This window comes from Quercus suber, unplaced genomic scaffold (genome assembly GCF_002906115.3).
Source record: "Quercus suber isolate HL8 unplaced genomic scaffold, Cork oak 2.0 scaffold_758, whole genome shotgun sequence".
Taxonomy (NCBI): Eukaryota; Viridiplantae; Streptophyta; class Magnoliopsida; order Fagales; family Fagaceae; genus Quercus; species Quercus suber.
In genome coordinates this window covers 108,599-180,687 of record NW_027070194.1, presented here as the reverse complement: position 1 = coordinate 180,687, position 72,089 = coordinate 108,599, and the positions used below count along the sequence as shown (strand labels likewise).

The window sequence follows — 72,089 nt, the reverse complement described above, 5'->3', positions numbered from 1 at the left end:
AACAAATCGCATAAACGCATGTGTGGAACAAAATACAGTAAAACAAAGGTTAAATTCTGTAAGATTCACAAACACAAAACAAAGACATATATAATGAACGAACTCATAAATATAAATCAATAGAGCAGTGAACAAGAAACAGAAATAAAAACATAAGTAAACTAACTCTCCCCCTAAGTTAGATACAACAAAAAGTTTTTATTTTCTTCCCTTTTAAAATAATTTCAACTCCCCCTAAACAGGACAAACATGATTCCCATAAATCAATAATTTCTCCCCCTTTTTGTCACGTATTGACAAAGACAACTCGTACAAAGAGTAAACAGTCAACATACGCAATAAAGGATAAGAGAAAATAGAGAATCAAGGGAACACAAAACAATTCAACTCTATAGAAAATAGAGACAGCTCCCCCTATGAACAACACAGGTAAAAAAAACTTTTCTCCCCCTATAAAAATAGGAAAAACAAAACAAGTTGTGGGAAAAACAGTTTGGGGAAAAAAAGGGGGAATCAGCAGCAGCAGCAGCATCACCAACAGGATCAGGTACATCCTCACCAGCAGGACCAAAGTGAAAAACACAAACCAATAGTTAAAAACTAAGGTGAGGATACACATGAAGAAAAATATTCTCTCTTTCAATAGAATGCAAACATGCACTATGTGACCCATAAACAGTTGCATGAGTAGAGAAAATATTTGCACATTGATTATCTATCATATCTCTTAAGAAAAATATTTTCTACAATTCATACATAAAAAATAGCATATACTAGAAAGTACGTAAGTCAAAAATTAATCAATCAATTTTTAGATCAAGTTGAGTACCCAATTTAGCAAAGTGTATGCATGCTATGTATGAAAACAATGAGAGATATGACTGCAAAACTGCAAAATGGATACAGAAATCAATGCAATGCATGTGAATCCTAAACACAAACCAAGGGAGACTGCAAGTTAGCACAAAAATCAATAGAATAAAATTCTATATGATGCATGAAACAATTACAATGCCATGATGCATGTACTAATGCAGTGAGCGATTAAGTTCAATTGAGATTAAATTGACAAAATTGGTTTGAGCATAGAGTTTCTAACAAAAACCCAAAAATTTGAAAATCACTTGTTGAATTTTTAAACAAATTGATGAATTGAGCATCACATAACATAACTCACAGAGTATAATGCTTAATTTCATCAATACAACAACCAATTTCATCAAATTCAACTCAATTTCACAAAAGCCCCAATTCGGATCAAGAACAAACCCTTTTTAAAAACCTGATTCGCGACTTTCGATTGATCGAAAAATACATTCGATCGATCGAATGAAACAGTCATTTTTAAACAAATTAAAGCACTTTTTCGATTGATCGAAAAACACACTGGATCGATCGAATTTGGCAGAGACTCACAAATTTTGAGAAAAATCACAGTTTTGAAAGACACAAACCTAATTTGAAAAACAACTCCTCAAAGCATTAACCAAATGAAAGCAAAATGCATGAGTATGAGATGGAATGCTTTTTTTTCAAAAACCCAAAATTTTGAACCCAATTTTCTCAAAACAAATTTCAATCATTCTCCCATTGAAATTTTCTTAAGCAAGCAAATATGTTCTGCACAAATCTCAAGATATTTTCAAAATTTTCAAACTTGAAACATATTTTGCATCAAAATCAAGGAACTTTTAATCTTTGATGGCCACAACAAAATCACACACAATATAATGTACCAAGTTTAACAAAGAGTAACTTGTGTAGTGTGTGCAACTAGCAAAAGCTTGAGATGCATGTGAGGTGATATGTGAATAGCAATCAATCACAAAGTCTACACAATTCATCACATAGAATTTAAAAGAGACTATCACCTAAAGAGTTACATCTATAACTCCCACATCTCCTAGAACAAAAGCTTGCAATCATGTAAGTTTCTTGATTTTTGCCTCTTATTTGTATGAGATGGCATTCAGCCTAATAGTACACACCGGTTTGAATTAAGTGAATTGGCATCTAAGCCTAATAGTACACACCAGTTTTAATTAATTTGAGGCTACACCTTATGTTCTTTTTGTGCATGTGCTACACTTTCTCGAGCACAGAATCTTATGATATGCACTAAGGTGTTCATGATTGGCTAGTGAACAGTGGTGAGATGGTTATTTATGCCTTTCTCAAAAGGATCAAGTCCGACAGTCAAATAACATGTGACTTCAAGATTAAGACAAAGTGATAAACACCATAAACATCTTTCCCACACAACATGCACTACAAAACTTCAACTAGTAAAGTGCAATAAATAAGCTTATCAAAGCTAAACAAGGTACATAAACATGTTATGTAAAGATAATATGGCCAATCCTTGATTATAAATCCAAGATATATAATACAAAACACAAAAATCTTTTTGGTTTTAACAAACTTTATAACCAAAACAAAAAAGCACATATTATGCTAAATGAACAATGCAAATGCAATGCATGACAGTGCAAAACTAAGCTATAAAGGGTACACAAACAAGAAATATCAATTTCTTAATTAACCCTTGAGTACATGTACAAACTAGTACATACTCATTCAAAATCAAAAATAGCTTAGCACAAACTATTCAAGTTTCTCCACAATGTCAGGCATGTTCTAAATCAAGAGAGATATAACAATTCATGTAATCCTCAAAAAGAAAAACTAGACACAAAATAAAATATTTTTTCTTTTTGAAATTTTCAATGTTTTTGGATTTTTTTTTTAAAATAATAAAAAAAAACAACCTAAAAAACAAACAACAAAAACAAAAAACAAAACATGTCCACAAATAATTGAAAGAATTAAATCAGGACAAGTTAGCAACACTCACCTTGGAGAATCTTTTCTCACCCATTAGCACGAGTTTGGCTTTGTAGGTGAAAATCCATGGAAGAGAGTGATTTGAGGATTATACCAATCTTCTGAGAGAGACTGAAATCCTGCAAATTCCTTTCACAAACCAACAAGCTCAAATTTTTCAAAAGCATATGAATAATTTATTTGAACCTATGGCAGGAGAAATATCATCACATATCCTAAATTGAAACATAGAATGCTTAAATTTTAATTTATGACAATTAGGACGAATGTGACCGGAGACACCACAAAAGTGACAAACAGGAACAAATTTAGGAACATCAGTATTCCTAATAGCAAATCTATTCTCAGATTTGGTTTTTGCCTCAACAAAGAACAATTTGGTCTAATATGACCAACAACACCACAAAGGTGACAAGTAGGCACAAAAACAGATTTATTATGCTCTCTAACAGTAGGATTAGACTTAGGTTTAGAAACTTCAGCGTCTACATCAGAACTTTTACCTTTGTCTAACCTAGCAAAATAAGCCTTCTCTTTATTATTCCTCTTAAAAGGAGGGATATAAACTTTCTCAGTTTTAGGCTTAAGAGAAACAGAAACACTTCTGTTATCATCAACAAGTTTGGTATTAGACAAATTTTCCAATTTAGCTTCAGCCTCAGCTAACTTTTGTTCCAAACTTTTCATCTTCTCATCTTGAGAGGAAATTTGATTTCTCAAAAATTCATTCTTTTTATTAGACTCATCTAATCTCACAATCAAATCCTCTTTTTCAAGATTGCCAATTTTAATCTTCCTTGAATTTCTTAGAAATTTTCAAAGATTTAGATAATTCCTTACGAAGAGTTTCAAAAGCATCAAAAAAATCAACAGAAACAATAGTGTCCTTTTTATTCAAAACATCACAGGCATCAATAAAATCAGCAGAAGCATGAGCAGAAATATGATCAGAAAGACACTTCAAATTATCCATGACAACAGGGGTCAAGGATCAGCTCAGATCAAAAGATCTACAACAGAAGAGCTACCCGCTCTGATACCACTTGGGAATTTAGACCCCTTAAACACACAGATTGCGTAGCCTAGATTAATTAGCCAAGTTGTTACTTAGTCAAATTAAGCAATTCTAGGTTAAAACAATCCAAACAATCATATCAAGAATATAAAGCAGCGGAAAATAAATAACACAAGATATGATCACCCAGGAAACCACCGGTAAAAACCTGGGGAGGATTTGACCCACCGATCCTCAAGGCTAACCTGAATTCACTATGAAAGAATTGAAGTTCGTACAAAAGGACTACAAGCTCCCGCTCGACTTCCTAATGCTACCCACCAGTAGAACTTCCTGACACGACCACGCGCAGGCTCCGAATCCACGGACTACTTCTTTCTTGAATTCTTCAATCAGCTAAAGCTCCCCGCTTGCTTTTCTTTTAATCTCCAATGGTAGCAACCTTGTTGATCATCAAGATGTTGAAATAATCTCTACCTTAAAAACCCTAAGTTTATGTGAAGGAAAGCTCCTCAAAGATCTCACAAGAGATTCACATAAACCGCAAATATGAGCAACAAAGACTTAGAGAGGTTTGGGTACAAAACCCTAAAAATAAAAGGAGGCACAAGAGGCACTCTAATCTCTCTCTCAGAAGTCCCAAAAACGTTCTAGGGTTTCCTTATATATAGAAGTGTTTTACTTGAACCCCAAGACGTTTAAATAGAGTTTGGGCTGAACTGGAACTCTGCAGAAAAATAAATCTGTACGTGGTTCGATCGATCGAGTCTAATTTTCGATCGATCGAGCCTTACAGATTTAGTCCAATAAATCTGCATCACTCGATTCCAGTTTTACAAATAAACATACTTTGAGCAAGCCTAAAAAGACTAAACAACCTGTTTTGATCATGGTTTGCCAACACTACACATTAGAGTTCTAAATACATAAAATCCTAAATCTTTAGAACCTAACAGCTTGGTATTATGATCCTTTCTTTTTTTGTTCTCAACGTACAAAAGGTTTTGACCGGTTTATATAATATATATATATATATATATAAAGAAAGTTATTAATCACACATTGATTTCAATAATTTTATGATCATTTAAAGATAGCAAACGTTTTTATTTTTTGGCTAAGGACAAGCAACATGTCTGGCTCTATATATATGGAAAGAAATAAAAGTTTCAAATATACACCTTTTTATTTTTGAATTAGAAAGCTGCAGACTTTTCAAAAAACAATTTTTTATTGTCCTAAACACTTACCATCTATTGCTTCTTGCTATTCACAAAAATATTCTATCTTTTACAAAATTTTATGGGAAAAGAAAGTATTATAGAGAGCTTATATCCTACGAGCAGTGTAGGCTCGCAATGATAATCAGCAAAGGTGGCTGGGCTGTTGTATCCTGAGGACAACGTGCAGAAACTATTTGTCTAACTACATTGGATATACTGTAGATACCACGATTTGTCTCAAGACAGTGACTTAGTCCACGCCTCATTTCCGCCACCTTTTTTTTGGTAAAATCAAATTGTGTAATTTCCAAGGAAAATTCAGGTATTATCTCTCCTTTATTTCCAACATTTATAGATTTCAAAAACACTTCTAATTCCTTTTTATCCTTTACAGCATCAACATGCTATCAGTGCAATCCATTTTTCTCCACAATGGTGACAATCTCGCTTCTTTTGACCGTCCCTTGTTCATTTTCGAGATAATTACAATTCTTAGACAAGATCAATGGAGATGGGCCATGCAACTCCTTAATAAATCATTAACTCAACCAATAGTGTTATGCTACAACATTAATTTATTTTGGACTTAAATTAGACTAATTAAAATTAAAAGTTCATAATCACATGTGGTCAGAACTTAATTCATGCAAGTGCAAATTAATCTTTAAAACTTGAATTCATGATATCTTTCAATCCAGTGATCCAATTGAGGCATGTGACCTGCCATTTTGATTATCGTGAGTTCATGATTTATTTTTATGGAATTCATTTGGAAATAAAACAATCAAATTTATAAATTTATCATTGAGATGTGAAATGACCATTATGTCCTTGGATGAGGTTAAATGTAAGTTGGAAAATGAGGTTAATACCTTCCCCATGAGTAATTGAGATTTCTAGTCCATATATTTGGTTCAAAACATTAGCCTATCTATTTAGTTTGGGAGCCTTTAGGAAAAACATTAGCTAACTTGGTACTAAAATAAATTAAATAAATGTGTGACCAATCACACCTTAAAAACTAGTGGTTGGTGATAACTCTTAAAAAATGAAAAAATAAAATGAAAAGATCACTCACACAGGTCACACACTTTACACATGTGTGCCAAAAAAACCTCCAAAAGTTTAGAGGGTCAAACATCAAAATCTGGGTGGTACGGTAGATAAGTAAAAAAAAGTTATGTCAATTGTGAACTCATGAAAATCAGGAAAAACTTGTTAACTCAACTATTGCAAAAATTGTTGTGTTTGTACTTTGTAGTGTTAATCAATATCATAGATGGTTAACTAGTTTCGTTTCTATAATTTGGGGGGGGGGGGGGGGGAAGAAAACCTTAATTATTACAAAAAAGAAATGAAGAGAAGATATTTGAGCATTAGTTCTCATAGATTTAGATCCTCTTTATTTCAAAATGAAATGGAGAAAATATCTTTCAATACTAAGATTTATTTAGCATAAATCTACAGCCTTGAGCATTCCACATCATATATAAACTATCTCTTAATCATAAACCTAACAGAACCTGTGAGCCAACTTTACGTTATAGAGAAAACAAAAAGACCAAAAAAGGTAAAGGAGGACAAGCAAGATCCTTACTAGGATCCCATTTGTTGCAACAACTTTTTTTGTGTGTGTGTGTGTCTATATATACACACATATATATATATATCTATATATATATGAATGAGTTCAAGTTACATTTGCTATAACATTAGACAATGTTACATCGGACAAAATGGGCTTTTGCCATTTTCGGACAAATTAAATAACTTTATACCTCATTTCCCAAAAAAATTAGGGAAATACCCCTCTTTTAAAACTCGAGTTGTGATAAATCGAGTTAGGCCCTATAGTGGCGTTTTTAAGGAATCTATAGTGGCGTTTTAAGGACCTATAGTAACATTTTTTAACTCGACCTCAATGAAATCGAGTTATAGGTAAAAAAAATTTCCGACTACTCGATTTCATTGAAGTCGAGTTAAAAAACATCATTATAGGTCCTTAAAACACCACTATAGGCTTCTTAAAACGCTACTATAGGGCTTCAGAAACTTTTTTTTTCTAACTCGATTTATCATAAATCGAGTTTTAAAAGAAGGGCATTTTTCTAATTAGTTTGAGAAAGGGGGTATAAAACTATATAATTTGCCCAAAAAAGGCCAAAGCCCATTTTGTCCTGTTACATCTCTTAATATTGTATATAGGAGGCAAATTGTGTCAAATGTATTGTTGAATTACATTATCTTTGTATATTTTTTATTCTTGCAAAATTTCAAAACAATCAAAGGTAAATAATTCTCTCATTAATCAAATGTTTAAATTTCAAGTTATTATACTTTAAAATTATGTATCAAAGATAAGTTTATAGATTAAATAGTAAATAAATTCAAATTGAAATGATATTTGGCATGCGTGTTATGAATTTAAAACATGGAATCCAACGGTGAGTTTTTCAATTTATTAATCAAATAAAAAGTTATTAAGTAAGTTATTAATCAAATAAAAAGTTACACCAAATATATATATATATATATATATTCAAAGTTGAAAGTTGAATGAAACAATAGAAGAAAGTAGGTAGGCAGTGGCCTTGGCAAAGAAAGCTTGAAATTAACATATCAATGATTTTCTCGAAAGACCAAAGAGGCAAAGGTTGTTTCTAAAGAACAAAAAAAGAAGGCAACGGGGAGTCACGTGTTGGCGGAGGGGAATTTGCCATTACTGGACTCGGTTTTTTTTTTTTTTTTTTAAGTTAAAACTAAATAGGAAAAAGCAAAAATAAAAAATATTTTTCCCCTTAAAAAAGAAAAAGAAAAAGAATAGACTAGAATAATGTAATGCCCAACAATTTTCAATTTATTATTTAAAATCATTTATTTTATTAGTTAGTAAATATGTGTACTATATATGTACGGTACGCATACGTTTGTAACATTCAGGGTCTATTTGAATATCGCTTATTATTGAAAACTGAAAATATTGTATCAAAATAATTTTTAAATGTGGGAATAATGCTGTGAGATCTAAATTTATATTGAAATTTGTGTTTGGATGACTTTTGTGGGTCCATGAATAGTGCCATAAGACCCACATTTTTTCAGCTAAACGCACAAACACAGACATGGTGTCAATCTCAGTGCAATCCGACCACTCACTCAGTGTATATTTGAATAGTGTTGAAAAGCACTCACTCAGTGTATATTTGGATAGTTGTTTTTCAATGGGTCTTGTGTACTGTTCACGAGATCCACAAGTACATTTTTCAACAAAAACAACTTCAAAACTGAGTCATATGGTACTATTCACACATTTAAAAATTATTTTGTTACAATGTTTTCAATTTTTAACTTTCAATAATAAGTGGTATTCAAACACACCATCAATTAAACTTCCATCTAATGTTTGTGTTCTGTTGGTACGGAGGTAAACGCGCATTTCCTAAACTAAAAGTACAATGGCCGTTTGTCCCGGAAGTTGTAAAAATCGATTGTTAAATAGGTAGCTTCAAAAATCATAGCTGATTAAAAGATGGAGTGATGAAGTAGGATAAAACATTAAATGAAACCTACTGACGTGATGGTGTCAAAGATTGGAACGGAAGATATAAATAAGTATTAAAAAACTATCAAAGAAACCTATTCCATCAAATCACTTTCTCAAAAAATAAAATAAAGGGTAAGAATTTGCAGGAATTCTTGCATAAATTATTGTATTTATTTTGTTTTAAAGAAAATCAACGGTAGAAATTAGATCTAAAGTGGAATCCACAAAAATAATTTGTCACATTGCACAAATCTTGAAGCATTTAATTAAAGAGAAGTTTTTTGACAGGTTTATATTTAACAGCTTGATACATAATCATTATGCCAGATGTTTGTTTGTTTAGACCCCTTAAATCAGATCGTTTAATTATTCAGATCTAGGTTAAATACAAATAAATCATACCATGGAAAACAATGGAAATGTAAATAATATCACAATATGATTATCCATAAAAACCAATGAAACTAACCGTTTCAAGGTAAAAATTTGAAGAGAATTTAACCTAGGTATCCTTAAGGTAAATCAAATCTATTATAAGAGAATTGAAATTTTTACAAAAGATTTAACCCTAAATCTAATGCTACCTCATGTAGTAACTTACTGACACGATCACGTGTAAGCTCCGAATTCACAGACTTCTTCTCTTTTTAGATTTACACCAACACAAGCCGCCTTGCTTGTGACTTTGAGACTCCAATTAAAGGTTTCAGATCACCTTCACTTGTTGATCTTTGTAGTAGCAACTTCTACAACACCGGATTTTGAGTTTTTTCAAGGAATATTGCTGGTAGAAGACTTTAGAGAGCTTTGGGTACAAAAACCGTAGATCTACTATTGGAGGCACAAGATGCGCTCTTTTCTCTCTAAAAACCCCATCTAGAGTTAGCTTATAATGTCCTTTAAATACTAGAAAAAACATATCGTGATTTGGGGTTCAAACGGATAAATTATGGGTTTGTTACGTTTGCTGATTTTTGCCGATCTGCAACTTCCGATCAATCGAAAAATTCTCCTGATCGATTGAACCAGTTTGATTTTGACTTTTTGAACCTGCAGCTTATATGTTCTTTGAATTTTGACTTGAAGCATTTTAAGCATTGTCAAATATGACTTCATAGATTCTAAGATCTATATTTAGACAAATTTATATTCACGATTTGTCAATTGTTCTAAACTTTTAGAACCTAACACAGAAATTGTTGCAACCTTCTTTGTAGCAATTCCTTGCCCTAAAATAAAATCACTTTCTCATAAATAAATAAAAATCAGTTAAATCAACTGAATGGTTTTAGACCCCTTAAAACACAACCAGATTGGTTAGCCTAGATTAATTAGCCAAGTTGTTACTTAGTCAAATTATGCAATTCTAGGTTAAAGCAATCAAATAATCATATCAAAATAATAAAGCAGCGGAATAATAAAAGACACAATGATATGATCACCCAGGAAACCACACGGTAAAAACTTGGGGAGGATTTGACCCACCAATCCTCAAGGCAAACCTGAATCCACTATGAAAGAATCGAAGTTCATACAAAAGGACTACAAGCTCCCCGCTCGACTTCCTAATGCTACCCACTAGTAGAACTTACTGACACGACCACGTGCAAGCTCCGAATCCACAGACTCCTTCTTTCTTGAATTCTTCAATCAGGTACAAGCACCCACGCTTGATATTCTTTAAGCTTCAATGGTAGCAACCAAGTTGATCATCAAGATGTTGATACTGTCTCTAACTTGAAAACTCTAAGCTTTGTGTAAGGAAAGATCCTCTAGATCTCACAAGAGATTTATACAAAACAGCAATGTATGAGCAATAATACAACTGGAGCCACTCTCAAAACGTGGCTAGGGTTTTGCCTTATATACCTAGGGCAAAAACATAAAACCCTAAACGTTTAATGAGTTAGGGCTGAGTTGGAAATTCTGCAGAAAACGCAATCTGGTCGACTTTCGATCGATCGAATCTATTCTTCAATCGATTGAGTCAGACCGAAATGCCCCAATGCATCTACAGTCTCTCGATTCCAACTTTACAATAATTAAACAATTTTGAGCACACTATAACAAGACTAAACATATCATTTTGATCATGGTTTGCCAATATTACAAATTAGAGTTCTAAATACATAAATTCCTAAACCTTTAGAACCTAACAAACTCCCCCTTTGGCGATCTGTGACAAAACCCTAATTAAAAGCTCAAAGTTTTATAAGTAAAAAGCCCTTTACAAAGATAATGCTCATAAACTCAAATTCAACCCTAACTACTATCCATCGGTTGCAAGTGCAGACAGCAGCTTAGTTGAATCAACCTGTATATTCCTAAAATACTCAACAAATGCATAAACGCATGTGTGACAGAAAACAGTAAAACAACAGGTATAACATTCTTGTAAGATTCATACAACACAAAATAAAGACATATATGAATGAACAACTCATAAATATAAATCAATAAGCAGTGAATCACAAAGCAACAAGAATCAATGAATATAACTTGTATATCAATCAATGTTACTCCCCCTAACATGAATATCCCCAAAAATGATATACAAAGTGAAGCACCTAGATACAAACAAAAATTCCACAAACTTCTCACAAACAAAAAGTAACAAAAAAAATCTCCCCTTAACTACAAAAACTCCTCTACAAGTCAAAACTCCACTCTCCCTTTTTGTGACGGAGTGTTAAAGGGCAATCACAAGTCGCCATCAAAAGGAGGTGGTGAGGGTGAATAAAGACGCGCAAAGTCGGCTCGGAGAGCACGAATCTCATTTAGTAAGTCCACCAAAATCTGACCATGAGCCGCCTGAACGGTCATCACAGTCTCCAGAGTACGACGAACATCAAAGTCGGCCGAAGAAGGTGGAGGAACATCAGCAGCAGTAGCATCATCACCAACTGGATCAGGAACATCCTCACCAGCAAGACCTGTAGAAGAAGGAGGAGGAGGTGCGCTACAAGACAGCTCAGACCTAGGGTGTTTAGAACCAACTCGAAGATGAGCGGCCCTCTGTCTAAGAAAAGACGCACCTATGGGAGCTATCATATAAACGGGCTCAGAGGAAGGGAAGCCACTAAGATCAAGATAAAGCAAAATCCTATGAATGAAAATAGGATGTACAAGAGCATGAGTAGTAGATGAACTCCTATAAACATCGTTCAAAGAACGAAGAAAGAGATGAGGAAAACTAATAGGAGCATCAGTAACCAGGGCGTACAAAAACACACACCTCTCAAGAGGAATGGTGTGAACATGAGAAATGGGCCAGATAGAATGACAAGCTATCCTAAAGAACAGATAGTTCAACCCGGAGAGCTCAGCAGAAGTGATCCTAGGATCAGAACCCCACTGGACAGTAGTCCCAATGATGTAAGACAAAACGTCGCTCAACTCGGGAGACTCGTCATACGGATAGACAGGATTCCGGACCAATGGTACCCCTAGAGCATCAGCCACTACCTGAGGAGTAATGGTGTACTCTACGCCTCGTATCCAACTCTTTACTAAAGTGTTGGAATCATAGATGCGGATAGAGATGTTCGAAAAGAACTCTTGAATCAAGGCAGAAGGTGGAGGAGGATCAGAAATATCCACCAAGGGTAACCAGCCCTGACAAAGTTTACCCTAATGACAGGATCAAGTTCATCTAACAGAACAAAACGCTTAGCCCAAATCTTTCTCCTAAGGTTTAGCTTCTCAAAAATCTCTTGGTTTTTCTCACTCGGAAACTTCTCACCGTCAAAGGAAGGAAGGGATGGAGAAGAGGAGGGAATAGTCCTACGGGCTCTAGTCTTCCTGGGCATGATGCTAAGGAAAGGACAGAGACACAAAGAGAAAACCAAAAGAACACAAGAAAACAAAACCAATGGCAGACTGCAAGTTAGCACAAAAAACAATAGAATAAAAATCTATATGATGCATGAACAAATACAATGCCATGATGCATGTACTAATGCAGTAAGCAATTAAGTTCAATTGAGATTAAATTGACAAAATTGGCGTGAGCAGGGAATTTCTTATCAAAAGCCCCAAAAATTGAAAACCACTTGTTGAAATTTTTTAAACAAATTGATGAATTGAGCATTACAAAACACAGCACATAGATTATAATGCTTAATTACATCAAACAACAAGCCAATTTCATCAAATTCTATCCAATTTAACAAAAGCCCCAAATCGGATCAAGAACAAACCCTAGATTTTTCAATTTTTCACAAAACTTAAAATTGATCAAATTAACAAGCAAGGATCATGTTTATGATGTGTCCCCACAAAAACCCAATGATCAATTGCACAAAACAGGGCTTGAATCAACAGAAAATCCCAAAAATGCTAAGTCCAAAAATCTCCCTCAAATGCATGGATTTATGCATGAAATCATGAAAATAAATTCAAAAAGAAGGGTAAAAGAGTCTTATCGACTTGAGGAAAGAGATTCCTTGCAAAAAATCCGGAGGAAAACGACAAAAAATTGGAATAGTTGAGCTTGCCAAGTCGGAGAGAGAGAAAAGACTTTTGAAAACTTTTGAAAAAGTATTTGAAAAAGTCAAGAACAGTGTTTTTTAAAAACCTGATTCGCGACTTTCGATTGATTGAAAACTAGATTTGATCGATCGAATGAGACAGTTATTTTTCAACAAAATAAAGCACTTTTTCGATTGATCGAAAATCAGACTAGATCGATCGAAATGGGCAGAGGCTCACAAAATTTTTGAGAAAAATCACAGATTTAAAAAGCACAAACCATATTTTGAAAATAACTCCTCAAAGCATTAAATTACAAAAAAATGCATGAGTATGAGATGGAATGCTTTTTCAAACATCCAAATTTTAATCCCAGTTTCTTCAAAGATAATTTCAGTCATTCTTCCTTTCAAATTCACAAGCAAAAAAAAAAAAAATGTTTTGCATAATTCTCAAAGTATCTTCAAACTTGGTTGGTCAGACCAAAAACACACACAATAACATGTACAAAGTCTAGCAAAGAGTAACTTGTGTAGTGTGTAGAACTAGCATAAACGTGAGATACATGTGAGGTGATATGTGAGGAGCAATCAATCACAAGGTCTACAAAATCCATCACATAGAATTTAAAAGAGACTATCACCTAAAGAGTTATATCCTATAACTCCCACATCTCCTGGAACAAAAGCTTGTAATCATGTAAGTTTCTTGTATTTTTGCCTCATTTTTTTTTTTTTTTTGTGAGATGGCATCAAGCCTAATAGTACACACCAATTTTATTTATGTGAGATGGCATCAAGCCTAATAGTACACACCAATTTTATCATTAAGCAATTAAGCCGAGGCGACACCTTATGTTCTTTTTGTACATGTGCTACACTTTCTCGAGCATAGAATCTTATGATATGCACTAAGGTGTTCATGATTGGCTAGTGAACAGTAGTGAGATGGTCATTTATGCCTTTCTCAAAAGGTTCAAGTCCGACAGTCAAATAACATGTGACTTCAAGATCAAGACAAAGTGATAAACACCATAAACATCTTTCCCACACAACATGCACTACAAAGTTTCAACTAGTCAAGTGCAATAAATAAGCTCATCAAAACTAAACAAGGTACAAAAGACATGATATGTGTAAATAAATTGACCAACCTTGTTTTCAAAAACCAAGAAAACAATGTCAAACACATATTTGCTTTCTCCTTTTCTCTTTTTTTTTTAAGAGAAAACAACATAAATCCTAGAATGAAATGCATGAATGTAATGCAATGCAAATCCTAGAAACAAAACAAAAGAAACACAAAAAACCAAAGAACAATGGTCACAGAGGAATGAGCAATGAAGCACAAGGACCAAGAAAGCCAAAAGAGACTAAGGACACTGAAGCACACCAATCACTTGACGAAGTGTCTCAAACTTACTTCCATCAAGCGGTTTGGTAAAGATGTCAGCATTTTGACGATCAGTAGGGATATACTCAAGAACACAAATTTTCTTTTCAACCAAATCCCTAATGAAGTGATATCTAATTCAATGTGTTTGGTCTTAGAATGCTGAACAGGATTCTTAGATATATCTATAGCACTGGAATTATCACAATAGACAACCATGGTGTCTTGAGGAATCCCATAATCACTCAACAACTTTTTCATCCAAAGGAGCTGAGAGCAACACTCCCAGCAGCAATATATTCTGCTTCAGCAGTGGATAAAGAAACAGAATTTTGCTTCTTACTCATCCAAGCCACAAGATTGGCTCCAACATAAAAACACCCCCAGTGGTGCTTTTTCTGTCATCAGCATTCCCAGCCCAATCAGAATCAGAAAACCCAGCAAGAGACAAATTAGACTCCTTACTATAAAAAAGTCCATAATCACAGGTTCCACTCACATATTTTATAATTCTCTTAACAGCATTTAAATGAGAAACCTTAGGTTGGACTGAAATCTAGAGCAACACCAACACTAAAAGATATATCAGGCCTACTAGCAGTCGAAATATAACAGACATCCAATCATGCTTCTATACAAAGTAATATCAACAGACTCACCTGATGGATCAATTGTTAATTTTGCATTAGCAGCCATTGGTGTTCTAGCATGAGCAGCCTTGTCTAAGCCAAATCTCTTGACTAAATTTCTTGCATATTTAGCTTGATTGATGTAGATTCCTGACTCTGTTTGCTTCACCTGTAATCCCAAAAAATAAGTCAATTCACCAACCATGCTCATTTCAAACATTGCCTTCATTTCATCTGCAAAAGAATGAGCAAGAGAATCATTAGTAGCACCAAAAACAATGTCATCAACATAAATTTGAGCTACAACAAAACCAGTCTTATCCTTTCTTATGAAGAGAGTTGTATCTGCAGATCCCCTTTTGAATCCATGCTCAGTGAGATATGCAGTCAATCTGTCATACCAAGCCCTAGGAGCTTGCTTCAAACCATAGAGAGCTCTCTTCAATTTGTAGACATCATCAGGTCTATGAGGATCAACAAAGCTTTAAGTTGCTCAACATAGACTTCTTCTTGTAGCATTCTATTCAAGAAAGCACTTTGACATCCATTTGATATAGCTTGAAGTTTAGATAACTTGCTATGGCTAACAATATCTGGATGGACTCTAACCTAGCCACTGGTGCAAAGGTCTCATCAAAATCAATTCCTTCCACTTGTGTGTACCCTTGTGCAACAAGTCTTGATTTATTTTGATCACAGTGCCATGTTCATCTGACTTGTTCTTAAAGATCCATTTAGTTCCAATCACATTTACACTTTCCGGCCTAGGAACTAATTCCCACACATCATTCCGAACGAATTGATGTAGTTCTTCATGCATGGAATTTACCCAATCAGCATCTTGAAGTGCTTCATCTACCTTCTTCGGTTCAAATTGGGACAGATAACATGAGTGAGTGATCACATTCAAGGCTTTTGATCTCAATCTCATGTTATCATTCAGACTACCCAATATATTTGTGGAAGGATGATTCAATCTCACTCTAGAGGATGGACGTTTGACAAGAGATGTTGTGATCCCTTTCTGTTCAGATGGAGGACTGAGCTCACTTTGTATCTGTCGAGTGTCACGAACCGGAGTGGATGGTTCTGAACTTGATGGTACTGAGACTGTATCATTCAACACCAACAGCTCTTCCTCACTAGTTTCCCAACATACTCAGTAGGAAGAGAATCATTAACTTCTAGGAACTTATCTTGAGCAGAGCAGTGCTTTCTGAAGATGCTTCTGAACACACTTCATCATTTATCACAACATTTGAAGATTCCATGACTGTTTTGGTTCTCAGATTGTACACTCTATAAGCTCTACTGGTGGAAGAGTATCCTAGAAAGTATCCTTTGTCACTCTTTGCATCAAATTTTTCTAGGTTCTCTCTATCACGTAGAATGTAACAGTCACTGCCAAATATCCTGAAATATTTGACAACAGGTTTCTTCCCTCTCCAGAGTTCATAGGGAGTTTTCTTGGAGTCAGGTCTAAAATACACCCGGTTGAGTGTATGACAAGCAGTGTTGACAGCTTCTCCCCAAAGGATTTTGGCAAATTTTTGTTGTGTAGCATGACTCGTGCATCTCCTATACAACCCGGTTTTTCCTTTCCACAATCCCATTCTGTTGAGGTGTCTTGGGTGATGAGAACTCTTGGTGAGTGCCTTGATCATTGTAGAAAGTAGCCAGCTTGGTATTCTCAAATTCTCTTCCATGATCACTTCTGATTCTGGCTATCACAGTATCTTTCTCAACCTGCAATTCTTTGCATAGATGTATCATCTTCTCAGGAGCCTTAGCTTTATCCTTCAAAAGCATAACCCAAGTATATCTAGTAAATTCATCCACAACAACTAGAATATACTTCTTTCCACCCAAACTTTGAACTCTGGCAGGACCCATGAGATCAATGTGTAATAACTCTAAAGGTCTTGAAGTTTGAACACTAGTCACAGACGGATGCTTGGATTTTACTTGTTTACCTATCTGACATGGTCCACAAATGCACTTATCAATCTTCTCAAATTTAGGTAAACCGATAACTGCCTCACACTTGGAAATCTTCTCTAATTGCTTATGACTGGCATGCCCCAACCGTTGATGCCACAAATCAACTTGATCAATCTTTGCACTAAAGCACTTGTTGTTTACACTTGGTGTTATGCCATAACAGTTGTCAGCTGTCCTTACACCAACACACATACAGTCACCTCCTCCATCAAGTATCTCACATTCATACTTGGTGAAAAGAACATTCAGTCCATTGTTGCAAATCTGACTTATGCTGAGTAAATTGGCCTTCAATCCATTAACATACCAAACATCTTCAAACACTGGCAATCCTGGAATGTCCACAGTACCAATGCCTCTAATCACAGATTTACTTCCATCTCCAAAAGTGACTGTCCCAATCTTTCCTTCGAAGAGTGTTTTGAATAAACCTTTATTTCCGTCATGTGCCTGGAACAACCACTATCCAAATACCAAAGACAAGAATCACGTGCCTTTAAGGCAATTAAAGCAGTATAACATACATAATTCTTATCACATGTGATTATGCCAAGATACTTAAGGAAAGATTTAACAAAAACAACAAAAGGCAAAGACAGCAAGTAGACAAGTTGACAATTAAGCACAAAGATTTTCCAAGAATCCATGATAACAAGGGTCAAGGATCAGCCCAGAGATCAAAAATCTCAAACAAAAGAGCTACCAGCTCTGATACCACTTGAACGGTTTTAGACCCTTTAAAACACAACTAGATTAGTTAGCCTAGATTAATTAGCCAAGTTGTTACTTAGTCAAATTATGCAATTCTAGGTTAAAGCAATCAAATAATCATATCAAAATAATAAAGCAGCGGAATAATAAAAGACACAATGATTTGATCACCCAGGAAACCACACGGTAAAAACCTGGGGAGGATTTGACCCACCAATCCTCAAGGCAAACTTGAATCCACTATGAAAGAATCGAAGTTCATACAAAAGGACTACAAGCTCCCCACTTGACTTCCTAATGCTATCCACCAGTAGAACTTACTGACACGACCACGTGCAAGCTCCGAATCCACAGACTCCTTCTTTCTTGAATTCTTCAATCAGCTACAAGCACCTACGCTTGATATTCTTTAAGCTTCAATGGTAGCAACCAAGTTGATCATCAAGATGTTGATACTATCTCTAACTTGAAAACCTTAAGCTTTGTGTAAGGAAAGATCCTCTAGATCTCACAAGAGATTTACACAAAACAGCAATGTATGAGCAACAATACAACTGGAGCCACTCTCAAAACGTGGCTAGGGTTTTGCCTTATATACCTAGGGCAAAAACATAAAACCCTAAACGTTTAATGAGTTAGGGTTGAGTTGGAAATTCTGCAGAAAATGCAATCTGGTCGACTTTTGATCGATCGAATCTATTCTTCGATCGATCGAGCCAGACCGAAATGCCCCAATGCATCTACAGTCTCTCGATTCCAACTTTACAATAATTAAACAACTTTGAGCACACTATAACAAGACTAAATATATCGTTTTGATCATGGTTTGCCAATATTACAAATTAGAGTTCTAAATACATAAATTCCTAAACCTTTAGAACCTAACATCAACATAATGATTCCTATTTAATATATTTATTTTATTATATCTTGATTATAAAACTTAAATTGGACCATTTAAAAAAAAATTAACAACATTTTTACAAATTGTTGTTGTGACTAATTCTTAATGATTTTCATTTATTCCCACCACACATTACGTTTTTACTTACCAACAATCATTCACTATAGCAGTAGTTTGTAAAAATGTTGTGAAATAGTTTGTAACTCTCGTATTCTCCTTTCTAAAATAATAAAAAAATTTATTGAACTTTTTCCTAGACTAAAATATATATATATTAAAATGTATCAACCAATTGAGCAATAAGACTGTTTCTAAAAAAAAAAAAAAAAAAAACAAAATTGAGCAATAAGGCTTTTGGAAATACTTAACAAGAGTTAGAAGGTCAAGATGCAAAGATTATTGTATTTATATAAAAATATATATGGTAAATCTTTCCGTGTTTTTGTTACGAATTTTTCAAAAATAAACATATAATACTTGTACTATACACATAACGGTTTTCACAGTCCTAGAATTTTTATGCCAAATTTTTGAAATGTAATTTTTTGAAAATTGCCGAATTATAGCCATCCGTATATTTATAGTATTATAACCGTATTTTACTATCTATTTTCTAAATTTTGTAGAGTTTAATTTTTATGAGTCTTAAAATTATAAGTAATAGAAATAAATAAATAGAAATGGGGCTTTTTTTTTTAATATAATTTTAACCTATGATGTCCACTTCCATGATTTTTGCCATTTTATCATTAGACAAAGACAGCAATTAGTTTTTGGTGTAAGTAGGGATTGTACCCCAAATCTCTTATTCAAGCTTCAAAGACTGTACCAGTTGAGCTAATTGGAACTCATTGGGCTTTTTTATTTAATTTATTTTTTTACCTAAAACATTGTCCTATTTATTTCTTCCAATTGTTTCAACATTATCATTTTTTGGTAAATGAATCATTTTCCAAAAAAATATTTTTTAGAAAATTATTGCATTTTTTATGTCTCTGTTTGTTTCAATGTTAATGTTTTCTAAAAAATTGGTCATTTTTCAGAGAAATATTTTTTGGAAAACTATTTCATTTTCCAGTATTTGGTAACAACCTTGAAAATGGGCTTGAGAATGTTTCTATTGTTTGGTATGTACAAACTTTTAACATTTCTTGTATAATTTAAAGCATGTATAATATAAAATTTATGTAAACCCAACTAATGTAATCAACATAAATAAATAAATAAAAGTATGAATTTGGTTTTCAAACTATATTCACAATAAATATGGATGGTAACATAAAATTAATATATATATATATATATGACCTAAATAGTTCTCACACTTATAAGCTTCATAAGCTCGTAATTCAAAATAATTATTCTTCTCATTATTCAAAATAACCATAAGCTCCATTTCAAATAGTTCAAAATGGCATATAGGCTAAATAGTTTAACTTACAAAATAATCTGGTACAAATAATTTGATAAATACCCAAATGCCAAATTGTTCAAATAGAAATGCCCAAATTCTAACAAAAAAGCACCCACATAATCAAAATTGTCTTAAATAGTTGTGAAAGAAGTTTTGCAGCCATTGTTTACCGAGCTTGTCATTTTTTAACGTGAATGACCTTGCTTGAGCTATTTGTTCAAAGCTTTCAGTTGTCACTCCTGTTAAACAACCAAGTCCAATTTCATTTGGGCTTAAAATATCAATAAAATTTTATAATTCTTGTGGGAACAATGCATCCATTCCCCTAGCATCCAAGATGACAGGAACACCCGTACTTCTTGTAGCCTTAATACAGGGTGTGATATCAGATAATGCAAAAAGGTTTTATTGGTAAAATAGGCCACGGGGTCGGGGGAAGGGAACCTAATGATAAAATTGATAAACAACACACAAATGGGCAACGAAAAACTGCAAGTGAATTGAAGTCCTTAAAACCACAATAAAATTCAATTGAAATGTCTTAGATTCAACCGTTGATTACTAGTTCTTGGTTGAAACTGGCTTAAACTACTACAACACTGTTAATTGTATAAACCTGAGCTTACTGTGAGAGAGAGTAGGTGCCAAAAATATATCTGTATCCCGTGGCTATTGAGGCTAAAGAAAAAGATAATATTTATAAGAGATGTGATGCATGAGAGAGAGATTGTCTTCCAAAAACAAAATTTGGAAAATATCCTATAGAAAATAAACCTTATTTTTGTTAGGGTTTTCTGTTGACTAAAGATAGTTTTCTGTTAATTAATTTTTTTTTTTTTGTGCTACCAAACACTGTAAAATGTGGAAAACTATCTATATAGAACGGTTTCTAACAAAACAAACAGAGCAACTAACAACCTAAACATGAATGAAACAATTATCTTTTAACTTCCTTTTTTTAACGTAGTGTAAGATAGAGGTGTTTTCCACTAACAATTTTTGGAAAACAACTCTATTTCAAGCCAAGTTAAATAAAAGAAGTCAAGATATATCTTTCCTTTGACTAATTATTTTATTATACTACCTTTGCTTCTCTATTTTGTTACACACACACACACACACACACACACACACACACACACACACACACACACACACACAAAAGAAGGTGCAAATAAACTTTTGGTCCTTATATTTTGGGCCAATTCTCATTTTGGCCATTAAATTGATTTTGCGCTTACATCAATCCTTGAAAATTGAAAATTATTTCCGTTTTGATCCCTGCCGTCAACCTATTAACAAAAAAGTTCTATGTGAGAAACGGAATGTACTGTTTGCATAGTAAATACTGATGTAGCTAATAAAATAATATTAAAAAATTTATTTAGCATTTAAAAATTTCCACATCAACATATAAATTAATAAAAACAAATAAAAACTAAATTTTTAAATTTCTTGATTTTAATTTAAATTGGAAAAATTAATTAAAAAAAAAAACAAAAAAGCTTTATTAGTTTAAAAAATTGAGGAAAAAATTTATAACAATTTTCTCAAATTTTCTTAGTCAACCAGCATAAGATCACAAAAATTAAAATTTCGATTTTTTAGAAAAAAAAAAAAAAAAACCTAATACTCTACTAAATAAAAAACCTTTCACAAAAATTAAAATTTCGATTTTTTAGAAAAAAAAAAAAAAAAAACCTAATACTCTACTAAATAAAAAACCTATTATAAAAAAATAATAATAAAAACAAAAATCCAAACCCACAAACCTAACCCAGATATCTCTCTTTGCCCATTGAATTCTCTCACTCCATTTCTCTCTTTGATCCACTCCAAACCCTCTACTCCAAACCGAGACACCCATGGCAAAAGACACCAAGCTCCAAACCTAGACACCCATGGCCAAATAAAACAAAACTCTCTCTTCAATCTACCCAGAAACCCACCTTGTTCTTCTTGTTCAAGTCCATGACTTCCTTGGGGACTCTCTTCATGTCGTCGTGTACGTCGTAGCGCTCGAAGTAGATTAGCATGTGCATCGCCTCCATCGCATGGGATTAGCATCACTGCATCAAAGCTTCATCATCGGGTTGGGGCATGAAGGTCATGGTTGGGGTTTAGGGTTACAAAATTGAAGGACTTGATGGGTTTTTCATTTTGTGTGTGTGTGTGTGTGTGTGTGTGTGTGTTTGTTTGTTGTTTCTTGTTGCTGTGTTTGGTTGCTAAGAGAGTGGGGAAAAGAACCATTCAAATCACTCTCTCTCTAACCTGGGTTTGTTTTTCCTTGTGGGTGTTGGTTCGTTTGAAATTTCTGGGTTTGATGATTTTTTCATGTTGGAGGTTTTGGTGGAGGATAGAGATTTTGTATAAATTTTTGCATGTTTATTTGCTAATAAAATATAAGAAAAGAAAAGAAAATCTTAGATTATTTTAATTTTTTGGGCAACCCAAAGAACATGAAGGACATGTTACTCCTTGTTCTTCCAAAAATAATGAAAAGAAAATAATTCAACGTTTGTTTTTTTTTAATATTATTAAATTATTTATTTTAATTAGATTAATGTTTATTTTTATTTTTTGACTTAGCTTTTTTAATTATTTTAAATGCTGGCATTGCATTCAAAAAATGCTAAATAAAAGTTTTTATTATTATTTCATTAGTTATGTCAACATTTACTGTGCAAAGAGTACATTCCATTTGCCATGTAGGACTTTTTTGTTAGTCGGTTGATGGCAGGGACCAAAATAGAAATGATATTCGATTTTTAGTAATTCAGGTAAGTGTGAAATCAATTTAGGAGCCAAAATGAGAATTGACACAAAATGTAGAGACCAAAAGGCTATTTTCACACCCAAAAAAAAAAAAAAAAAAAAAAGATCTTTCACCTAAAGTTTTCCACCGATACTTGTCTTCTCGTATTGGGTGCCGCTACCTAGATTTCTTCAGTATAAAGTTTTCCACCGATACTTACCTTCTTCTCGTATTGATTGCCTAGATTTCTTCAGCTCCGATTGTTTTCTTCCAAGTTTTCAAATGTTTTGCACAAACATCTTGTTCCCTTGGCTGTAAGTCAACAGAAGCGTTAATACGAAAGTTTTTTTTTTTGAGAGAGTCTCGCCCTCACATATCTTGAAAGTTAGACACGTTTTAATTTTAGCCAACCTGAACCATATCTTTTGTTTGGCTGCGGGTAAAGTTTGGGGAATGGCAATATTGTTACCCATACTGTTAGGCCATCATTTTTTATGAATCAATTGATAAATAAATAAATAAATGAAATAAAAAAAATTGGAACCTGGAGCTTCCAGGTCACAATACTGAGTTTTAATAATAATTATTATTATCCTTCTCAAAAAAAAAATTATAATAATAGTAATAATAATAATAGCAAATAAGAACAAGATACAAATAATAATAAATAAGAGAATATATTAATTTATTAGACAAAAAAAATAAATAAATTTTTTATATAAGAAAAAATATGAACTATAATTAAATAACTCACAGGGTAGATGCGTGAAGACGAATGAGAGATACAGAACTGATCTCTTTAAAGCAAATTTCACCCCTCACACTACTTCGTCAGTGGTGCTTTGAGATTCATAGATATCTGCCTCCCAAGATATAAAGATAAACAACATACAGAAGAAGTACTCCAATCTTTGTGTCTACCAAGTTTAATTGTGTTTCTTTCTCTTTGAAAAAAAAAATTATGGAAAAAATTATTTTTATGAATGAGAGACAATGAGTGTTTAGTCTTTTGAGAACAATCGCACTATTAAGGAAATAGTTGATGTACTGAGAGTTATTGACTAAAAAATAAAATAATAAAATATTATTATTTGGACAAGAGGGCCTAGCCCACACATGCCTAAGCTCAATCTCTAATGTCCATCTTATGAGCATATATATAAACTCATATATTATATATTTCCTTTCCTATGTAGAACTTAAGGATTTTCAATACTATAAAATCATGGCCAACTGGACACATTAGAAGTTGTGAGCACCAAATCCAGCTTGAAAGATGGTGTTGGGCTCTGAGCTTCGCTTGGTTTGACCTCCCCTGTCCTTCGTTCACGACCATCCCCAAATTTTCCCTTAATCCCCCCTTGTGTTTCCCAGTGTTTCCCCCTTGTGTGCCTCCTTCTCTAGAAATTTTTTCCAACCCCCTACTCTTTGTCCTCCTTTCCTTTTTATAGCCTCTCGCTAGTAGGGTCCTTATCATTGCCTTCCCCACTTCACACTTATTCCCACGTCCCTTAGAATCCCAAGAGATCCTCACGACTTTAGAGGATTCCTTTGGAACTTGTTCCAAATGCCAATGGGCACTCAGCAGTGAACTTCCCCGCAGGCACAACTTGTCCTCGATTACCGACCCTGCTAGGTGAGTGTCCTGCGCCTGCTTTCCTCTTCACCCATCAATGTCTAGGCTACTTACCTGGAACTCCCTCAATGTGGTGTCCATTTACTTGTCATCCCGACCTTAGGGTTGGCCTTGCAGTTATAAGGCCCGGGGTTAACTCCCTCCATGCACATCACGACAAGTTGCCTCGATGGGCCCCAGGCCCTGTTTTGGGCTCCGATTAAGTGGGTTTGTTTGGACCTTCTAGACCCAATCTTCCACAATAGCCACCCCCCTCCCCCAATCCTATTATGGCTTCGTGATATTAAGGCCAGGGACATTCAGCTCGGCACTCGGTGGAGTCTTCGAATGAAATGGCGATTATGCCTCGGGAAGATAAGACGTCACACCATAATTACTTTAGACATGATGGCTTCCATCCCTCACATGCATGGCATTTATTTTGCTTATTCAATGGCCCTAATTAATCAACACTTCGATTACCGAGGCACACATGCGCTGAGGCAGCGGTACACGTCATTCGTCTGCTTTTCAGTTTTCATTAAATGACCTCTCCCCCTATATATACTGCCATTCCCTTTCTCACACTTATCTTTACATCTTTTCAAATTCGTAACTCCCTTTGCTTTCCTTTCCTGAGCCCTTAAAACTCTCATTCGCTATCCCTCTCACCAAAAAATTACTCTGTAAGTATTCCTTCCCTCATCTTTCTCATTTTCAATCTTCCATAGTTATATTAGTAGACAAATATGGGTTTCTCTCATCTTTTAAAATCAAATGCTAATGTAGAGTTGTTTAGGACCAAGTTCAACATTCCTCGTGATGTGAATATCTCGTACTATCACGAGGGTGATATAAAGGGTCAAAGGCTTCCTCACGTTGTATTTTTTCCTTTAATGTCCATATTAGAGGGCAGGGTTAGATTTCCTATAGATCCCCTCTTACTTGACCTTAGGTTTTTATGGTCTTTGCCTTGACTAGTGTCTGCCCAACTTTTACCGAGTAGTGAGTTATGTCTGGCGTCTAAACCGACTCTTTGACCTTAATTTAACCCACCATTACACTAACTTCATTTACGCCATTTGGGGATGTCTAAAACATGGTTATTACTTTCAAACCCGAAACACCATGGTTAGGTTGATCTCATGCCTGCTTGCTCACTCCTAAGTGTAGAAGATCATAGCAATATAATTCTCGGAGTACTAAGGTCGAACCACGAGGAGCGGGGTAGATTCAAAGACAATGTAATTTAAAAAAAAAAAAAAAAAACTATTGGTGAAGATGAAGAATAATTTTTTCCTGGTAATTTTAAACAAGAATAACAGTGATAACTGATTTAAATCAATAATATAAATACTAGGGCATCGGGGTGTTTCCCTATATCGGTATGAAATTATTTGTGATCTAAGAAATTATATATTTCATAATTGATTGTTCTTATACAATTAAAAACTTATGATTCGGTTGAACTGAGACAATCAAGAATACATGATAACCTCGATTAATAATACGGTTAGAAAAGTTTTTAGAAAAACTCGTTCACTTTTAAAATCTGATTTCTATTTGAAACTATTAGAAATTCATCTAAATAATAAGGAAAATATGATTGAACTTATTGAAAGCATGGAAGAACTAATACATCAAAAGAAACCTAATTGAACAATCAAATATGTTGTTGATAAAAATCCTAGAAAGAATCACATTGAATATTCATACCATATAGAAGAAACATAACCCCTGGCCCTAGCAAAGAGTTTAGGCTCCCATTAGGGAAAGAAAAATACAAGTTTTTCTCTGCCAAAATTCATTCTCACTGCGTCCCTCCTAAAACCCTAATGTCTAAGTGTCCAAAGAAAATAAACTTATACTATTTTAATTTCCATCCAGGTTTACAGCATTAACGTGTGAGTTAATTTCGGCCTTAAAAATTGAGAATTTCGAAAAACTCAAAATTGAAAAGTTGTAGATATTTAAGTCATAGTTCCAACCCATCTAGCCTTGTATCAATTGGATTTTTGAGAATAGAGATATGCCCAAAATACTGATCAGTACTCAAATCAGATTTTCTCTTTTCAGATTCTGCCTCTTTGATTTCTTTCCTTATTTGAAGCTTCCAATCATGGTAGATGATCCAACCACTCCAACTACACCTCCTTAGACATTTAATCATAGTCCTTTAGCTCCACTTTAATTCTAGTTTGGCCTCCATTCTTTCACAAATTCTTGTAAACTCATCTTTCTCACATGATTTCCTGAAAGTAGAAAATTACTCACAATGAATAGCATCTTATTCAGGAAATTATGTAAAGATAAATAATAGGGACTAATGCAAATCATGGCTTAATTATACAAACTAAGCATAGTAATAAGGAGATAACGTCCATATAAATATATAATAAGTATACATTTTAAAGCGTTATCACACCCCCAACTTAAATCTTGCTAGTCCCTAGCAATCCACAAAGCACCCATGTCTACTAAAAGTGAAAAATTAAAACTAAAATACAAGCCACTTTCATTGGCTACACGACTGGACTTCCCATGTGCAGCAAGTCTTTGAACCCCTAGGTAACCCTAGTGGATGAGTTTACTCTTGTGAGGGTTTGGAGTGACTCTACCCACAAAAGTCAAAAGTTTCTTGAAAATTCTTGTAACAAATGTTAGTCTGCTTTATCATTATATCATACAAATGAACTTTCAATTTTTGAGTTGAGATACTATTCATCATATTAAAGAGTTTTCACTAGCTTCACTTTTGGAGTGTGTGTGTGCATAGCCCATCCAATCAAACCGGCTTTTCCAAACATGCATAGACCAAGAATAATCTAGATTAGAGCCTTTACTCCAAAACCTCTCTTAAGTCATCATCACTCTGAAAGAACACACATAGAAGTAATGGTTTCTCTCTTTAAATCACATGTGAACAAAAAGGAAAGAAGAAGTTTTAAGAATATCACATGTGTATTCAAAAATAGCCGCTAAAACAATGGAAAAATATCTCTTGGAAAGGATGTTGAATTCTTGGAAACATGAGGTTAATACCATTTTCATCCCTAGTTTTTATCTCAAACACATACCAGCCATGCACCTTTAGGATCAAGTAGGAATTTAAGCTTAGTGGTAGTATAATCTTATGGCTAGGTAAAGGCAAATTGCTCTCTTTGAAATATGAAGTATATGAATCAAATGCAGAAAATTCAAGCCAAACCCAACTCATAGCAGTAACAACCAACTTGAATCAAAACAACCTTTACTCAACCATATAACTCTTCTGAAATACATGAAATATGTGTAAGACACCAATGATTTATTGATTGATTATGTATGTCTCATCTTTCTTTTTCTTTTTCTCTCTTTCTTTTTTTGTTGTTGTTGTTGTTGAAGGAAAGAGAGACAATGGTGGTATCTAAACACATCAATTGCTTAAAACTTGAACCCCCATGAGAATACCCATAAATAAAAATGTTTTGTGGTATTTTAGAAGTATTTCTCATGACTGAAATGATGGTGACAATGGTTAATGTAAAAGTAGGCTGAATATTTGTTTTGACAAAAAATTAGTGGTCTTAGGCTCTCATCTCCTAAAATTTCACATAAACCAGTATTCCTAAGGACAAAAATAAGTAGGATCATGGTATATCTCCCCATAATGTTTCCAGTAGTCAGCCAAAAAATATAGAGATCTTTTACAAAAACTGAAGCATATGAGAGAAATTTAAGAGTTCAAACAAAGATATACTCTCACAAAAAAAGAAGAAGTAAGGCTCAAGAACTCTCCATATGGGTTGAGTTTTAGCTTATATCTAGCTTGTTCATGATCCATGCATATCCAACATCCAACTGTCCACTAACCTGGTTATTGTGCTCAAAAGTTTCCAATTGTGCTCTTCATGAAAGAGTCTTAATATAACAAATGGTATAACCAATTCAGCATTATTCATTCCATCACATGATATAAAAATAAAGCTTATAACTCTTCTGCATTCATATTCAGGGTTTTTTATTTATTTATTTATTTTTAATAGAAAAGAAAGAAAGAAAAATCATGCAAGGTGCAATAAAAAGTTTAAACCTCTCCCCTGAACTAAAATATTGCATTGACCTCAATGTATCAAAGCCAAAATAAATTCAAGTATAAAGGGAAGAAGTTACCTTAAGCATTTAATTTAATTTTTTTTTTTTTGAAATTTCTTTCACACCTACAAATGTTAGCTCACAAAAGAAAAATAATAACAAAACAAAAAACAAAAAAACAAAAACATAAACAAAAACAAAAACAAAAGGCAAAAAGAAAAGAAAACAGAAAGAAAAGAAAATTAAAACAAATATAGTACGACTTTATAATGCTCTTTTGTAGTTCACGTAGCATCCTAATAGGTAGGATCTCCAATGACATAGTCTCCTCCTCAGGTATAACTCCCCCTAAGAATTAACCTTTGTCCATTTATTTTCAAAATCCTACCATCTCTAGGGTCCTCAACTACTACAACTTCATGGTTAAACACTTCCCTTACAATGAAAGGGCCATCCCACCTATGTTTTAACTTACCTGGGCCTAAATATGCATATTTAAGACCACCGGGCAGCGGCTTAAGCTTCATTTGTGGTGCCTCTTCACTTGAATGCACGAGTTTTTTTTCATTTTCTAGTAGCTCCTTAAAGCAAGGTTTCCAGCTTTTATTAATTGCCATCATCTGTTGTTCTTCCAAAACCTATAAGGAATCCAACAAAGAAAAATTTCTAGATACATGAATATCACATTCTAAATCATAAGAACCAACAGAATTATTAAGAAGAGTTTCAAGAGGATTAGAAAAACAATTCTTATTAAACTCTTCTTGAACCACCGCCTCAATGAGGTTCACATAAGAATAGTCATCATCCTCATGTGGTTGTTTAGCCACATGAAATATGTTTAGCTCCGAAGTCATGGAACCAAAAGTGAGTTGCATCCTTCCATTTCTGCAATTAATTAAAGCATTAGCTGCGGCAAGGAAAGGTCTACCCAAAATAATAGGGGTATGAACACTAGGATGTAAACCAAGTTGGTAATCTAGAACAATAAAATCAATTGGATAATAAAATTATTCAATTTTCACCAACACATCCTCAACAATACTTCTCAGCTCCCTCACAGAATGGTTAGCCAACTGTAAAGTTATTGAAGTAGGTTTTAACTTAGCAAGTCCAAGTTTTTGATATACACTGAAAGAGATCAAATTAACACTTGCCCCAAGATCTAGCAATGCATGCTCCATGATGTAATTGCCAATAGTACAAGAGATCGTAGGAAAACTTGGATCCTTATACTTTGGTGGGGTCTTATGTTGAATAACTGCACTTACTTATTCTGTTAGGAATGCGGTCTTCTTCACATGATGCTTTCTCTTGATGGTGCATAAGTCCTTAATTACCTTGGCATATGCAGACACTTGCTTGATAACATGCAATAATGGAAAATTTATCTTGACTTGATGCAAATGCTCTAATATCTTAGATGTGGTGTCCAATTTTCTAGGTAATTTTAAGGCTTGTGGAAATGATGGAGGGATTGGGCATTGTTCAATGTCATCAAGTCCAAGTGACTTAGTTTCATCCTTCCCTTCTTCAATTGGGGTCTCCTTAGATTTCTTAGTTATTTATCAATCTCTTTACCACTTCTCAAAATGGTCACAGCTTTTACTTCCTCATGTTTATCCTTGGAGCCAATTTTTAAATTTTGATTGATGGGATTAGGTTGAGTTTGGGAAGGAAGCTTCAGTCTCTCTATCCCACTCAATGAATTTGTAAGCCTAGTTATGTGACTCTTGGTCTCTCTTACCTCTTCATCTAGCCTAGTGAGCATGGATTCAAACTTTTGATTTTGCTCACTTTGCCTTTGAATGAAAGTACTAAGTGCATCCTCCAAGGAAGTTCTAGATGATGATGATGCATGTGGTGAATTAAAATTCCTTGGAGCAGGAGGATTCAACACATTGTCACTCTTATAACTCAAATACGGATGGTTTCGCATATTTGGGTTGTAATTGTTAGAATATGAAGAATTATTTGGCCAATATGAATTAAATGCATGTACTTGCTCTTCTAACACATTTAAGAATGATGAAAGTGATGCACAATCATTCGTAGCGTTGTTTATCTCATGACAGATTTTACACACCTCCATTGGGTCCTCTCTAAAGGTAGCACTAACACTCTTCCTTTCATTTTGAGTGCATCAATTTCTTTAGTTAACATGCTGATTTTTGCACTCATGTTATTATCTTCCCTCAACTTGAAAACACTTCCACTAGAAGTGATAGTATTAATTCTAGTCCTATTAGTGGAGTCCATAGGGCTAGGTCCAGTCCATGTGTTAGAGTTTTCAGCTATCTCATCAAGATAATCCATTGCATATTCGGGTTCTTTTTGTAAAAGGTCCCCTCTGCATGAGAGTTGAACAAACTATCAGTCCCTAGGTGTAAGTCCTTCATAAAAATAGCTAACTAACCTCCAATCTTCATACCCATGAGTTGGGCAGAAATTGAAAAGATCTTTACCTTTCCCAAGCTTGGTATAGGGTCTCATTTTCTCCTTGGACAAAACTAGCTATCCTTCTTTTTGGGGAGGAAAACGTTTCTTAAAAAACTCTTTGGCCATCTCCCCCCAACTTCCTTTAGACCTAGGTTTCAAGGTGTAAAGCCAACTTCTTGCCTTATCCTTAAGAGAAAAAGGAAAGAAACGTAACTTAGCAGTCTCAATAACATTTTGTGCATAGAAACTACTAATTACCTCTTCGAAAGCTCTAACATGGACATAAGGATTTTCATTTTCTTGTCCCCTAAAGTCAGGAAGTATTGCTAATAGACCTTGTTTCAATTCTACATGTGGTGCATTAGGCGGAAAATTGATGCATGAAGGAACAAAATTTTGTGTGGGATGCAACAATTCATACATAGTTCTTCTATTCTCCTCATGATTATTACGTGTTTCCTCACCCATGATTGACGAAGAAGGTGAAGGCAAAGGTGTTTCAAAACGATTACCAAAGTAAGTTTCAAAATTTTCTAATCTGCCTCTCTTGTTTCTAACCCAAATGCTCATGCAACAATGAATGCCAATCAAATAAAATAAATTAAAAACAAACAAAAAAATAAAAATAAAATAAGGGGGGAAAATGGAACGAAGTTACCAATAGAAGAATTTCCACCAGTTGTGCTTTACTCCCAAAAATTGTCTCTGAACACACAGTAGCTCCCCAGCAACGGCGCCAAAATTGCTTTCTCACTCCCAAATGCAGGAGATCATAGCAATATAATTCTTGAAGTACCAAGGTCGAACCACAAGGAACAAGGTAGATTCAAAGACAACGTAATTTAAAAAAAAAAAAAAAACTATTGGTGAAGATGAAGAATAATTTTTGCCTGGTAATTTTAAATAAGAATAACAGTGATAACTGATTTAAATCAATAATGTAAATACTAGGGCATCGGGGTGTTTCCCTATATCGATATGAAATTCTTTGTGATCTAAGAAATTATATATTTCATAATTGATTGTTCTTATACAATTAAAAACTTATGATTCGGTTGAACTGAGACAATTCAAGAACACATGATAACCTCGATTAATAATGAGGTTAGAAAAGTTTTCAGAAAAACCCGTTCAATTTTAAAATCTGATTTCTATTTGAAACAATTAGAAATTCATCTAAACAATAAAAGAAACATGATTGAACTTATTGAAAGCATGGAAGAACCAATACATCGAAAGAAATCTAATTGAACAATCAAATATGTTGTTGATAAAATCCTAGAAAGAATCACATTGAATATTCATACTGTATAGAAGAAACATAACCCCTGGCCCTAGCAAAGAGTTTAGGCTGCCATTAGAGAAAGAAAAATACAAGGTTTTCTCTGCCAAAATTCGTTCTCACTGCCTCCCTCCTTAAACCCTAATGTCTAAGTGTCCAAATAAAATAAAACTTATACCATTTTAATTTCCATCCAGGTTTACAGCATTAACTTGTGAGTTAATTTCGGCCTTCAAAAATTGAGAATTTCGAAAGAATCAAAACTGAAAAGTTGTAGATATTTAAGTCATGGTTCAAACCCATTTAGCCTTGTATCAATTGGATTTTTGAGGACAGATATATGCCCAAAATACTGATCAGTGATCAAATCAGATTTTTCCTTTTCAGATTCTGCCTCTTTGATTTCTTTCCTTATTTGAAGCTTCCAATCATGGTAGATGATCCAAGCACTCCAACTGCACCTCCTTAGACATTTAAGCATGGTCCTTTAACTCTACTTTAATTCTAGTTTGGCCTCCATTCTTTCACAAATTCTTGTAAACTCATCTTTCTCACATGATTTCCTGAAAATAGAAAATTATACACAATGAATAGCATCTTATTCAAGAAATTAAGTAAAGATAAATAATAGAGACTAATGCCAATCATGGCTTAATTATACAAATTAAGCATAGTAATATGGAGATAACGCCCATATAAATATATAACAAGTATACATTTTAAGGCGTTATCAATGCCTTCTCAATTCTAATAGGAACTCCGAGGGGGAGTTTGTTAGGGTGAGCAGGAATTGGCTCAATGGAGAGTTGACATGCTTGACCTTTCCTTGCCAGATAGGTCAATATTTTTATGACGCGTAGATTTGCTCATAGCCCCTATTGTCATAGTTGTCTTTAGGTTTTTATTTTATTTTATTTATTTATTTTTTAAATATTTTTTTAACCGACCTCTCTCCATTCTTTGTCTGCAAACTCTAAAAGGTTCCAACCCGACCTCAATGTTGTACTCATTGTAGAGCTGAACTTTGTCCTCCAATCCGAGATATTCGTCCACTACGGTGGACAACTTAGGGCCTTTCATCTAATCCTCGAGTGCACCCTCACTTACACAAGTTATGAAGGCTTAATGGGGGCTCTCACGGTCAGGAGCTCGCTCCTATCATACTTAGACATATGTTTACCAGGGTTCCTGTCGCCCCGTCTTATGAACAGGGAGGCCAGACATCAAAGGCCCAGGGCTTTCCGAGCAGTATCACTCGAATTGGTTTGGGATGGTTCAAGGGACACTGTGTTTTAAAGTCAGGTCGTGCATATTCCTATAGACAACCTAGTGGTAGACGAACCCACTCCACAGAATCCTCTTGACACGATGGTTCAATGCTGCAACATGGCCTTTAATTGTTGGTTCCCTACAGCCCAACCAGTCAATGGACAAGTGGTACCCCTGGCCGCCTTTTAAAGAGCCACTCCTGCCGCCACACTGCAACAACAACAAAAAAGGAAGAGAAAAATAGGGGCTGAGAGCTGTCATACCGAATCTAGTACCCCTTCCACTAACCAAACCACATTGACTGTGATCAGAACACTGACCACACACAGAGAGAAGGCACCCCAAAAGGTAAGCCCTAACTGGCAGCCAATCGTGATTAGCTCTCACATGGCCTCAACCTCATTTGCTACTGGGTAGGAGTGCACCTTCTAGTTAGGAGATAAGGTCCTCCCGACTTATTCATCTATTCGTACGTGGTGGAATGACCTTGGTGGAGAGGTTTCTGACAACCTCGGGAAGGCTTTACTGCTTCCCAATGACATGGACCACTACGTTGGTTGTCGGAACAATGATCTCATCTTCAAGCTGAAGTGGCACACTATAGCTATGAGTGCCTTTACTTTCTAAGTTTCCGTTTTGCATTTAATTTCTTCTTTACTTAGTTGTGTTTCAATTTTTCTAAGTGTTAGCTTTTGGTTTGTACTAATTCTCATAATTTTTGTTGTCTCAGGTTTCTTAACTGACCCACACGGTGAAGGGTCGGTACAAGGGGATGGTAGAGGAAGCTGATAAGGAGAAGTCTCTAAAGCAAGTGGCAGAGGCCAATTTGAATAAGAAGACCTTGGAGCTGAGCTTGGTGCAGCGCTAGGTGACTACAGCTGAAAATGCCTGGGAAGTTGCCAAGAAGACTATCGAGCAGCTGCAGAGAGGTTGGATGAGATCGAGGTCAAGCTAGTTGACGCATCCAGCATCATGTTGGCTAGGGAAAAAGAGCTTCGCTGATCTTAAAGAATCATCAAACAATTGTGAGCAAGTCTACTACAATATGGGCTTCAAAGATGCTGAAAACTTAGTCGGGCCTATCATCTTCTAGTCCTGAAAGTACAGGTTTATGGAGGGCTGGATGGCCATAGTGATGGAAATAAAGATGAGTGCAGCGGAAAATAAGTTTTAAACGGATCTACTTCATTCTATATTGATAACACGTACAAAGTAAATTTCAGAATTAGAGAAACAAGAGATCGTACCTTGAAGCGGTGAATTTCAAAACAAAGATTGAAGCACTTGGGACTACTTTTAATCTTCACTCCAATTCCACTAATGCCCAAGATGTGTGGTCTCTCGATTGGTAACAAAGGGATGACTTGTGAGTGACAAAAACTCACATGCACACCATTTTCATGATGTTTTTCTCACCTCTATATTTCTGTACGTTTTTCCCTTTGTATCTAACCAATTTATCTAATTGGGCCGGCTTTTTGGGCCTTACCAATTGGGCTTAAGTGTGTGGCTTGGAGTGGGACCAAAAGGGACCAATAAGGCACTAGCTCCAATGGGCCTTGGGCTTTTCTGTCAACTCTTGACAAGTCCAAAGTTACCATTAACTATTTTTAATACCACTATATAAAAATAGTTGCACTCTAGGTCTTATCTATAAATTATATCCCAAGACTTTATTATACATGCAACCCCTTCATAAAATATTCGTAGTAATACAAAGTCATTAATGTAGACTGCCACTTTGTAAATTACTACATCTTAATCCTTGAGTACCCGGTTTAATCCTTTAATGTTATTCATTATATATTTATGAAATCCAATTCCATAAATATATACTTTAGTCTTACTAAAGTGGTTAGGCCTAACTCTTTGAATAACAAACCCATTAAACTTATCTCAAGGGAATATTTTATATCTCCGTTAAGAGACTATGAATTCCATCTTGAGAATACATGTTCCATCAACACTAAATGTGGCTGCCCAACATACTGAGGTTTTGACCATAACTGTAGATCTCACTCCTGATATATCAAAGCAACCTACACCTCATGATCAGGTTCATTATTCTCTCAGGATTAAGAGTTCATGCAAATACAAGTCATGAGATTTATTATTCATTTGACAGTCTTTAGGAGAATAATAAATCTCACAACGGTCTAGTTCAATATGTCTTAACTCTTAAAACATATTAACACATCAACTAGAAGTCTCCACTTCCATGATCAAGACAAATCATCGTAGTTGATATGTTATAGTCTTCGCAGATGAAATGCCCAATTTCATCACCGACTACGAACTATAATTCTGAGTTTACAAAGAACTTGTGATTTATATCTTCTGTGACTCTTCACATAAATCACATACTATGCATCTCATGGACTATATGATAATGTCTGAATATTCATGTTACCATTATTTCAGATAATAATAAAACAAATTTATTAAACATAATATTAAGTCATACATAATGTCAAACACAATGTCACACTTAATATTATACATAGCATCTTACAATAGGATTTAAGGGCACCAATCCTAACACATAGTGAATGCCCTTGACTTGCTGGAGAACTCCCCCTTCAGGGATGCCAACCAAGTTCCCTTGCCAAAAGTCAAGTAGATGAAAGGGATGCAACCCGAGTATGAGGGAGTTATCTGAGCAGATTAATGCCTATATCGTGGTGTTGGATGAAGAGAACTTGGGCAACATTATCCCAACTGAGGCCTAGAGCATTCAACCAACAAACCCAAGCCTCACTAGCTCGAGCATCGCCACTACCCCTAAAACCTCAACTGCTGACCCCTAGGACCCGTCCAATTAGCTTACTTCTTACCCCCTCCCCCCCCCTTTTTTTTTTTGCTCGGTGTTTTGTACATTATGCTTCTAACCAAATTTGGTGCCCTTCTTGTAATACACTAGAATATTTCTTGACTGTTTTGGATGTTAATGCTTTTATGTCATTTCTTTCTTTTGCAAAACTTGCCATATCCTCCTTGCTATGATTGAATTTTCATTGTCAAGCAATTATTTAATCAACACTATCTCTTCTCTTCTGTATTTATGACTTAATAACCCGAAATGAGATAATGCTTCCATGCTTGAAAAATAAAGCCAAGACCATGTTTTTATCTTTAGAGTAAAGTGACTATGGTTTCCACATAGTTAGTGACTGGGGTCAAGCCAAGGCCATGTTTTTGTCCATAGAGAAAAATCATTAAGGTTTCCACATGGTCAGAGACTGGAGTTAAGCCGAGGCCATGTTTCTGTCCTTAGACAAAAATCATTGAAGTTTCCACATGGTCGGTGACCAGGGTCAAGTCGAGGCCATGTTTCTGTCCTTAAGGAAAAATCATTAAGGTTTCCAAATGGTTGGTGACCAGGTTAGGTTGAGACCATGTTTTTGTCCTTAGAGAAAAATTAATTAAGTATGACAAGCATTCTGTATAACGACGTTGATTCTGAATTGTTCATTCTGCATTTATTTACAAAATAAAAGTACATCTTACAACCCTTTTTTTTCCTACCATTTACTTAAGGGTAATACTTCTTGAGATTACACATGTTCCATGGTCATGGGAGGGGTCATTCTTCCATATCTTCCAGGTAATAAGCCCCCATTCTAACTATGGCTATCACCTGGTAAGGTCCCTCCCTGCTCGAAGCAAGCTTTCCCGCATTCCAATCTTTCATGTTCTTCACGGCCTTATGTAGGACTAAGTCCCTCGGTACGAACTCCTTGCACTTCACTCCTCTATTGTACCCCTTAGCTAGTTTCTGTTGGTAATCTGCCAGCCGAATGGTTATTGTGTCCCGCCTTTCTTCCAATGTGTCCAGCATACTGACCAACCGGGCATCATTACCTTCTTGATCATAGTTGTCAACCCTCATGCTCAACAAATTCACCTCAATTGGTCCCCCACATACCCCCTCATGTAGCTCAGCCAACAGTTCGATAACTTTGTTTAGATGGAGGCAGCACAGGTAGGGACCCCTGAACAAGCGCCGATACAACTTACCATCTTGAGACAGCCAAAACCGAGAGGAGGCCCTTTTAATCTTCTCAGACTCTTTAGGGTCATTAGGCAAAGACCCATAAAAAAAAAAAAAGGAAGTGTAGAGATCTAACCAACTTGAGTTCATTTCAGCCACCGACGCAACTATTACAGTCTACTCTATACTCGACCATTGCAGCAACTCCACGGAGATCATTAGGGGTATGTTCTCATCTGACGATGAGGCTAAGGTTGCCAATGAATCAGCATGGTTGTTCTGACTCCTCAGTATCTTGGCCATACTCACTTTCTGGAAAGTTTGCTGTAAGGCTCTAAATGATTTCAAGTATTGCTACATGCGGGTATTCCTTGCTTCGAAGCTACCCTCCACCTGGCTCACCACCAAATTTGAATCTAAGAACATCTCCACCTCTTTTTCCCCCAATTGTCAGGCTGCTTTGGGACCATAGAGAAGGGCCTCATACTTGTCCTCATTATTGGAGGCACGGAAACCCAGTCTCAACGACCTTTCTAGTCGTACCCCTTCGAGTGATATCATTACTATTCCAATCCCTGATCCCCTTGTGTTCGAGGCTCCATCCACATATACATGCCACTTTCTGGCCATGAGTTGGCATACACCAATTGGGGCCTTTGGCTCGGGTGTGAACTCAGCAATGAAATTTACAAGCACTTGCCCTTTTATAGCACTCCTTGGTTTGTACCGTATGTCAAACATCTAGAGCCTAGTTACCCACTGGGCTATCTACCCGGTAAAGTCCGACCTCCTCAACAAAGAATGGAGTGAGTGTTCAGTAAGCCTCCATACCGTATAGGCCTGTAAGTAATGCGGCAGTTTCCTCATGGCATGTACAAGAGCTAGCACTGCTTTCTCTAGTAACAAATATCTAGTCTCGGGATGCACTAGTGTTTTACTAAGGTAGTACACTGGCTTTTGCACTCCATCCTTTTGTCTCAACAACACCGAACTTATGGTGTGATCGAAAACTGCGAGGTACATGTATAGATCCTCATTGGGTTCAGGCCAAGACAAGATAGATGGGCTGATCAAATACACCTTCAACTCTTTGAACGCCAAGTTACACTCCTTGGTCCATTAAAAACCCTTCCACTTCTTTAAAAGTTGAAAGAAAGTCTTACATTTATTTGCTGACCTTGAAACAAACCTGTTAAGGGCAGCAACCATCCCTATGAGCCTTTGCACTTCCTTCGGGTGAGTAGAGGGTTTAAGGAGTTGTATGGCCTTAATCTGATTGGGGTTAACCTTTGTTCCTCGGGTAGTTATCATGTAACCCAGGAATTTGCCTAACCCTATGCCAAAAGCACATTTTTCCACATTAAGCCACAGTTGATGTTGACTCAAGATCCCGAACACTTCTACCAAGTTAGGGACATGTTCTATCTTTTTCTTGCCCTTGACGACCATATCGTCAATGTAAATCTCCACTGTCTCACAAATCCGATCATGAAACATCCTGGTTATCATTCACTGGTATGTTGCCCTATTGTTCTTTTATCCAAATGGCATCACCGTATAATGATAATTTGCCTTAGGGGATATGAAGGCGGTCTTCTCCTGATCCTCGGGCGCCAAGGCAATCTGATGGTAGCCTTGGAACGCATCAAGAAAACTCATCCTCTCATGCCCGACCGTAGCATCCACTAGCTGATCTATCTTCGATACAGGGAAAGGATCCTTTAGGCACACTCGGTTAAGATCAGTGAAATCAACAAAAACCCTCCACTTCCCGTTCTTCTTTCTTACCACTACTGTGTTAGATAACCACTCGGGAAAAAACACTTCTTTGATAGCCCCCACTTACTTCAATTTCCATACTCCCTCTTTCAATACTTCCGCATGGGGTTTCACTGATCTTCTAGGTTTTTGTTTCTTTGGAATGACAGAAGGATTAATGTTCAACCGATGTACAATAAATGCCGAATCCACCCCACGTATTTCATACGGGCTCCAAGTGAAAATGTCTAAATTACACACCAATGCCAACAAGACCTCCACTTGATCCTCCAACTGCATATTTTTACCTATTTGAAAGAACCTATTGTCATACAATAGAATTCATACCCGAACAAACTCCTTTGCACCTTACGCCCTCGACTGGCCCTCAGCGTCCTGTAATTGCTATAAGTGCTTGGCTTCCTTTTACTTTATCTCGTGGTGTATGGCATCTACTAAGCATTGCCTCATTGCCTTCTAGTTGTCGCATACCACCGCCACCCCATTTTCAAACTGGAACTTGATCTTTTAGTGCAATGTGGAAGGTACCGCTCCCATAACATGAATCCACAGTCGCCCTAAGATTGCGGTGTATGGTAAAAAAGCATTAACCACTATGAAATTCACTTAAACTTCCTTTCCTTCGGTCATTACGAGAGTTTTATCTATCCCTCAAGTATCACTATCATCCCGTCAAACTCGACCAAAGGGGTATCGTATTTGTTCAAATCCTCGGGCTTCAAACCCAACCCTTTATAGAGGTTGAGATACATGATCTTCACCCCACTACCCTGATCTACCAACACCCTCTTAACTAAAAATCCCCCAATCCTCGACGTCACCACCAAAGCATCGTCATGAGGCTAAGACGTTCCCTCCTAGTCCTCATCACTGAACATGATCAGGGCCGAGGTCTTTTTGAGCCTATTCTCCAGATGATTTATGTCCCCCATCTCTAGTGGAATCACGACGAACATGCCTTTTCGATGACTCCTACTGACTCCCATAGAAATTGCATGAACGACTTCAATAATCCTAAGGGGTGGTGGGAGCACGTTGTTAGCGCCCTTCTTGACTAGCCAAGAATTCTTTCAACTGCCTCACTTTCACAAGCTGATCTAAATGGTCCTTTAGCACTCAACATTGCTAGGTGGTATGGACTTTCTCTTTATGATAAATACAAAATAAACTCTAGTTCCATCTAGTTTAGTCCCTTCCCATTTTCCCCGGCCACCGAAAATAAGGCTCATTCTTAATGCATTCTTGGATTTTATAAACCAGTTCCTTGAACGTAGCGTTAACTCCCTCGACACATTGCTTTGAACCTTCCACAAGTGCCCTTGGCTTTCTCCTAGTCCTCTGCTGAAACCTTTTGGGGCGATATTTTTTACGATACTACGATGAGGCCGGGGCTTTACCTTTGCCATGCAATCGATCATCTTCTAGTCTCTTATACTCCTTAATCCTTCTCATTAGCTAGTTCATGTGTTTGGGAGGCCGCATGGTTAGAGAATCTCTTAATGCTGACTCTTCGAGGAGGCCTATTCAGAAGGTGTTGGCTACCATTTGCTCATTCCCCCTCCTATCTCATTATAAAGATCCCAATGTCTATTCGTATAAGATCAAAGGGTCTCACAACTTCTCAAATTCATAGGTAACAAAGAACTGATCGGTTGAGGAACTTTGCTACATGTAATGAATCGGGCTTCGAGCGCTTGTAGTAACTCCCCAAAATTTCGGATAGACCCCTTCCTCAAATCGTTAAACCACCTTATTGCTGTCGATTCGAGCCTAGAGGGGAACAACTTACACATTAATCTATCATTATGAGAATAAAGCAACATCATTTGTATATAATGACTCATGTGCTCCATTGGGTTGGTTTTTCCATCGTAGATGGTGAATGGAGATTGCGCAGATTGTCTCAACATTTTTGTATGCTCGATCTCATCAGTGAATGGTGATCGGGTTGTTCTCCTCAATGCCTGACTCATTACATCCAGAGTGGAATTACAATGTCCGTGTCTTTTGCGGTGGAGGTATTCGATAATGCCCTTCAGTTTCATGTGATCAGTCTCTCGACTGACGCGAGCCACCGCCTCAAGATGACTCATCGGCCACGCAATTGATATCATCAGATGAGTCCTTCCAGTCTCTTCTGCGGTTCTAACCTTTTAACTCAATCTCCAGATCGTTGACCTGCTTTCACAAATTTTCCAACTCCCTTAGCCGATCACTGCGATGAGGCTGCTTGGGGTTATATGATACTGTTCGTTGCCTATGGGAAAATCCCTCATCAGAATCGAGTCTGGTCTCATGTTCATCTTGCATTTGCTGCTTTCTCCTACGTTCCCTTTCCTGCCTTCTACCACCCCTCAAAGAGGCCCTTGACTGATTTCCTCCCATGGAACCCTCGTCGACCTGTGGTCCTTCCATGGTTGGATAGCAACAAACTTGCTCAAAAACTTAAGTGAAGTAGGATTCTCACAGATAGCGCCAATTGTGAGCACAAAATCTAGTTTGAAAGATGGTGTTTGGGCCCCCAATTAATTTATAAATGGGCTACAATGCAATCCTACTAGTTGGGCTTTGAGCTTCACCTGGTTTGACCTCCCTTGTCCTTCGTTCACGACCCTCCCCAAATTTTCCCTTAATCCCCCCTTGTGTTTCCCAGTGTTTCCCCCCCTGTGCCTCATTCTCTAGAAATTTTTTCCACCCCCTACTCTTTGTCATCCTTTCCCTTTTATAGCCTCTCGCTAGTGGGGTCCTCATCATTGCCTTCCCCACTTCACACTTATTACCACATCCCTTAGAATCCCAAGGGATCCTCATGACTTTAGAGGATTCTCTTGGAACTTGTTCAAGATGCCAATGAGCACTCGACAGTGAACATCCTCACGAGCACAGCCTGCCTTCGGTTACCGACCCTGTTAAGTGAGTGTCTTGATCCTGCTTTCCTCTTCATGATGTCTAGGCTGATCACCTAGAACTCCCTTGGTGTGGTGTCCATTTATTTTTCATCCCGGCCTTAGGGTTGGCCTAACGATTATAAGGTCTGGGGTCAACTCCCTCCACATGCATCACGACAAGTTGCCCTGATGGCCCTAGGCCCTATTTTGGGCTTCGATTAAGTGGGTTTGTTTGGGCCTTCTGGGCCCAATCCCCCACAGTAGTCAATACTCATTCACTCCTTAATATTTTTCTAACAATAATTACATAACATTCATATACATAGGTATGTATAATTTAGGTGACAAGTTGGTTGGGTGTTACTATGAATTTTTGTTTTATGAATTTTTGGAATTTTAAGGTTAATAGTAATTTTTTTTTTTTAAATAAAAAATAAAAGTAGAAAGGTGTGTGTGGTTTGGATTGAGCAGGTATAGGGAAATATTTTTTCCCAACTCGCCATTGATAGGTTGGGAAAACACCACCAACCCACCAATCTATGAATCTAGAACGTCGGTTAAAAATCTTAACTATTTCAACTCGGTGGGATGAATAGGTTGGGAGGGTTGACAAGCTCAATTAACTAAATGAAATTATTTCAATTAAATTGAATAATTTTTGGTCCCTAAAATAAGAAAAAAAATTTTGTTTTTTTAATTAAAAATAATTACAAATACTACATTATTTTTTATTAGAATAGATGAAAATTTTATCAAACTTGAAAAACGTCTTAAGATATAAAATTAGACGTATACATAGTGATGTAAGACAGAATCTACAAATTAATTTTTGTAATTATTTAATTACAAGGTAATTTTTATGTTAAAAAAATGTTATTTTAGGTTTAGGGTTATTATTTCCTTATTTTTAGATGCTTTTAATGTTATTTAGGTCAAATTTGGTTCCTATTATGGTTAGGTATTAATTAAGGGTTATTTTAAAATATATTTTCTTGTTTGTCAAGTTTTACGGAACCCTTAAATAGACTCCTAAGTCTGTAAATGTTTTTTAAAAGGAATTTTCAATTAATAAAATTTAGACTTTTGTCTTTTTGTTTTCTAGTAGATTCTAGACCCTTTCTCCTTGTGGATTCAAGGAACCCTCATGGATTCGAGGTTATTTTTGAAGCAAACATGTTTTGTTTTTTATTTTCTAGAAGTAGACGTGTTTTGCTTTTTGGTGCTTTCACATTCTGCATCAGTTGGTATTAGAGCCTTGACTTATTCTCGTCTGGTGGTTCATGTATGAGACAACAACAATTCTGGTGATTGAAAACTTAGCATGTATTACGTGACGTACAACAAGCACTCACAAATATCTTTGCAAAGATGTTGTCGTTGGAGCATGGAAACAATAGGGATAATTGTCGTAGAGACATAACTCATGGGTAACCTATTGGTAAGAAAATTTCATATAGACCTTATAGAAGAATTGCAAGTTTTAATGGTTATTTTTATAAAGAAGATTTTCTTGATTGGTTTCTTGATCTAGATGATTTATTTGACTTTGAGAATTTTTTTTATAAGAGAAAAGTTGGACTTGCTTTGTATAAACTTTGTGAGTATACCTTACGTTGGCGGGAATAAGTACAATCTGATAGAAGTTGACAAGGTAAAGACAAAATTTGTTCATGGCCAAGGATGAAAAAGATACTTGCTATCAAATTTTATCCTTTGGATTATGAAGAAATCTTGTCATATACAATACAAGATTTTTATTGGCCAAGAAGTTCACACTTGAATTATTTTAAAGAGTCATATATTCCATCATTAAGAGAAGAATTACATGTTGAAGAAAATACTTTTCTTGAAGAATATATAGAAGTCAAAGAAGAAAATATAGAGATTTTTGAGGAGATTAATGAAGGCCTTGTTATAGAAGAGAAACCTGAAATCAAGATTGTGGAAGAGATTAAAAAAGACCCTATTATAGAGAAAGATCTTGAAATCAAGATGGCAGAAACAATTGAAGAAGAAATTGAAGAGGAAATTATTAAGGAGTTTAACAAAATCGAATCAAATGATTATCAATATCAAGATCCTTTTATTTTGGTGGTAAGCGATACATCAAAATTTATTGATTTTATTGGGGTTGATAGATTTGATTCAATTGTTAGTTCTTATTTGGTAAATCCCTACAATTACATGAAGAACAAGGAAAATGAAATTCAAATTGATATATTTATTCCATTGATGAGTTGCAAGTATGGAAAGAAAATCAAAGGGCTCAAGCATTTGGAGTATTTGTTTATTTGGAGCGGAAGATTTTAAATTTCAAAGATGGACTCGAGGACGAGTTTTTTTTCTAATGGAGGGATCTAATGTAGGACAGAATCTACAATCTAATTTTCGGACTTATTTAATTACAAGGTATTTTTATGTAAAAAAAAAAAAAAAAAATATGGAATTAAGTAACCTTGTTTGGATGTTTTAAAATAAAGGAATGGAAAGGAATGAAAATGAATGGAATGTAAGTAATCTTGTTTGGGAGCAACATGGAGGGAATGGAATGGAATCATTTTATGACAATATTACTATTAAACCCCTGTTTTAAAATAAAGGGTTGAATATATAGGGGTATTTTGGGAGTTTTAGTAAAAAAATCATTAAATCTAATTCCATTCCCTCCTATTCCTCCCAATTTCGGGGGAAATGAAAATTTGAGGTTTTAAGGGAATAGAAAGGAATGAGTGTTCCCTCCTACCCATTTCATTCCCTTCCACTTAAACTCCCAAACAAGGGAATGGACTTTCCATTCCCTCCATTAAAACTCCCAAACAAGAGAAGGGAAGAATATTTTAAAATTATTCTTTTTATTCCATTCCATTCCCTCCTCCCAAGCAGAGTCTTAGGGTTTAGGGTTATTATTTCCTTGTTTTTAGATGCTTTTAATGTTATTTAGGTTAAGTTTGGTTCTTGTTATGGTTTGGTATTAATTAGAAGTTATTTTAGAATATATTTTCTTGATTGACAAGTTTTATGGAGCCCTTAAACAGGCCTCTCAGTCTGTAAACGTTTTTTAAAAGTAATTATTTAATCAATAAAAACTTTTGTCTTTTTATTTTCTGATGGATTCCAGACCTTTTCTTCTTGTGGATTCAAGGAACTCTCATGGATTCAAGGTTATTTTTAGAAGCAAACGTGTTTTGTTTCTTGTTTTCTAGAAGTAGACGTGTTCTGCTTCTTGACGCTTCCACGTCCTGCATCACATAGAATAAGAATAATAACAAAATCTTAGAGAGAGCAACTAGAGTTTATTAAGAAAGAGAATTGTGAAAATGAAAAGATAAAAAAAATAAATAGAAAGTGCAAGAGATGAGAGAAATAAAGTAGGTGAATATGTGAGGAAGTGTAAATATATATATAGATATATATAGATATATATATATATATTATATTTATTTATTTATATTTAGGTGGACGGATCTGGTTGTGGAGGGCTAGAAATATCTCAACTCGTTATTCAAACCAGCCTCCTAGATTATTAATATATATACAATGTAATAAGTGTTTTATTTATACTTTTAAATATAGAAAACATCTATTGTAAACACCCAATATGAGATTCAATACATTAGTGACGAGACACTCTTGGACCATGGGGGGCAGTGGACCCCTAATTTTTTTTTTTTAATTATTAGTATATATGTAGATATTAATTTAACAATTTTGTTCTATAAAATTACACTTTTCCCCCTTAACAATATCATTAATTCTTTTGAGAGTAGGCTATAATAACAAACTTTTCTACAATATTTTTACAAACTATTGAGATAGCAAATTCTTATTAGTTTGCATCTAGAACTGCCACTTACATCACTTTTTTGCATAACAATAACCATTAACTACATCAGCAATTTATAAAAACATTTGTAACTCTAACATTTTCATCATTTTTAATATTAAAAATTTATTTATAGATATAAAATTTAAAACATAATATACAAGCCCAGAAAATTAGCCCAACAATAAAAATTACCAATTGCAACAAAAAAAAAAAAAAAAAATCCAATTATAAAATTTAAAACATAATATACAAGCCCAGAAAATTAGCCCAACAATAAAAATTACCAATTGCAACAAAAAAAAAAAAAAAAAATCCAATCAACCAATATTACTCAAAACAACAACTCGGCCCTTAAAAAAAAATTTTAAACCAACTAATTTTGTTCTTACCCAGCAGTACACATCAAAAACACTTAAAAAAAAAAAAAAAAAAATCCTCGTGGGTAAACAACAGATTCAAAGGCTAGAACCACGAAACGTAGTTTGTAACAAAGCTGCCCCTTCTAATTCCAATTCTTAGCTCCATCTCTGCAATACATGCTTACATAATACAAATTTATCCAATCTATTCCATGTAAACCGAACAATACTAAACAAGAGAATTTAATAATTTATGATGAAAAAAAGAAAGAACAAAACATACATAACTATATATGTACTAAGCTATCATGTATTCGACTTTCACAGGCTTTGGTGATTTTTTGATTTGATCAACTTTTCATCTGTTTTTAACCTCGTCATTTATTTCCTTTTCTTTTTTCAATATCATCGTGTTTAAGAAACAACACAACAATTATTTCCAAATTATCATATTTTGAAAAGCTATGTAGCTGCCACTGGCCTTAACAACTTGGAAGTTGGAAGTTAAATAAAACAATTTGCAGACTAATATGGATAAACCAAATGTTAACTAAAAATAATTTTAACATGAATTTAGATTAAAGTGGTTTCATTACTGAACCAACGGCTCGTCAAATCATGTAGTACATTCAAACTGTGACACAGTCATATATCTAAATGTTACCACGTGACACAAATAAAATTAAAAAGTGATTCAAATGTTATTATTATAAAATAAAGTTCGGTTGTTTTTTCTTCTACCTAGATTTCCAAATTGGTGACTTTATTTTTGCATCTTATTTCTACACCTACCCTTCAAACCTTGTAGAGTTTCAAGTAACTGATTTTATCATATATCTAAATGTTACCACGTGACAAAAACAAAATTAAAAAGTGATTCAGATGTTATTATTATAAAATAAAATTCGGTTGTTTTTTCTTCTACCTAGATTTCCAAATTTGGTGACTTTATTTTTGCATCTTATTTCTAAACCTACCCTTCAAACCTTGGAGAGTTTCAAGTAACTGATTTTATAACTTAAAATATAAGTGAATTGTATTTTGAATGATGTTCAGTCAAGAAAAATAAATGAAGGAGATAGCTAAAAGTCAGAAGAGTCACAACAGCACATTCAAATCATGGAGACTATTAGCCAAGCGAAGCTTATTATAAAGTTGAGAGAGCGAATAAATAAAAATTCACATCAACCATGGATCTTTCTTCCTCTCTTTTGTCACTGAAATTACCATTTATCAAACTGTTGCTCTCACTGTTAATAGTCACCATTAGAGGCGTGGCTGGAAGTTGCTACACATCTATCTATAGCTTCGGAGACTCATATGTCGATAGCGGAAATATGCAGTATCTGGATGCAGACGTTTTCGGCTGTTATGTGCCTCCCTTTGGCGAGAGCTACTTCCACCTCCCAACAGGCCGTTGCTCTAATGGTCGTCTAATAGTAGACCTCACTGGTACGCATCCATGCATGCATGCTTGCACTACTCTTCAAGCTTCATATATTCAACTCCCAACAATGTTAAGCTTCTTCTTTTCATCTCTCTATTGTCTTTTGTTAATTTGTGGGTTTTCTTTGTTTTCTCTTCTATTGCGCGCAGCTGAGTTATTTGGACTGCCATTGCCACAACCATATCTTAAGACTTGGAATGAAAGTGTTGCAAATGTTCAAGAGGGTATAAATTTTGCAGTTTCGGGAGCAACAGTATTGGATGCATCTTTTTTCGAGGAAATAGGATCGGTTGTACTTACAAACGTCACTCTAAGATATCAATTAAATTGGTTCAAGGACTTTCTGGCCCATCTTTGCAACACATCTTCAAGTAAGTTAGCTATATAATATTGGTCGTCATTTTCTTCTTTTTCTGTTCTCCTAACAACCCTTTCTTTTATTGGAAATGAATGGTAAAATTTATGTTAATTTGGCAAAAATTTAACTTACTTATTCGGTGCTAATGATTCCTCTAATCTGCAATGTAATTGTGAGTAGCAATTTAGGGAACATATAGACTGTTGTCGCAAAGTCATGAATTTAGGGGGGACAAGATTAAAAAATTAATCTTAATTAATTTTAACAGCAAATATATATTTTATATCATTAAAATAATGAAAATAATATTCATTGTCAAGAACGGTCAAATCAAAATATCAATATAAATACAAACACTTTGAAGATATAATTTGATTCTTCAAAATATATTAATGTAAAAATATTAAGAATATAAAAATATAGCTGTGAAGTTTTACATGACTCAATGCCTTGAATGCTTTAAAAAAATTATGTAAAATTTAATATTTTATTCCTGTCTTGTAAAGATTTATTTAGATACCGTTTATTATTGAAAAATAAAAACACTGTAGTAAAATAATTTTTTTACATATATAAATAGTACTATGAGACTTAAATTTATATTAAAATTTGTGTTTAGATGATTTTTGTGAGTCCGTAAATAGTATCTTGAGACTCACATTTTTTTTCAGCAAAACACACAAATACAGACGTGTTCTCTGTTTCAGGGCAGTCCAAATACTCACTAAGTAGTTAAAATATGGTTTATAGCAAAAACTCTGAGTTTGAGATAGGGTATTTTTCATAAAATATAGTGTTAAATTTTTTTTTAATATAATTTATTAATAACACCTATTAACATGACAATTTATTTGTTTATTTCTCAAATTCTATACTCTAAATTTGCTTAAAAGTCGGTAGATTTTAAGAGTCCTAGTCTAGTAGTAGAAAAGTAGGTCATTGTAAAGGTAGTTCCATCGTTATTAGGTGGGGACCAAATTTTAATATAAAATTTGCTATAGGTTTATTAAAAAATACAAGTTGTCGTGGGAATGGTAGTTTACCAGTTACTGGTTACGTATTGTACCTGATCCAGTTAGTATGGATGGTTGAGATTTAAAGTTACAAAAAATAATTTTAAATCTCAACCATTAAATATACAAATGAATAAAAACAAATATAGGTAAAAAAAAAGTAAAAAGAGAGTTATGAGAGAGTTGGGTGAATTACAGGGTGCAGTTACATTTCCCAATAGGTGGAGAAAGTCGTTTGTCAATTTACCGGAGTCTAATAAGACTTTTTAGTACAATTTTGTAATATAACTACGGACGTTTTGGGAGTTCAGGTGTCAAATAAGACTTTTTAGCGCAATTTAGTAATATAATTACGAACATTTATATTAGTAAAGTTATATATTTAATAATATAACTTCACAAAAAATTATTTTACCTATTTTATGTTCTTACTTTATAATATATCTAATATTATTAGATTTATATTTTTAACTATTTAATTAAAATAATATAAAAAACTCATTAAAATAAAATAAAAAATATTCACCACAATCTTTTCAACCAGCCACAATCACCTCCACGTCCACCACCACCACCACTCCACCAGCAACAACCTCAACCACAGCCCAAGGCAAGGAAAATAAAAAACAATCCACCACCCAAAACAGCCACAACTACCAGAAGCACGACAGCCACATCCACAGCTACCAAACCACCATTTCAATCACAACCCACAGTCAAACCCACAAACAAACAAAAAAACCAAACCACCACCACAACCACTATCACCACCAACACAAGTACCAAACCCATAGGAAAAAAAAAAAGAAAAAAGAAAAAAAAAAATCAAACACCAAACCACCAAACCCATAGCCACCAAAACACCACCACAACCACAGCCACCATCACCGCCCCTACAACCACAAAACCCACAGAAAGACCCAATACAAATTGGTAAACACACACACCCAAATGCAAAATCAACCCAGCCAGCCACTGATCCCAGTCAGTAATCTAGCAACAACCCATACCACCATTAAACCCATCGATTCAAACCACCCAACCACACAAATCCGACCCACACCGGCCCACCACCATGAACCTACGCCGGATCACCACCACGAACCCACACCGACGATCTCAACGAACCTAGGTGACACCACGAAGAGAAGGCTTGGTTCAGTTTAGAGGGAGATAGGGGTGGCGCTGGAGAGAAAGAGAGGCTGGAAAGAATTGAGAGAAGCAAGAGAGAAAGAGAGAAAAAAATAAATAAAAGAGAGAGACTGAATAATATATATATATATGTATATATTTACATTTGAGTTATCGTACATAGCCAAAACTAGCTGTGAATCGTGGAGTTAAATTATTTGGTTTTGGCCCTACTAATGTAGTCTTATTTTTAGCTTCACCGATACTAATGCTTTAAAGGATTTTTGGAAGTTCAGGGGTCAAATAAGACTTTTTCATACAATTTAGTAATATAAGCTGTGGACTTTTTGAGAGTAAAAACTTTATACATATTAGTGGCATGATCTCTCCCACCCCCCGCCCGCCGCGGTTAAACATGTATGATATTGTGCATATAAATTAAAAAAAAAAAAAAAAGAAAAAAAAAAGAAAGAATTTTGTTATTGAAACTCATAGAATATTAAAATGCCTAATGCTCCGAAAATGATTTATTTTCATGCGTGGTCATTTGAATTTTTGTGGCATTTTCTGAAATGCACAAGGTACTAAGTCGAGGAGTGGTGTATGGCCCTTCTAGTAAACCAACGGTAATCCATGCATATGCTGCTTCTGTTAAGTGAACGCCATCCCAACTAACATACTGTGACGGGTCATCACAAAGAATTGTCGATGGCTGGCCGCATCCATGTGATGTGTTGATAATTGTATGGCCTCCCCCTCCGCAGCATGATTTGAGTGTTCCTTCACGAGTAAACCCTGAAATCGACATTAATTAGCACCAAAGCTTTTGGTATAATAAATATTTACTCTTCCAAGGGTTTTAACGCTTTTGAATATAAGGGATCAAAGGGCTTCTACAAAAAGAAATTGGATTTAAATCTTTTTGAGACTTGTACTTAAAGAAGTTAGAAGAAGAAAGAAAGAAAGGGCAATTGGAATGTCCCATTAATTAACTTTCTTGCCATCCTATTGTTCATTTTTCTCAAGCAAGAGTTCTACTAACATATATAATAATATTCAATCAATTTTGGTAATAATGTGGGAAACAACGAAAATTATTAAGAAGATTGAGTTAATATTGGGCTGGAGAACGAAAGAAACCCATTGAAGCATTGTAATAATCTGCATATATGATATTGGTTTGAGGATTTAGTGCTTGAATACTTTGTAGTTCTTTCTGCAGTTGTTCATTATGGTACTCAGCAAGCTTGTTATACTTTGTAAGACAGCCAGTTTCAGGGTCATATTCTTCAATATCTTCAGTTTCATATTTTGTTAGGTAGGATGGACTGCAACCAATTGGCAAGATTCCAGGAACTAAAAGAGTCACTGCCCCTAAGTCAATCAACTCCTGCAAGGCAATAGTTTAAATCATATATACAAACATAAATTGTTTTTTAAATAGTTCATTTGGGAGATAGTATTTGAGGAACATGTTTAGTTCAAGAGACTTGATATTTAAAACATGAAAAGTACAAATCCCTAATAGTAAATATATAAATTTTAGACATTTCTTTTCATTGAAGCAAAATTCTTTAAACTCCTTTTTTGTTGGAGTATAAGTAATAGCAGATGTCATAAATTCAAGGCTAATACCATGATTGGCCACGCAGAAAGAAAGGAATAGTGAACATTGTGCCAAAGCCTAAGGTTTCATATTAGTCTGTCTCGCTGAGACTCGCCCTAATGAACAACTAGTCCGCCCCTACGCGCTAGCCTTTACCTATCTATGGTCCTTTTGACTTTACTCATCGGCACCTTAGGTTGATAGTTAGGCTTCACGACAATACTACCAAGAAGATTCTCAGCGAGAGGCATACCTCTTGGTTCTTGTAGCAGGCGAAATATCACTTCTAGTTCTAGGTACAGAACTAAAATTTATTATAAGTGATAAACTAAATGCTATATTAAGAAAAATTGTTATAAAGAAAAGAAATATTTCTCTACAGTATAAGTAAGCATAAGCTCTTACGTTAATGGCTGTAGCCATTGCTTTTACCACCAGTGTCACGTATGCTGGCATATCTTCTAGGCTTATTCCAGAAAGAGCATATAATTATAGTCATCGCCTCCCATCTCTCCGACAAGAAATATAGAGCTTCCAATGATTTCATTGCATTCTGTAAATCACCATTACATTATTAGAGAAAATTGACTTTTTTTTTTTTTAATGAAGAAAATGGATATCTAAGCAACTGTGTTTTANTGAGAGGGAGGGATACAATATTCTCATCCAAAAAATAAATAAAATAAAAGAGATTGGATAAAAATTATCAAGCTTAAGCTGACAGGGGCAGGGCAATGATGCTGTGGACTTGTGGTGGCTGGTGGAGTCAGGTGTGGGGTGCTAGTCTGCCTCTGCTTCTGCTACTTACTGCTACCCAACTCCTCAATCTAAGGTCTTCTGCGTTTTGCCTTAAGTTAGGTTTTATTTTTATTTATTTATTTTGACTGGATTAGAAATCCCATTTTTTTTCTCTTTTATTATATGTGTGTCTTGTCGTTGGATGTTTTCCTACTCTTAGACTAGTTAGATCTCTAGTTAGAATTGGCTTTGACTTTTTTTTTCTTTTTTTTTGGTTTGCTTGGGTTTATTTTGGAGTGTTGTTTGGGCTTAATTTTTGCTACTGGGCTAATATTTTTTTATTGCTTTTAAAAATATTAATAGTATTTTTGAGGGGGCAAAGTGCAATTTTATTGAAACAATTTCTAAAAAAGAATATTATATATATACTAAAAATTTCTTTAAAAAATCTAGGGGGCCATTGCCCCCCCCCCCTCCCATGTCCAACAATAGCTCCGTCCTTAGTACAAACATTACATATTATTGTATTTTTGTTATATTCGATAATTTTTTTTCACATTTGACGATTCTATCCTCACATTATGCAGTACTAACATTATATGTGACTATACTTTGTCACAATCGATGGTTCTTCTTTATTTATTTTTTTTTTTTTTTATGATTTTACTGGACTGGACTAGCCAGTTCAACTGGAAACCAGACAACAATCTCGTTTGGTTATGCTTAAACAAAAATGTAAGTAAAAAGTAGATTTAGCCTCCATTTGAGAACCACATTTTGCGCATTCTCCAGCGGAAGTGTATTTTTTGTGGGTCCCGTGTACTATTCACAGGACCTACAAGTACCTTCATTCAGTAACTTTTTCTTTTATTTTAGTGGGGCATTGGACCACACCTGACTCCACCAGCCACCACAAGTCCACAGCATCATTGCCCTGCCCCTGTCAGCTTAAGCTTGATAATTTTTATCCAATCTCTTTTATTTTATTTATTTTTTGGATGAGAATATTGTATCCCTCCCTCTCATATGTGAATTTCTCATGCTTGTTTGACTAAATTGTGAAGAAGAGAGAGGCAGAGATGAGAGTCATAGAAGGAGGTACGTTAGTTTTGTCTAGACTCATATTTCTCTCTTTAATCAATGACAAAAATTCATATAAATATATAAATATATATATATATATATTATAAATAAAAAGTTGTTCAGCCAGCAGTCCTCTCTTTGTTTAATGAAAATGCATAAACAAACACAACACGCTACAGTACAACACCAGCAACACATCAGCACCTATTGCAGCCCATGTGATGTTATATGCTTTTTATGTAGTTTTGTCCGTTAGTAGTTTGGTGTCTTTAAAAAAATTAAAGAGATGTTTTTTTTTGGGTAAATAAATAAAGAAATATTTTGCTACTTTAAAATTTATTAGTTAATTGTTGGGCACTTGTGTGTATAGTGCTTGTCTATTATGTACAATGATTGTAGATTATTGACTATATATAATGACATAATAATTTCAAATTATATTTTATTTGTAGATTATGAAAAAAGTCAATTACCATATTTGATTTTTTCAATAAAAAAGTTTCAAATGATTTAAAAGCTAATACTAGTAGTGCAACATTGTCAATCATTAAATGTTGAGGAAAATCTTGATGTCCCAATTTAGGAAACTCTAGACGTCCCAATTGAGAAAAATCATGATGAACCAGTTGAGGAAAATCTCAACGCTTTCATTAAAGAAAATCTTGACATCCCTATTAAGAAAAATTATGCCCCCTCTAACTCTAAGTCTTGACTTTATTTTTGATTTATACTGCATAATGTGAAGATGAAACCAACAAATATAATGTTTTAACAACCTAGCAAATTGCCTACTTGTAATTACCGTAACCAAAAAAAAAAAAAAAAAAAGGTACCATAGAATTACCCTACAAATGTTCAAAAGGCATCCGAACACTTTTTTTAAATAATGGTAGGTAACTAACTTCTTTAAGAGATGCAAAAATCTGGTTACGTAAGGGTGTCTTACATTTAATACACAACTGTATTAATCCTTGGACAGTTGCTTTTATTATTAGACAACAATCTATATATTAAAAAAAAAAAAAAAATCTATATATTCAACATACATTTCTGGCAACTCATCTTCATCCATGGCTTTTACCATGAAACTTTTTCCCCTCCTATCCTTCTTATTCTTCACTTTGGGGACAGTACTATCAAGTCCTCAGCGATATGAGTCAATTTTCAACTTTGGGGACTCTCTTAGTGACACAGGCAATTTTCTTCTTTCTGGCGCCCTTGCATTTCCAGTAATAGGGAAGCTCCCTTATGGTCAGACCTTCTTTCACAACGCAACTGGCCGGTGCTCCGATGGACGCTTAGTGGTTGATTTCATTGGTATTTTTACTTGCTTTTCTTCTTCCTTCATTATTCTTATTAGTTAAATTCCTATATTCAATTCACAACAAGATCATATGAAAATGAAATTGAGCTTAAAAGCTGTGGTTTAGAGAACAAAAACTCGGTTCGAATTAATCTAAACTCTTCCACTAAATAATAATAAAACGAAGAAAAACTATTTTTAAATGCTAAAGCAGTGATACAAGTGACAAATTTAATAAGAAATAACACATTTGACTCTTCAAAACATTTCTTTTCACTTTTCAGTAAAATTTAAAAGATCTATATCTATGAATAACCAAAAATAGGTCCACGTCCAGCTCTTCAATACTACTCAAATTTTTGCAAGACACTAGGTACAGTGCTCAACAAGTTTGTAGAGCACTAGCGCTATGTACGATTTATATATATAGTTAAATTTTTTCACTCTGCTAGCTAAAAAAGTAATAATTTATGATGAGTGTTTTCATTGAATGTGAGCAATTCCAATAAAAATGCTAATTTGGCTAAAAAGTCAATTTAGCAACCAAATCCTTAAAAATGTTTCTACAGAAAATAAGTAAACTCAAAAAAATTAGAGTTTGAGCACTTAAAACAAAATTTATTTATTTATTTTAATGTGAGGTTTCAAAAAAAATAGTATTTTAATGTTTTGAAGGTTGTGATTGTGTTGATGGTTTCAAAATTTGTTTATTGTGTTGCTTATATTATTTTAATGTGTTGAATGTTAAAATAAAATCTTTAATACTGAATATATTATAAAATGAGATGTTAAAATAGATAAAATAGTATTTTGAGTTGCTAAAAACTATATTTTTTAACAACTTTGCTATGAATACTGGATAAGAGAATAAAGAGTTTGCTATATTGAGTGTAGTCAAAAAGTGAGTATAGAAAAATGACTTCACTTTAAAATCGATATAGATTGTAAAATCCCATGTCAACATTAAATTATTAATCAGCTGTGGTGAATTAAAATGTAGCTGAGGCATATGGGCTGCCATATCTCCCTCCCTATCTAGCAATAGACAATGGTCATGATTTCAAGCACGGAGTAAATTTTGCTGTTGCTGGAGCCACCGCACTTGATCCACAATTCTTCAAAGAACTAAAACTGGAATCACTCCTATGGACTAAGGACTCTTTGAGCATTCAGCTTGGTTGGTTTAAGAAGCTGAAGTCCTCCCTCTGTACGACCAAACAAGGTGACATTTACCTAAAACCTGTAATTACACTAATCCTTTTTTTTTTTTTTCAACATCAACTTTTTATGATATATACAACCTTTCATTTCTGTCATAGATTGTGACAACTATTTCAAGAAGTCGCTCTTTCTCGTGGGAGAGATTGGTGGAAACGATTACAACTACGCTTTCTTTGTCGGTGGAAGCATTAAAAAGCTTCGAGCTTTCGTCCCCGTTGTCGTTGATGCAATTACTAAGGCCACCAGTGTAAGCTCACTCATAAATGATCAAACTCTTCATGTCGGGCTAGACAGGTGGCCAAAATCATCATTAAAATATTACAAATATGATACTTCAAAAAAATTTTAATCACAAAAAATAGTAATTCAATACTTCCTTTATTATACATGTTGTTTAAATGACACCCATATATTTATCTCATCAATTTTTATTTTTTTGTACTAAAATATGTGGTAACTTTATCATTTTTCTTAAATTTTTTTTCTTAAAACACATTAAAAACTTTACTATTGTTTTTATTTTTTTATCGCTATAAAATGTTTTACAGAAAACATTTTTATCATTTTATTGAATTTGTTTCTTTGTAAAAAATTTTGTTAAACTTTAAAATATTTTCTATTGACAGTAAAATTTTTGTAAAATGTTATAAAATATTTTATCTTACAAAACTTTGATAAAACATTTTACAAAAATATATAGTGACAATCCAGCAACTAGTGAATATAACTGGTAGAATAAGTAATATGAAGAATACTACAAATTTAGTTTATTATGTAAATGTTTCAAACTGACGTGTCACTAATAATGAAATTCAAACACTCGATTATTATCATATTGAAGTGTGCACATTTCAAATTGATTTCTGCTTAAGACTGTAAACATTTTGTATTAAAATTTAGCATTTTTCCGGTAAATTTAAATAATAAATTAATAAATGAGTATCTGAATCACCTTTTTTTTTTTTTTTTTTTAATTATTATTAGTAACACATTTGTTAAAGTTATCATAGCATCACTAGGCTGGCTAGCTCTCTCACTCTTTCTCTCTCTCTATTTTTTTTTTTCATGAGATTTCACGTTTCATGATGATTAGGCATTGATAGAGGAAGGTGCGGTGGAGCTAGTGGTGCCGGGCAATTTGCCAATTGGGTGCTCAGCCGTGTATATGACCTTGTTTCAAAGTCCTAACAAAGCTGACTATGACCCAAAAAATGGGTGCCTAAAGGCTTTTAATTCTTTTGCTAAGTACCATAACAATCAGCTAAAACGTTCTCTCGAGATGCTGAGACAGAAGTACCCACATGCAAGGATCATTTATGCAGACTATTATGGTGCAGCCGTTCGATTCTTTCACGCACCGCGACATTACGGTGAGCTTTACATGTTTCTTCCATTTATGTGTGCCTTTTTTTTTTTTTTTTTTGGGTTGCAAAATCAAGACCTGTAAGTAACACATCAAAAAAAATGTAGACAATTACACTAATATTAATATTCAAATTCAAGTTTCCATGTATACAAAGATTTAATTTTTGTCACACCGTATACTTAATTAATAGTCATTTGGAAATGAATGACATGCTAAGATGAAATCCACTTATTTTAAAATGAATTAATAGAATTTTAAAAATTCATTGAGACAGTTATTTTAAGTACCTTAGAGGATCTTAATCGAACATGCATGAACTAACTTAGTAATGGTGTGATGTCATTCCAATGGACCAGTCAATAGTTCCATTAAAAGTGAGTCACCTTATTTCAAGAACCATTTGGACATACCTACTTTATTTATTTCCTACTTGAAACTCTCCAACTGTTTGATAAATACAACCACATTTATACCACTCTTTTGGCATTAATCCAATTTACTCTTTTTATTGGGCATGTGGCATTGGTTGTTGACAATTTGTGTGTGTGTGTGTGTGTGTGTGTATATATATATATAATAAGTTTGCTTCGTTTGTTTTTTTATTTTTTTTATTTATTTACCTTGAACCTAAGGATACGACTTGTGCTACTTATAATCTAGCCTAATGGGACATGGAATTTTACCATTTCTGATGTTCCAAGCTCATTTTTGGAGGATAAAGAGGTAGGGATCATGATTCTCTCTTCATTTCAAATGAAATAGGAGAGATTTTTTGGTCTTGACTGCTGATCAAGCCATTACATTGATTAATTAGTCTAGCTGGAAGTGAAATCTATGATACCCATGCAAAGTTAATTACAGCATTATCTAAGTTTAGGCTTATTGATGCATGCAGGTTTTTTCAATAGTACTCTAACAGCTTGTTGCGGAGGTGGTGGACCATACAATTTCAACAATTCAGCAAGGTGTGGCCACATTGGATCCAAAGCTTGTAATAATCCATCAGCTCATGTAAACTGGGATGGAATTCACTTAACAGAAGCATCTTACAGGCATATTGCTAAGGGTTTGATCAGTGGTCTCTTTTCCACTCCACCCCTATCCTCTCCCCTCTGAGATAGTCCAGAGCATATCTCAATGCTTGGCACACGAAAATGGCCAAACCAAGAAAAAACAAAATTTCAATGAAGATTTTTTGTTCCAACTTGCTTATCTACTTGGCTCTGCTTGGGTGTGTCCAATAGGAGTTGAAAATAGGATAGGAGTTGATGTTATTGTATGTTATTTTATCTTTATCAATTAGGAATGCATTGTATGCTCAGTTGTAGGCTATTTATAGCTTGCGTTTAATAATAAGAAGTCATCTGAATATTCTAGTAAAAAATCAAGCTTTCACTTGCTAAAGAGGTCTCGGTTATCCCTCAAAGCATAACCAGAAATTTATCCTTCTTCTATATTGTTAATTCCAGAATTTCCTCTATCTAACCATAGTCCCACACGGGAAAAGAGGTGTAGCACGCGGCCTAGGTGGGGGTGGTATCAGTTTGGTATCAGGGCAGGTTATGGCTGAGGATCGTGTGGGTAGATTGGAAGGTGAGGTTAACAACCTGACTTCCATGGTTGCGAAACGACAAAAGGTGATGAAGGAGATACATGAGATGCTTGCTGCAATGCATACTCGTTCTGAAAAGCATACGAGTACTTGAAAGGGTAGAGAGTTCTCATCGGCACGGCGAGGGAGAAAGATTTTCAGGTAGATTCAACTTAGGACAGTGGGGCTCAAATGGTTCGGTTATCCCAAAGGTAACCAAACTTGACTTTCCACTCATTAACGGCATGGAAGATCCAATCAGTTGGGTGTGTAGAGCCGAACAATTTTTTGAGTTTCAAAAAATTCCCACGAAAGAGCAGTTACCTTTAGTTGCTTACCACTTTGAGGGAGAAGCTCAATTGTGGTATCAATTACTTTAGGACGAAGGAGAGGAACTCACATGGACTACACTCAAGGAAGGGTTGTACACAAGGTATAGGCCAACTAAATATGTAGATTTCTTTGGTGATTTGACTAAACTTAAACAAACTAGAACAGTAAGGGAGTATTAGAGTCAATTTGAGAGACTACTTAGTAGAGTAGGCAAATTACGAGGTCCTCAACAAGTTGGGTGTTTTATTAGCAGTCTTAATGACTACCTGAGAGTTGACATTCAAGCACTCAAGCCTACAACTCTACCATTTGCAGTGGGGTTGGCTCGGTTATATGAGGCCAAAAATCAAAACCAGCAAAGGGTGTTTAATACATCATATAATAAGAAGCCAGTTGCAGCATCTAATTCAAGCCCACCCCAATCAATGGTTGCTAACACCGCCATCCTGAGGCTGAATCCGACAGAAATCAAGGAGTGGCGAGACAAAGGTCTGTGCTTTTATTTTGATGAGAAGTTTGGGCCTGGTCATCATTGTAAACATCTCCTTTCCATTTAAGCATGTTGGTCTGACGATGAAACAGAAGTAGAGGATCAAGAAAATGAAGAGGAACAAACAAGGTCTACCGAGGAAGCACTTGGCATTTCTCTACATGCCATAGCAGGGACACCTGCTCCTCAAACTATGCAAGTCAAGGCTCTAATGAAGGTGAGATTACTCACAATTCTGATAGACTCGGGAGAACCCATAATTTCTTGATTGAAGGCATGGCAGATAGATTAAAGCTACCGCCATGTAAAGTGGGCAGATTTGATGTGACAGTAGCAAATGGAGAGAAGTTGATGAGTGGGGTAAGATGTTAAGGGGTGCAGGTAGAAATGCAAGGTAATGCCTTTGTCTCGGATTTTTATTTATTACCATTGGAGGGGTTTGATGCAGTTCTGGGAGCACAGTGGTTAATTACTCTAGGCCCTATTCTATGGGATTTCTTAAGAATGAACATGAAGTTTAGGATGGAAGGAAAAACAATAGAGTTGCAGGATCTAACAAAACCAGCTAATAGGTTGGTTAATGAAAAAGAAATAAAACAAGAGATCAAGAAAGAGAAACGGGCAATTTTGCTGCAACTGTTCTCTCTCTGTGCAAGTGCATCAACAACATAGGTTGGTAATTCTGCAGATACAGGATCAATCTCACAGCAGGTGCTGTCTCCGTTCCAAGATCTCTTTGTCGAACCTACGGGGCTTTCACCATCAAGAACTCATGATCACCGGATTCCCTTGACGCTAGGAAGTCAACCAGTTTTGGTGAGACCATATCATTATCCTCATTTTCAAAAAGCTGAAATTGAAAAATTAATTTCAGAGATGTTGGAATCAGGAGTAATCTGGCTAAGCCACAGTCCTTACTCCTCTCCTGTCATTCTTGTGAAGAAACATGATGGGTCTTGGACGCTTTGCATTGATTATAGGTGTAGACACCACATTTTGTATCCCTTATAACTCTGGCCCCTGTTCTTCAATGATACTCAAACTCTAAGGCCTAGGGCAAATTTGGAGCTCAATCAGATATTAAATTGACTTGAGGTGTGTTAAAATGGAAAACATAACCTTTTAATGAGAAAAAATCTATTTTTGAAAATAAATTGACCAAGGTAACCTTCGGCCTGCGTACAGGAGCTAAAGCATGCGTACGCAGGCATGATCCTGCGCACATAGCTAAGGTTTTAGAAGCATAAGAAAAGCAAGTTTTCTGCAATAATGACTGAGGTTTGAAACAAATCCCATATTGTCTGAGAGATGTTCCAAACCCCATTTTTTCCACTATAAAAAGCCTTACATAGTATATTTTCAAAACACACTAAAATCCTCTGGAAAAAGCTTAAGATTCACTAGAAAATAGTAAATCAAAAGGGAGTTTTTCACACCCTTAAGTCATTTTTATTTGATTAGGATCTTTTCTGACCCCAATCTATTGAGTTTAAGATTACTAATCACTTTTTTATTGAATTGTGATAGATTTGACTGAGGGGAATGGTCAAAAATCAAGCATGGGAGCTTTTGCTTTAAGGTATGCTTTGAAACCTTTCTTTTTCTTTTCTATCTCAATGTTTGTTTTAATCTGCTTTTTGTGTTTAGTTTATGTTTATATATATTTATCTAGGTTAGTTTTAGGTTTTTTCTATGTCCTTAAGTATGCTAGGTTTGTTAGATTTTACTTTTTGGTTGCTACTTTGTTTCTGTGTTGATTAGGGTTTCTAGGTAAGGATTTGCGTACACATGATCTAGCCTACTCACGTAGGTTGAACTCATGCATACGCAAACTTATTCTAACGTGCGTGATGTCGTTACATAGAAAACCCTAATTTTTGTTTATTTTGATTCTATCTTCACATGTTTCTCTGCATAGCCTCTTTTTCACTTGTTTTAAGCCTCATCAAATGTTGGCTCACCTTTTCAAATGCTTGTTGGTTATCACATGTCTAGATTAGGGCTTGGTCTAAGGTTTCTTCGTTTTAATGCCATTCATTCACATGTTGATGCATTAATGTCATAGGTGTTATGCTACTGAGAGGTAAGTCAAGGGTAAGTCATGCATTAGCAATGCTCATGGATTTGTGTTAGGTTTTCTTAGATGTATGATTAGGGTTTCTAACATGTTAATTTTAGGTGTTTGATATGTTTTGTTTAATGATGTGCTTCTTACCATGTTTTGTCTAGATAGGGTTTTTCATATGTTAGATGTATGATTAGGTTTTCTTTTGTTTGGTTCTCTCTTTTGTTTGGTTAAGTATGTTTGTCTAGGGTTAAGGATGCCATGTTGTTTGTTAGATGCATGTTAGTGTGTGTGAGAGTCTAGAATACAAGTAGTTAGATAATTTTTAATAGGGTTAAGATATAGGACACGTTAATGATGGGAGGCCAACCTTAGGATTGGGCGATTTTGGGTGCCTAACACCTTCCCAAGAGCGTACCTAAACTCTATACCCAAACTCCTGTAGTAAGCTCAAAGGTTCTTCATCAAAAGAACACTATATTCATGGTTCCTAGACCACATAACTAGGTGGCGACTCCATTTTCCGTTGTGCTCACAGTGGCAACTCCACTAGGGATTATGAGTTTAATTCCTATGTGTCCTATATCTTAACTTTAATAAAAATTGTCTCAATACTTGTTTTGCACACACATCACTTGTTCTTTTGTCCCTTAACCTTGGTTAGTGATGAGTTGGAAGATGGAAGGCTCCCTTCGAGCCCAAATTTTTTGAACTTCATTCCACCAACTCACAATCGGTGCCATCGCCTATAATGGGCCTCGAGTGCGTTAAAGGTTTTCTACCAATCCACTATAAGGTCCACTTAGGCCCTTGGTTGGAACATAGCCCACCTAGTTGTGAGTGATCTACTTATCTATCCTTTTAGCCTTAGGGAGCCTACCCACACTAGAGAGATCCTAGATCCTACCATGACGGGTACTCTTTATATATCTCTTACTTGTTCAACCATATATCATGTGTTCACCTATACTAAGGGACAAATATAAGATATAAAAATGGAAGGGATGACCCTAAAGTTATGGTATACCCTAAGATGTTGCAGGACAAAAAAAAAAAAGAAGTTCTCACATATAAGAGGCTTGTCCCTAAATCCAAAGGTATATCTTAACTTGAAAAGTTCATAAGACCATAGCCTAGTTAGAAATATGCATAAATGGAGCGGAAAATTAACGGATCTACTTCATTCAGAATTGATAACATGGATTAAGTAAGTTTTAGAATATAGAACAAGAGAGTGTACCTTGGTGTAGTGAATTTCAAAACCAAAGATCAGAAGTTTTCAAGAACACTTTCAATCTTCACTCCAATTCCACTATCGCCTAAGATGTGTGGTCTCTCAATCAGTTTCCAAGGGAGAATAATTAAGTGGCTTTACTCACACATACACACCATTTCACAATGGTGTCTCTCTTCTTTTTCTCTCTAATAAATATTCTGTATGTGTCCCCCTTTATGTTTAACTGATTATCTAATTGGGCTGGCCTATTGAGCCTTTCCAATTGGGTTTTAGTATGTGGCTGGGAGTGGGACCAAAAGGTACCAATAAGACACTAGCTCCAATGGGCCTTTGGACTTTTCTATCAACTCTTGACAAGTCCAAAGTTACCATTAATTATATTTAATACTACTATATAAATATAATTGCATTCTAGGCCTTATTAATAAATTATATCCCAAGACTTTATTATACAAGTAACCCCTTCATAAAATTTTCTTAGTAATACAAAGTCATGAAAGAAGACTGTCACTTTGTAGATTATTACATCTTAATCCTTGAGTACAAAGTTTAATCTTTTTAAGTTATTCACCATATATTTATGAAATCCAATTTTATAAATATTATATATACTTTAGTAATTTCTTACTAAAGTGATTAGTCCTAACTCTCTGAATAATTAAATCCATTAAACTTATCTCAAGGAAATATTTTATATCTTCGTTAAGAGACTATGAATTCCATCTTGAGAATATATGTTCCATCAACACTAAATGTGGCTGCCCAGCTCACTGAAGTTTTGACCGTTACTATAGATCTCACTCTTGATATATCAAAGCAACCTACACTTCATGATCAGGTCTATTATTCTCTTAGGATTAAGAGTTCATATAAATATAAGTCGTGATATTTATTATTCAATTGACAGTCGTTAGGAGAATAATAAATCTCACAGCGGTCCAGTTCAATATGTCTTAACTCTTAAAACATATCAACTAGAAGTCTCTATTTTCATGATTAAGACAAATCATCTTAGTTGATATGTTATAGTCTTCACAAATGAAACAGATGAAATGCCCAATTTCATCACCGACTACGAACTAAAATTCTGAGTTTACAAAAAACTTGTGACTTATATCTTCTGTGATTAAATCACATAAATTACATACTATGCATCTCATGGACTAAATGATAATGTCCGAATATTCATGTTACCATTATTTTAGATAATAATAAAACAATTTTATTAATTACAATATTAAGTCATACATCATGTCAAACATAATGTCTTACATAATATCGTACATAACATCACACAATAAGATTCTAGGGCACTAATCCCAACAATCTCCCACTTGCCTTAAAGACTATTGTGCACTAATCTAACTCCCATTCTCTCCAAATGTGACTCGAAAGTTCTTTGAGGCAATGCTTTGGTAAAGGGATCTGCTAGATTATTTTCACTTTCAATCTTTGCAACCACTACATCTCCACGAGCAATGATGTCTCGAATGATGTGATCTTTTCTCTCAATGTGCTTTCCTTTCTTGTGATTCCTTAGATATTTTGATTGTGCAACTGCACCAATATTGTTGCAAAACAATGTGATGGGAACTTGTTCCATTCTCATTACACCAAGGTCAAAAAGGAATTTCTTGAGCCATACAACCTCTTTTCCTGCTTCACAAGCAGCAACATATTCTGCTTCCATGGTGAAGTCCGCAATACAAGATTGCTTGACACTCCTCCATGTTATGGCTCCACCTCCCAAGGTGAAAGCACATCCTGATGTGGACTTTCTGAAATCTAGATCCTTTTGAAAGTTTGAATCTGTATAGCCAATGGGAATCAAATCCTCACAATGGTAAACAAGCTTATAATCTCTTGTTCTCCGGAGATACTTGAGAATATGCTTTACAGCTTGCCAATGTTTTGGTCCTGGATTTGATTGATATCGACTGATCATGCCAACTGAATAACAAATATTTGGTCTAGTACATAGCATGGCATACATAAGACTTCCCACTACAGAAGTATAAGGAACTTGTCTCATCATATCTACTTCCTCTTGAGTCTTAGGCTTTTGGTCATCAGACAGAGGAACTCCATGTCTAAAAGGAAGCAATCATTTCTTAGAGTTTTGCATGCTAAACCGTTCTAGAACCTTATCTATATATCCAACTTGTGATAAGCCTAGCCTCTTATTCTTGCGATCTTGCCAAAGCTTGATCCCTAGAATATAGTTAGCCTTACCTAAGTCCTTCATATCAAATTGGCTAAACAACCAAACCTTTACAGATGACATTACCCCTACATCATTTTCAATGAGTAGAATATCATCAACATAAAGCACTAGGAACATTACTACTTTATCTCGATGTCTCTTGTACACACATGGTTCATTAAGATTTTGTTCAACACCAAATGACTTGATTGCTTGATCAAATCTGATATTCCATTACCTAGATGCTTGCTTAAGTCCATAAATGGACATTTTCAACTTGCATACCATATACTCTTGGTTCTTTGCTATGAAACCTTCTGGTTGCGCCATATAGATTTCCTCTTCAAGATTGCTATTAAGAAATGCAGTCTTGACATCCATTTGCCAAATCTCATAATCATAATGAGCAGTAATGGATAAGAGAATTCTGATAAACTTAAGCATTCCTACTAGTGAAAATGTTTCTTCATAATCAATACCTTCTCTTTGTGTGTACTCTTTCGCCACTAGCCTTGCTTTGAAGGTTTCAACCTTTTCATCTATCCCTCTCTTTCTCTTGTAAACCCATTGGCAACCAATAGGTTTAATGCCGTTAGGCGCCTTTACAAGATCCCAAACTTGATTGGAATATATGGAATCTAATTCAGATTTCATAGTTTTAACCCAATGATGTGCATCTATATCATTCATTGCTTCTTCGTAAGTGTAAGGATCAGTTTCGGCCTCTTCTGAGATAGCTTCATAAGTTTCTCCCAGACCTATAAACCTTATAGGTGGCCTAACATTCCTTCCACTACGACGAGGCACCTGTGTACTAGACATCTCATGAGTAGTATCTTGTGGTGTATCCAATACAACCACATCATCCCTAGTTTCATCTATTGGTTGTTCAACTACAGGTTCATTCATTTCAGCCAATACCACTTTATTTCTAAGATCAAAATTATTCACATAATCATCTTCCAAAAATTTGGCATGTGTACTAACAAACACTTTGTTGTCTTTATGATTATAGAATTAATAACCCTTTGTTTCTTTTGAATATCCTAAAAACATGCATATTTCGGTTTTAGATTCCAATTTATCAGACTTCCTTTTCAACACATGTGCTGGACATCCCCAAATGTGAAGATATTTCATACTAGGCATACGCCCACTTCACAATTCCTTAGGTGTGTTGGGAACATATTTTGATGGAACTAAATTCAAAATGTGCATTGCAGTTTTTAGTGCATATCCCCAAAAAGAAACTGGTAAAGTTGAGTAACTTATCATGGACCTAACCATTTCCAAAAGAGTCCTATTCCTTCTTTTTGCTACACCATTCTGTTGGAGAGTTCCCGGTGTAATCAATTGGGATATGATCCCATTTTGAGTTAAGTAATCCTTGAAATCCCCAAGAAGGTATTCGCCACCACAATCAGATCGAATGGCTTTTATGTGTTTACCTAATTGATTCTCAACTTCAGGCCTAAACTCTATGAACTTTTCAAAGGTTTCGGACTTCTGTCTCATTAGGTACATGTAACCATATCTTGAGTAATCATCGGTAAAAGTGATGAAGTACTCATAACCTCCTTTTGCTTGGGTTGACATAGGACCACATACATCTGTATGACCTAATTCAAGCAACTCTTGGGCTCTTCTACCTTTTACATTAAAAGGTCGTTTAGTCATTTTGCTCTCCAAACAAGATTCACAAATTGGGAATTCATCAAAGTCCAAAAGCTCTAAAAGTCCATCTTTGATCAGTCTTTGAATACTGTTTGGATTAATATGACCCAAACGCAAGTGCCAAAGATATACATTATTAGTAGAAGGAAACTTTCTCTTTAATGATTTTACATGAGAGTCATTATCTAATTCAGAATTATATAGTTCACGCTTATCAGGAGTTAAAATATAAAGACCATCCACAATATTTTCAGAACAGATAAATAACTTACCTTTCTTTATTACAACATTGTCTTTAAGGATAACACAATATCCATGTTTACCTAAATAAGTTGCAGAAATTAAATTCCTATGAACATTAGGTACATACAAATAGTCTTCCAATATTAAAACTCTAGACTTAAAACATAAATTATAAACACCAACAGCTACAACCAGAATCCTGCTCCCATCAACCAAAGTAAGAAACAATTCTCCTTTATTAAGTTTTCTGATCTCCTGGAACCCTTGCAAAGAATTGCAGATATGATTAGTACAACATGAATCCACACACTAGGAATCTATGGGATTTTGTACCAAACATATTTCAAGGAGGAATGAACTATTCATACCCTTATTATTGGCAGCCTTGAATTTTGGAGATTTCCTCTTCCAATGTCCTTTCTCACCACAATGGAAACATTTTCTTTTGAGCTTCTTTCCTTTGTCAACAACCCTTAAGACAATTTGTTTACCCTCTTGCTTGGAGAAGTCCTTCTTCTTCTTCTTCTTACCCTTGCCTTTCGACTTAGGTTGAGAAGTAAAAGCTTCACCCATATTAGCTTCAACATTAGAAGTACTAAGAATGCCTTCCACCGCAACCGATTCATTCATTAATTCAGACAATGAATAAATCTTTTTGTTCATGCTATAATTGAGTCTGAATTCCTTGAATGATTCCGGTAGTGACTGGAGTATCATATCCACTTGAGATTCTCCATCAATATCGGCACCTAAAACTTTCAATGTATTCAGATTGGAAATCATTGTAAGACAATGCTCCCTCACTGAACTATCTTCAGCCATTTGGTATTATAAATTTGTCTCATGGTTTCTTGCCTTTCAAAACGGCCTTGCTCACCAAACATCTCCTTCAGACATAGTAGTGAGAACTATGTCCAAATTTCTTTTCCAGTCAACATAGTTGGATCTAGTCAATTTGTTTTGATTAAGAATAGTGATAAGTGGGCTAAATGATGCCATGTTCAAATCTGAAAATAATAAACATAAATATAATAAATAAATTGGACATTATCAATTTAGCATATAAACATATAATATGAAACCTTAATAAAACCATAAAAATTCCTTGGTAGCAAGTTTATTATAAACACATTAATTGATTGAGAACTATTCTCATTACTAATGTTATCATAATAACTCTTATCAAACACTAATAATATGCCGTATTAACTTTAGCCTCTAAGTAATAATGACATAGCTCCTTTGGGAGGTTAACATTACACTTAGTCTAGTGTATACCATTATCTAGAATCATGTGTAGCCACATTTCATCTCCCTTTATGGTGTTTAAACTTGTAGTACCATGGAACAAAACACCCTCCTTTGGGATCGCGAGGCATATACGTCAAGACGAAATGCTTGTCCACACTACTTTAAATGGGTAAGTTCAATCTTGTAGTACTATGAAATAAACACCCTCCTTTGGGATTACGAACCATATACACCAAGACGAGATGCTTACCTCATACTACTATGAACTAATAATGGAGGCCATGAGATGCAACCATTGTATCTCTCTCCTACTAGATGTTTTAAAATAAAGGTTTTTTAATTGTTTAATGCATATGTAAATTAATTACACATAGCCTTGCTCTTTATACATGTTATAAACAGGTGTCAGAATTTTTGGCGACTGGTTTTGGTGACTTGCCTAGTCGCGAGACTCCAGTTGCGAGTTTTGACGACTTGTTTTGGTGACTCGACCAGTCGCGAGTTCATCCAGAAGCTCTGGTGACTCACTCGTGACTTACCTTGTGACTCGCCTGTCGCGAAAAAACCCAAAAATAGCCGTTTTTCTGTATAACCGTTTTTTACGTTTCCAATGAACAAAACACATTCTTAACGATCAAAAATGATGAGATTAAGATTAAAACTTGATTTCAGTGATGTTAAAGTGTTAAAATTCAATTCTACATTATTAAAATCAAACTTAAACAACATTATAACATCAAAATCAATTTTAATCAAACTATAGTTTTAAAAACTATAATATGCAGAAAAATGACTGCAGAATTTTCACAACTATGAAAATAGTTCTCTTTAATTCTAAAACTCACTAAACATATTATACAGATTCGAAAATGAAAACTTGGCTCTGATAACAATTGTTGGAAATATGCATAAACAAAACAGAAAATTAACGGATCTACTTCATTCAGAATTGATAACATGCATTAAGTTTCAGAATATAGAACAAGAGAGTGTACCTTGGTGTAGTGAATTTCAAAACCAAAGATCAGAAGTTCTCAGGAACACTTTCAATCTCTACTCCAATTCCACTATCACCCAAGATGTGTGGTCTCTTAATCAGTTTCCAAGGGAGAATAATCGAGTGGCTTCACTCACACATACACAACATTTCACAATGGCGTCTCTCTTCTTTTTATCTCTAATGAATATTCTGTATGTGTCTCCCTTTATGTTTAACTGATTATCTAATTGGGCTGGCCTATTGGGCCTTTCCAATTAGGCTTTAGTATGTGGCTTGGAGTGGGACCAAAAGGAACTAATATGACACTAGCTCCAATGAACATTAGACTTTTCTATCAACTCTTGACAAGTCCAAAGTTGCCATTAATTTTATTTAATACCACTATATAAATATAATTGCACTCTAGAAAAGAAAAGAAAACTATGGTCTTATGAAGATATGCCTCGAATTGACCTCGAGATAGCTCAACATCACATTGATACCCATGACCACATGGTGCCTGTTAAGCACAAATTGAGAAGAATGAGGATTAAATGGCTTTTAAAGATCAAGGAAGAAGTCACTAAGCAACTAAAGGTAGGGTTCATCAAACCCGTAAACCAAGCCAAATGGATAGCCAATGTCGTGCCTGTACCTAAAAAGGATGGAAAGGTAAGGATGTGTGTGGACTTTAGAGACTTGAATAAGGTATGCCTTAAGGATGACTTTCCCCTCCCCTACATTGATGTCTTAGTGGATAACACGGCGGGAAGCACCTTAATGTCCTTCATGGATGGTTTTTTGGGATACAACTAAATCAAGATGGCTTCTAAAGATATGACGAAAACCATTTTCACTGCCAAATAGGGAATCTATTGTTACACGGTAATGTCGTTTGGCCTCAAGAATGCTGGGGAAATGTATCAAAGGATGGCTACGGGCTTACTACATGATATGATGCATAATGAGGTAGAGGTGTATGTTAATGATATGATAGTAAAGACCAAGGATAGAGGAAGCCACACCACAAACTTGAGGAAGTTCTTCGTGAGGATCAAAGAATATAGATTGAGGTTGAACCCACAAAAGTGCACCTTTGGAGTAATAGCTGGAAAGTTTTTAGGATTCCTAGTGAGTGAAAAAAGGATAGAAGTTGCTTCATCTAGGATCAAAGCCATATTGGAGATGCCACCACTCAAAAGTGAGAAAGAGATTAGGGGTTTCTTAGGTTGACTAAAATACATTAGTCGATTCATTGCCAAGCTCACCTCCACTTGTGAGCCCATCTTTAAACTCCTAAGGAAGAATAAACCACACACATGGAATGATGAATGCCAAAAAGCCTTTCAACTTATCAAGGAATATCTCCTCCACCCACCTATCCTAGTGCCTCCACAACATGGAAAACCTTTACTCCTATACCTTTCCATCATAGGGGATGCGGTTGGAAGTATGCTCGCAGAAGAGGATGATGAGAAGAATGAAAGAGCTGTATACTACTTGAGCAAGAGATTTCATGATTACGAGATTAGGTACACTCCTATAAAAAAGTCATGCTTCGCACTTGTTTGAGCTGTAAAGAAATTAAGGCACATCGTTTTACCCTTTCAAATATGGGTGGTAGCAAGAATGGATCCATTGAAGTACCTCTTTGAGAAGCTCGCTTTGAGTGGAAGATTGTTAAGATGGTTGATCTTATTTACAGAATTCGATTTAAATTATATGGCTAGGAAAACTATCAAGGGAAGCATCGTGTCAGAATCCCATAGAAGGGGAAAATGGTAAAGAGGATTTTCTAGATGAAGACATTTATGCGTTGAGTCGAGGACATGGAAAATGTACTTTGACGGAGCCGTAAATCAATATGGGAATGTGATAGGAATACTCTTGATCACTCTCGAGGGATCTCACATACCTTTGGCAATCAAGTTGAACTTCGAAGCAACTAATAACATGGTAGAATATAAGGCTTGCATTGGCCAAATGGAAGCTCTTTAGGAATTGGGAGTAAAAGAAGCCGAAGTCTTTGGGGACTCTCAACCTTGGTTATAGCCCAAGTGCAAAAGTTGTGGAAGGTGAAGGAAGAGCACTTGAAGCCTTATCAACAATACCTAAAGGATTTGAGCAAAACCTTTGACAAGATTGAATACATAATCATTCCTAGAGTTCAAAATCAATTTGCGGATGCATTAGCTACTTTAGCCTCCATGGTTGAGATACTCGAAGGAGTATGGACATGACCCTTGGAGATTGAGCAAAGTTATGAGGCAGTGCACAAAAGGATTACCGAAGCTTCAATAATGGCCATAGAAGAAGAGGAAGTTCTATGGTAC

General features: G+C 35.0%; 4 protein-coding genes across 4 annotated transcripts; 1 reads left to right on the top strand and 3 right to left on the bottom strand.

Annotated features, from left to right (window-relative positions):
- Positions 1 to 14,831: 14,831 nt before the first annotated feature.
- Positions 14,832 to 16,388, bottom strand: LOC136064765 (uncharacterized). Its single transcript, XM_065766932.1, has 4 exons — positions 16,310 to 16,388; positions 15,781 to 16,227; positions 15,148 to 15,351; positions 14,832 to 15,037 (listed from the first exon to the last, which is right to left on the bottom strand). The coding sequence occupies exons 1-4, from the start codon at positions 16,386 to 16,388 to the stop codon at positions 14,832 to 14,834; spliced, it is 936 nt and encodes a 311-aa protein (XP_065623004.1).
- Positions 16,389 to 37,164: 20,776 nt separating this feature from the next.
- Positions 37,165 to 39,069, bottom strand: LOC112036670 (uncharacterized). The gene is made up of 2 exons (XM_024069507.1): positions 38,762 to 39,069; positions 37,165 to 37,573 (listed from the first exon to the last, which is right to left on the bottom strand). The coding sequence occupies exons 1-2, from the start codon at positions 39,067 to 39,069 to the stop codon at positions 37,165 to 37,167; spliced, it is 717 nt and encodes a 238-aa protein (XP_023925275.1).
- An 11,793-nt stretch (positions 39,070 to 50,862) lies between these two features.
- LOC112036664 (GDSL esterase/lipase At1g28650) lies at positions 50,863 to 52,539 on the bottom strand (the record flags this gene model as incomplete). The annotated part of the gene is given in 4 exon segments (XM_065766931.1): positions 50,863 to 51,168; positions 51,493 to 51,763; positions 52,385 to 52,455; positions 52,458 to 52,539. Coding segments are annotated over 4 exon segments (711 nt in total), but the record flags the coding sequence as incomplete, so codon positions are not given.
- Positions 52,540 to 54,841: 2,302 nt separating this feature from the next.
- LOC112036695 (GDSL esterase/lipase At5g45910) lies at positions 54,842 to 59,074 on the top strand. The gene is made up of 5 exons (XM_024069524.2): positions 54,842 to 55,117; positions 56,104 to 56,325; positions 56,423 to 56,571; positions 57,418 to 57,694; positions 58,586 to 59,074. The coding sequence occupies exons 1-5, from the start codon at positions 54,871 to 54,873 to the stop codon at positions 58,804 to 58,806; spliced, it is 1,116 nt and encodes a 371-aa protein (XP_023925292.1). The 5' UTR covers positions 54,842 to 54,870; the 3' UTR covers positions 58,807 to 59,074.
- Positions 59,075 to 72,089: the final 13,015 nt, after the last annotated feature.

Excerpts from the sequence above, each read along its gene's own strand:
- LOC136064765 (XM_065766932.1), bottom strand. The coding sequence starts at position 16,388 with ATGGAATCTTCAAATGTTGTGATAAATGATGAAGTGTGTTCAGAAGCA. Across the intron at positions 16,228-16,309 it reads CACTGCTCTGCTCAAGATAA|TCTCAGTACCATCAAGTTCA; the intron begins GTTCCTAGAAGT and ends TGAATGATACAG. Across the intron at positions 15,038-15,147 it reads ATTAACAATTGATCCATCAG|TCCAACCTAAGGTTTCTCAT; the intron begins GTGAGTCTGTTG and ends TCTAGATTTCAG.
- LOC112036670 (XM_024069507.1), bottom strand. The coding sequence starts at position 39,069 with ATGTTTCATGATCGGATTTGTGAGACAGTGGAGATTTACATTGACGAT. Across the intron at positions 37,574-38,761 it reads ATGGTTGCTGCCCTTAACAG|GGGTCCCTACCTGTGCTGCC; the intron begins GTTTGTTTCAAG and ends GCGCTTGTTCAG.
- LOC112036695 (XM_024069524.2), top strand. The coding sequence starts at position 54,871 with ATGGCTTTTACCATGAAACTTTTTCCCCTCCTATCCTTCTTATTCTTC. Across the intron at positions 56,572-57,417 it reads CAATTACTAAGGCCACCAGT|GCATTGATAGAGGAAGGTGC; the intron begins GTAAGCTCACTC and ends CATGATGATTAG. Across the intron at positions 57,695-58,585 it reads TCACGCACCGCGACATTACG|GTTTTTTCAATAGTACTCTA; the intron begins GTGAGCTTTACA and ends TGATGCATGCAG.